This window comes from Ranitomeya imitator, chromosome 1 (genome assembly GCF_032444005.1).
Source record: "Ranitomeya imitator isolate aRanImi1 chromosome 1, aRanImi1.pri, whole genome shotgun sequence".
NCBI classification, from domain to species: domain Eukaryota; kingdom Metazoa; phylum Chordata; class Amphibia; order Anura; family Dendrobatidae; genus Ranitomeya; species Ranitomeya imitator.
The window spans coordinates 1239372569-1239444657 of NC_091282.1; positions in this window are offsets into that span (position 1 = coordinate 1239372569).

Here is a 72089-nt window from a genome sequence, read left to right on the forward strand (position 1 = left end):
TTTGGGGGATGAATCGGCCGCCTGCAGTCCGAATGTTTCATCAATAAAAAATGTTTGGTGCATTGTAAAATGAAAAATCTGGCAAAAACTGTGAACTGAGGAACAGCGAGAATATTATATCCCACAAAAATGAAACAATGTTGCTCTCACAAAACTCCAGCCATTGTCTCCTCACTTTCTTGACGTTTACAGACTGTTGTAAAAAGTGGAGCGAATGCTTTGCAATGATGGATACACGGCCAGGGCACAACTTTTTTGAGATGTGCTGATACATTCTTCTGTATACTGCTGCAGGATGATCCCATGAAGCAGGCAGATACTGACTGAAGGTGCACAGCCCACACAGTCTACCATCCTTCCCGTGCCCTCTGTTCTCCTAATGGCCTAACATTAATATCCTTGTGCAGGCATGTACTATGGAGGACAGAGAATCAACTTCAATCCAATATTGCAGCCAGCATGCAGTCAGCGGGTAAGGAAAGGGTGAATCAAACACCCGAAAACTCCGCCCATATGACCCAAAACCAGTCCCGCCAAATTCAGGTGACAGAGTCCCTTTAATGTGAAGCAGGTTTCCGCTACTTATTCGCAGATGATAACTCGCAGTAAGTATTGAGATTATATGTTGTTAGTGCTCTCTCCCTTTAAACTGTCTCAGAACGACTGAAAATAATTGTATCACATATTTCATTTAAAAGCGTTCCGGCACATACATTGCCGCAGCCCACGTGTAGGATTTCAGGCTGCCTGCACTTACATGCACTGCCGAGAATCAACCAAGCTGCTTATTGTCTGAAGACTAGTGTTGAGTAGTGTTGAGCGATACCTTCTGATATCGGAAAGTATCGGTATCGGATAGGATCGGCCGATATTCAAAAAATATCGGATATCGCCGATACCGATACCCGATCCCAATGCAAGTCAATGGGACCAAAATATCGGAATTAAAATAAACCCTTTCTTGCCTTGTAGGTTCATTCTACATGAAGGAAAACAACTAAGAATAATGCCGGATGTATTTGGGGAGGTGGCGGAGACATTAAAGTCATAGAGGTTTATCCCAATCAAATAGAATAGCATGTTTTTTGTTTTTTTTTAAGACGTTCGGAGTGACAAAGATATTGACTATGTAAATTTTTTTTTATTTTGTCAGATATTGATGTTTCACTATTCCACGCCCTTCCCCTTCTTTTTTTTCTTTTTTTTTTCTTTTCCCACACTTTCATCTTCATCATCATCAGCATCTTTGACATCAACTTCTTCTTCACCTTATTCATCTTCTTCTTCATCCTTTACCTTTTTTTATTTTTTTTTTATTACATTCTTCATATTCATTTTATTCAACTATTATTATTCTTCCTATTCTACATATTCTTTTTATTCCACTGTTATTATTCTTCCTATTCTACTTCTTCATCATATTCTCATTTGTGACAGGCATTCCCGTAGTTGTTATCTATAAAAGTTGGAAGATTACACCTTCCGTTCTGCCAGTCACAAAAGTTACATTTGTCCGCGTTCAGTTTGGCCTGCAGCATCAGGCTTTATCCAGGGGCACCACGAGGAGGAACGGACTCACCCCCATACACTGCTTAGTCATCTTCTGCATATAATTTAGATAATATCTTTTGCTCTGATATTAAGTCTTATGCTTAATGTTCTTCTGCTCTTTGTTCTGCAGCCTCTTGTTCTTCTGCTTCTCGGTCTTCCATGTCGTCGTCTCCAGGGTCGTCGTCTCCAGTGTCGTCATCTCCGCCGTCGTCGTCTCTGCCGTCGTCGTCTCCGCCGTCGTCGTCTCCGCCGTCGTCGTCGTCGTCGTCGTCATCGGGGTGGTCTTCCGGGTCGTCGTCATCATCGGGGTGGTCTTCCGGGTCGTCAACTTTAGGGTCTTCAACTTGGAAATGTAGCAGAAGGTACAAGAAGGCTGAGAAAATGCCAAGAACCAGCTGATGGAACTGGAACTCGGATGGCTACCCGAAGGTTCAAGAGCCTATGGAACTACCGAGGACCAGCTGACGGTGCTGGAACCCGGTTACTAAGCTGTAGGTGCCCGCGCTCAAAAGCACTACCAAGGACCGCCTGGCGTTGGCGGAACTCGGTTACCCAGGAGGAGGCACCTAAGCCAAAGGCTCGGCCTGGAACCAGCTGACGGTGCTGGAACCAGGAGGTGGACCCGAAGGCCCACAGGAGAGGAGAGAACAGCTAGGCCGCGAGGCAGCTGCAGTTACCGAACCCAACAGTCCTACAGGGGGAGCTGGGCCTACTGGCACTACAGAACCAGCCTTGACTACCAGTTCACGCAGCCCACATAGGAAGCTCCTAAACTGGAGGCACCCTGGAGTTGGCTAACCCGACCGCACCACGACGGGGCAAGCATAGGCGTCTCAGTGAGCTTGACACAACCCGGAAACAGCTGACGGTGCTGAAACCAGGCTTGGCACGAGGGAGTACCTGTGACAAGAACACTGCCGAGAACCAGCTGGCGGTGCTGGAACCCGGATGCGTTGCCCCAGTGTGCAAGAGCCAATGGCACCGAGGACCAGCTGACGGTGCTGGAACCCGGTTACTAAGCTGTAGGTGCCCGCGCTTAAAAGCACTACCAAGGACCGCCTGACGTTGGCGGAACTCGGATACCCAGGAGGAGGCACCTAAGCCAAAGGCTCGGCCTGGAACCAGCTGACGGTGCTGGAACCAGGAGGTGGACCCGAAGGCCCACAGGAGAGGAGAGAACAGCTAGGCCGCGAGGCAGCCGCAGTTACCGAACCCAACAGTCCTACAGGGGGAGCTGGGCCTACTGGCACTACAGAACCAGCCTTGACTACCAGTTCACGCAGCCCACATAGGAAGCTCCTAAACTGGAGGCACCCTGGAGTTGGCTAACCCGACCGCACCACGACGGGGCAAGCATAGGCGTCTCAGTGAGCTTGACACAACCCGGAAACAGCTGACGGTGCTGAAACCAGGCTTGGCACGAGGGAGTACCTGTGTCAAAAACACTGCCGAGAACCAGCTGGCGTTGCTGGAACCCAGATGCGTTGCCCCAGTGTGCAAGAGCCAATGGCACGACCGAGGATCAGCTGACGGTGCTGGAATCCGGTTACTAAGCTGTAGGTGCCCGCGCTTAAAAGCACTACCAAGGACCGCCTGACGTTGGCGGAACTCGGATACCCAGGAGGAGGCACCTAAGCCAAAGGCTCAACCTGGAACCAGCTGACGGTGCTGGAACCAGGAGGTGGACCCGAAGGCCCACAGGAGAGGAGAGAACAGCTAGGCCGCGAGGCAGCCGCAGTTACCGAACCCCAACAGTCCTACAGGGGGAGCTGGGCCTACTGGCACTACAGAACCAGCCTTGACTACCAGTTCACGCAGCCCACTTAGGAAGCTCCTAAACTGGAGGCACCCTGGAGTTGGCTAACCCGACCGCACCACGACGGGGCAAGCATTGGCGTCTCAGTGAGCTTGACACAACCCGGAAACAGCTGACGTTGCTGAAACCAGGCTTGGCACGAGGGAGTACCTGTGTCAAAAACACTGCCGAGAACCAGCTGGCGTTGCTGGAACCCAGATGCGTTGCCCCAGTGTGCAAGAGCCAATGGCACGACCGAGGACCAGCTGACAGTGCTGGAACCCGGTTACTAAGCTGTAGGTGCCCGCGCTTAAAAGCACTACCAAGGACCGCCTGGCGTTGGCGGAACTCGGATACCCAGGAGGAGGCACCTAAGCCAAAGGCTCGGCCCGGAACCAGCTGACAGTGCTGGAACCAGGTGGTGGACCCGAAGGTCCACAGGAGAGGAGAGAACAGCTAGGCCGCGAGGCAGCCGCAGTTACCGAACCCCAACAGTCCTACAGGGGGAGCTGGGCCTACTGGCACTACAGAACCAGCCTTGACTACCAGTTCACGCAGCCCACATAGGAAGCTCCTAAACTGGAGGCACCCTGGAGTTGGCTAACCCGACCGCACCACGACGGGGCAAGCATAGGCGTCTCAGTGAACTTGACACAACCCGGAAACAGCTGACGGTGCTGAAACCAGGCTTGGCACGAGGGAGTACCTGTGACAAGAACACTGCCGAGAACCAGCTGGCGGTGCTGGAACCCAGATGCGTTGCCCCAGTGTGCAAGAGCCAATGGCACCGAGGACCAGCTGGCGGTGCTGGAACCCGGTTACTAAGCTGTAGGTGCCCGCACTTAAAAGCACTACCAAGGACCGCCTGGCGTTGGCGGAACGCAGATACCCAGGAGGAGGCACCTAAGCCAAAGGCTCGGCCTGGAACCAGCTGACGGTGCTGGAACCAGGAGGTGGACCCGAAGGCCCACAGGAGAGGAGAGAACAGCTAGGCCGCGAGGCAGCCGCAGTTACCGAACCAAACAGTCCTACAGGGGGAGCTGGGCCTACTGGCACTACAGAACCAGCCTTGACTACCAGTTCACGCAGCCCACATAGGAAGCTCCTAAACTGGAGGCACCCTGGAGTTGGCTAACCCGACCGCACCACGACGGGGCAAGCATAGGCGTCTCAGTGAACTTGACACAACCCGGAAACAGCTGACGGTGCTGAAACCAGGCTTGGCACGAGGGAGTACCTGTGACAAGAACACTGCCAAGAACCAGCTGGCGGAGCTGGAACCCAGATGCGTTGCCTATCAAAGATTGGCTTCCTACAGCCCCAACTAGCGATGTTGGAGCAAAGGGTAAGCAGGGGGAGCAGAGTGTAGGCCGAAGCCTGCACTGGAGTCAGCTTTGTGTCTGCATTGCGTTTGCAGGACACTTTGCCGGCTACACAGTGGTGGAACAGCAGGCGGTGCTGAACCCCACTAACACATTGGCTGGTGTTTTTCTCTGTGCAGCTAGCACTTCCGGGCAAAAACTAGCGTTGTTAGAGCCCAGGGTCAGCAGGAGGAGGAGAGGAGCAGAGTGTAGGCCGAAGACTAGTTGAACCAATTTCAAAGGTAACCTTTAACCCCCCTCAGGTGTTGCAAAGTACAAGAGCCACACCTCGTGCAGCATTAATGCTGCACAAGTAAAAGGTTGCTCTATTAATTTGTCTACTTGCACACGCTGAATGCAACACGTACACAATTTAGCCCATTCTTCAGTCAAACTGTAGTTGAGGCGTGACTTGTATTTTTAAGGAGACGCAGCACAGGTGTCCCAAATAACGCCTTGGTGCTTGGCGCAGCTTCCTGAGCGTTGTTTTTTGCTGTACAGGAGTCTGCGCTCTTGTGTTATCCCTTGGCAATGCCCTGTTAGCGATGCCCGTCTTATGACCTCATTTTATGTTGGCCGCTGCGGTTAACGATGGCCATAAATCCCAGACCCACAGTGCCTTTTCATGAAGTCACACTGCGGTGCTGGGATTCGTGGCCTTGAGCAGTAAATATTTTCGCCGCTCACACACGTCCTTACACCTGCTTCAGACTGGGCGGCCTCATCTGATCCCTTTTCGCATGCCGCGGCCATGAGGCCGCACAGTCTGAAGAAGGCGGAAGGAGATGAGTGACGACAGGCGAACATATGCACTGCTCGTGCCCATAAACCACACCCTCGCTGACAAAATAAATATGACAACGAGGGGCGTTGTTTCTAGCAGGGCGGATGCACAGGCGCAGCCAGCTAACCATGATGTCAAAAGACGGGAAACGCTACCAAGGGGGGTGCTGCGTATCATTAGAAAGGAAAGTCACACCTCAGGGACAGTGGAATGGTCTCAATGAGACACATTTTGTACGTGTTGAGTTCCACGTGGGCAAGTAGAAAAAGTCAGCCACCTTGTACAAATGCAGCAGTACTGCTGTACAAGGTGGCTATTATACATAGAAACACCTGGGGGTGGGGGGCAGGCTCCCTTCAATTTCAGTTCATGTGCCTGCGTGGCGATTGCAGGTCACGTTGCAAGCTACACAGCAGGGGAACAGCTGGCGTTGCTGAACCCCACTGACACATTGACTGGTGTTTTTCTCTGTGCAGCTCGCATGTCCGGGCAAAAACTGGCGGTGTTAGAGCCCAGGGTCAGCAGGAGGAGGAGAGGAGCAGAGTGTAGGCCGAAGCCTGCACTGGTGGCCGCTTTTGGTCGGTTGTGCCAGCGTGGCTTGTGCTGGACACGATGCAAGCTACACAGCAGGGGAACAGCTGGCGTTGCTGAACCCCACTGACACATTGACTGGTGTTTTTCTCTGTGCAGATCGCATTTCCGGGCAAAAACTAGCGTTGTTAAAGCCCAGGGTCAGCAGGAGGAGGAGAGGAGCAGAGTGTAGGCCGAAGCCTGCACTGGTGGCAGCTTTCGGTCGGTTGTGCCAGCGTGGCTTGTGCTGGACACGATGCAAGCTACACAGCAGGGGAACAGCTGGCGTTGCTGAACCCCACTGACACATTGACTGGTGTTTTTCTCTGTGCAGATCGCATTTCCGGGCAAAAACTAGCGTTGTTAGAGCCCAGGGTCAGCAGGAGGAGGAGAGGAGCAGAGTGTAGGCCGAAGCCTAGTTGAACCAATTTCAAAGGTAACCTTTAACCCCCCTCAGGTGTTGCAAGGTACAAGAGCCACACCTCGTGCAGCATTAATGCTGCACAAGTAAAAGGTTGCTCTCTTAATTTTGCTCCTTGCACACGCTGAATAAAACGCGTACACTATTTAGCCCATTATACTGTAAAACAGTAGTGGAGGCGTTACTTGTCTTTTTAAAGAAAAGCAGCACTGGTGTCGAAAATAACACCTTGGTGCATGGGCGCAGCTTCCTGAGCGATGTTATTTGCTGTACAGGGGTCTGCGCTCTTGTTATCCCTTGGCCATGCGCTGTGAGCGATGCCTGTCTTCTCACCTCATTTCATGTTGGCCGGTGCGGTTAGCGATGGACATGAAACCCAGACCCGCAGTGTCTTTTAATAAAGTCACACTGCTGAGCTGGGATTCGTGACCTTGCGCAGTAAATTTTGTCGCCTGTCCCTCATGTCCTTACACCTGCATCAGACTGGGCGGCCTCATCTGATCCCTTCTTGCATGCCGCGGCCATGAGGCCGCACATTCTGAAGAAGGCGGAAGGAGATGAGTAAAGACAGGCGAATATATCCACTGCTCGTGGCCATCAATCACACCCTCGCAGTCAAAATAAGTAAGACAAGGAGGAGCGTGGTTTCAGACAGGGCGGACGCACAGCCGCAGCCAGCCAAGCAAAGATGTCAGAAGACGGGCAGCGCTAACAAGGGGGGTGCTGCGTGTCATTAAAAAGGAAAGTCACACCTCAGGGACATTGTAATGGTCTGTAATGAGACACATTTTGTACATGTTTAATTAAATGTGGGCAAGTAGACAAAGTCAGCCACCTTGTACAAATGCAGCAGTACTGCTGTACAAGGTGGCTGTTATACATAGAAACACCTTGGGGTGGGTGGCAGGGTCCCTTTAATTTCAGTTCATGTGCCTGCGTGGCGTTTGCAGGTCACGTTGCAAGCTACACAGCAGGGGAACAGCTGGCGTTGCTGAACCCCACTGACACATTGACTGGTGTTTTTCTCTTTGCAGCTCGCATGTCTGGGCAAAAACTGGCGGTGTTAGAGCCCAGGGTCAGCAGGAGGAGGAGAGGAGCAAAGTGTAGGCCGAAGCCTGCACTGGTGGCAGCTTTTGGTCGGTTGTGCCAGCGTGGCTTGTGCTGGACACGATGCAAGCTACACAGCAGGGGAACAGCTGGCGTTGCTGAACCCCACTGACACATTGACTGGTGATTTTCTCTGTGCAGATCGCATGTCCGGGCAAAAACTGGCGGTGTTAGAGCCCAGGGTCAGCAGGAGGAGGAGAGGAGCAGAGTGTAGGCCGAAGCCTAGTTGAACCAATTTCAAAGGTTACCTTTAACCCCCCCTCAGGTGTTGCAAGGTACAAGAGCCTCACCTTGTGCAGCATTAATGCTGCACAAGTAAAAGGTTGCTCTATTTAGTTTGCTCCTTGCACACGCTGAATAAAACACGTACACTATTTAGCCCATTATACTGTCAAACAGTTGTGGAGGCATGACTTGTCTTTTTAAGGAGACGCAGCACAGGTGTCAAAATTTGCACCTAGGTACTGGGCGCAGATTCATGAGCGTTGTTATTAGCTGTACAGGAGTCTGCGCTATTGTGATCCCTTGGCCATGCGCTGTGAGCGCTGCCTGTCTTCTCACCTCATTTCATGTTGGCCGTTGCGGTTAGCAATGAATATGAATCCCAGACCCGCAGTGTGTTTTCCAAAAAACACACTGCGTGGCTGGGATTCGTGGCCTTTTGCAGTAAATAGGTTTGTCGCTCACACATGTCCTTACACCTGCTTCAGACTGGGCGGCCTCAGCTGATCCCTTATCGCCTACCACGGCCAGGAGGCCGCACAGTCTGAAGAAGGCGGAAGGAGATGAGTTAAGACAGGCGAACATATGCACTGCTCGTGCCCATAAACCACACCCTCGCTGACAAAATAAATATGCCAACGAGGGGCGTTGTTTCTAGCAGGGCGGATGCACAGGTGCAGCCAGCTAAACATGATGTCAGAAGACGGGCAGCGCTAACAATGGGGGTGCTGCGTGTCATTTAAAAGGAAAGTCACACCTCAGGGACAGTGGAATGGTCTCTAATGAAACACATTTTGTACGTGTTGAGTTCCACGTGGGCAAGGATAAAAAGTCAGCCACCTTGTACAAATGCAGCAGTACTGCTGTACTAGGTGGCTGTTATACATAGAAACACCTGGGGGGGTGGGGCCAGGTTCCCTTTAATTTCAGTTCATGTGCCTGCGTGGCGTTTGCAGGTCACGTTGCCAGCTACACAGCAGGGGAACAGCTGGCGTTGCTGAACCCCACTAACACATTGGCTGGTGTTTTTCTCTGTGCAGCTAGCACTTCCGGGCAAAAACTAGCGGTGTTTGAGCCCAGGGTCAGCAGGAGGAGGAGAGGAGCAGAGTGTAGGCCGAAGCCTGCACTGGTGGCAGCTTTTGTTCTGTTGTGCCAGCGTGGCTTGTGCTGGACACGTTGCCGGCTACACAGCAGGGGAACAACTGGCGTTGCTGAACCCCACTAACACATTGGCTGGTGTTTTTCTCTGTGCAGCTAGCACTTCCGGGCAAAAACTAGCGGTGTTTGAGCCCAGGGTCAGCAGGAGGAGGAGAGGAGCAGAGTGTAGGCCGAAGCCTGCACTGGTGGCAGTTTTTGTTCTGTTGTGCCAGCGTGGCTTGTGCTGGACACGTTGCCGACTACACAGCAGGGGAACAGCTGGCGGTGCTGAACCCCACTGACACATCACCTAGTGTTTTTTCTGTGTAGACAACACTTCCAGGTGGCAACTGACAGTGTTGAAACCCAGGGAATCAAAGAGGAGCAGAGTGTAGGCCGAAGCCTGCAGTGGAGCAAGTTGAAAGGGAACCTTTAACCACCCCCCAGGCATTTGTTGCTGAAAGAGCCATCTTGTACAGCAGTAATACTGCACATGGAAAATGGTGGCTCCGAAAATTATGCTCCTTGCAAACGCTGAAGTACACACTCATATAATGTGTCCCCTCACACCGTCAAACCATCCCGGAAGTGGGACTTTCCTTTGTAATTTGACACAGCACAGCCGTCATTCCAACCCCCTTGGTGCCGGGCGCCACCTCCTCAACGTTGTTTGGTTCTGTCACGGAGCCCGCGCTGTAATATTATCCCTTGGCCATGCACAGTTAGCGGTGCCCGTCTTCTGACATCATGTAGGTGTCAGGCTGGCAGTGCCTGTGCGTCCAAGCTGCCCGAGATCCAACCTTGCAGTGTAATCTAATGTAGTCTCACTGTGGGCCAGGGATCCATGGGCATGCGCAGTGCATATCATCGCCTCTCACTCACCTCCTTCCAGCTTCTTCATACTGTGCGGCGTCACGGCCGTGGCATGCTATTAGGGATCAGCTGACGCCGCCTAGTCTGAAGAAGCACGAAGAAGGGGAGTGAGAGGCTAGTATATGCACTGCGCATGGCCATGGATACCAGGCCCACTGTGGGATCACATTAGACGACACTGCGAGGTGTGATTTCGGGCAGCGTGGACGCACAGGCGCAGCCAGGACGACAACAAATGATGTCAGAGAACGGACAGCGCAAACTGTGCATGGCCAAGGGATAACATAACAGCGCAGGGTCCATGACGGAATCAAACAACGCTAAGGAGGCAGCGCACGGTGCCAAGGGGGTAGCAATGACGGCTGTGCTGCGTCACATTACAAAGGAAAGTCCCACCTCCGGGACGGTTGGACGGTGTGGGGGGACACATTACATGAGTGTGTAGTTCAGCGTTTGCAAGGAGCATAATTTCAAGAGCGACCTTTCCCTTGTGCAGTATTAGTGCTGCACATGGTGGCTCTTTCAGTAACAAACGCCTAGGGGGGGGGACAGGTCCCCTTACATTTTAGTTGTGCCAGCGTGGCGGTCGCATGACACGTTGCTGGATACACAGCTGGGGATCAGCTGACGTTACTGAACCCCAATAACAGAGGAGCGACTGTTGACTGTGCAGACAGCACTTCCAGGCACCAACTGGCGGTGTTAGAGCCCAGGGACAGCAGGAGGAGCAGATTGGAGGTATTGCCGCACACACAGCTGGGGATCAGCTGACGTTACTGAACCCCAATAACAGAGGAGCGACTGTTGACTGTGCACACAGCACTTCCAGGCACCAACTGGCGGTGTTAGAGCCCAGGGACAGCAGGAGGAGCAGAGGAACAGAGTGTAGGCCGAAGCCTGATTGGAGCAAGTTGAAAGGGAACCTTTAACCCCCCCCCAAGACGTTTGTAGCTGAAAGAGCCATCTTGTGCAGCACTAAGGATGCAAAAGGAAAAGGTGGTTCTTTTAATTATGCTCCTTGCAAACACCGAAGTAAACACTAAAAATGTGTCCCCTTATACCGTTAAACCGTCCCGGAGGTGCGAATTTCCTTCGTAATGGGACACAGCACAGCTGTCATTCCTATCCCCTTGGTGCCGTGCGCTGCCTCCTCAGCGTTGTTTTAAGCTGTCATGGAGCCTGCGCTGTTCTGTTAGCCCTTGGCCATGCCCAATTAGCGCTGCCTGTCTTCTGACATAATTTGGTGTCAGGCTGTCAGTGCCTGTGCGTCCACGCTGCTCCAGATCCCACCTCGCAGTCTCGTCTAACGTAATCCCACTGCGGGCCTTGGAACCATGGGCATGCACAGTGCATATCCTCGACTCTCACTCCCCTCCTTCCCTCTTCTTCAGACTGTGCGGTGTCACGGCCGTGGCATGCTATTAGGGATCAGCTGACGGCGCACAGTCTAAAGAAGGCGGAGGGAAATGAGCGAGAGCCCGAGGGGAAGATATGCACTGCGCATGCCCATGGATCCCAGGCCCGCAGTGTGACTCAATCAGAAGACACTGCGAGGCGGGATCTCGGGCAGCGCGGCCGCACAGGCGCAGCCAGCCTGACACCAAATTATGTCAGAAGACAGGCAGCGCAAATAGGGCATGCCCAAGGGATAACAGAACAGCGCAGGCTCCGTGACAGCTTAAAACAACGCTGAGGAGGCAGCGCATGGCACCAAGGGGGTAGGAATGACGGCTGTGCTGCGTCACATTACGAAGGAAAGTCCCAGCTCCGGGACAGTATAACGGTATCAGTGAACACATTTTATAAGTGCTAAGTTCTGCGTGTGCAAGGAGCTAAAAAAAAAGAGCTACCTTTTCCTTGTGCAGCATTACTGCTGCACAAGATGGCTCTTTCAGTAACAAACGACGGGGGGGGGGGACAGGTTCCCTTACATTTAGGTTGTTGTGCCAGCGTGGCGGTCGCAGGACACATTGCCGGCTACACAGCTGGGGATCAGCTGACGTTACTGAAACCCAATAACACTGGGTCGTATGTTTTTACTGTGCAGCCTGCACTTCTGAGCCGCAACTGGCGGTGTTGGAGCCCAGGAATAGCAGTTCAGGTGGTAGAAAGATGAACACAGCAGGAGACCTGGATGACACCCAATTACTTAATCAGGCAGAGGAGTGGCAAATTCCTGCGAGATCCAGGCCTGGTTCATTTTCAGGAAAGTAAGCCGGTCAACGTTATCGGAGGATAGTCGCATGCGACGGTCTGTTAGTACACCACCTGCGGCACTAAAGACACGTTCCGATAAGACACTAGCCGCAGGGCAAGCCAGCACCTCCAATGCATACTGGCTTAGCTCTGGCCATGTATCCAGCTTAGAGACCCAAAACTTGAACGGGGAAGAGCCATTTGGGAGTACAGTAAGAGGGCAAGCCATGTAGTCTGTCACCATCTGACGGAACCGTTGCCTCCTGCTGACTGGAGCCGCCGGTGATGGTGTAGACATTTGGGGCGGGCACACAAAAGTGTGCCAGAGTTGTGCCATATTGGGCTTGCCTTGGGCAGAGGCACTGCTTCTGCTCCCTCTTTGGGCAGAGCCTCCCCCACTGCCTCGACGCACTGAGCTGCTTTGTAAAGCACTAGCAGCACTCCTCTCAGTTGGACAGGAGAAGATGATGGAATTCACCAGTGTGTCGTGGTACTCCCGCAATTTACGCTCCCGGGTCAACGCAGGGATGAGGTTTTGGACGTTGTCCCGGTAGCGAGGATCGAGGAGGGTGAACACCCAATAATCAGGCATGTTGAGAATGTGGTCGATGCGGCGGTCGTTTCTCAGGCACTGCAGCATGAAATCCACCATGTGCTGCAGAGTGCCAACTGGCCCAGAAACGCTGTCCCCTGCTTGAGACATGATCTCTGCCCGCTCGTCATCACCCCACCCTCGCTGTACACACTGACCACTGGACAATTGTGTCGCTCCCTCCTTTGGACGGAGCTCTTCCTCCTCCATTGACTCCTCCTCATCCTCCTCACAAATTGGCCCCTGCGTACCCCTTTGTGAGGAACCACGTGGCGCTGACTCTCCAGAAGCTGATGGAAAAGGTGACTCCTCATCCTCCACCTCTTCCACAACATCATCCCTTAACCCTTGCAAAGTTTGCTGAAGCAGGCAGATAAGAGGGACAGTCATGCTGACTAGTGCATCATCTGCACTTGCCATCCGCGTGGAATAATCAAAAGGACGCAAAACCTGGCAGACGTCCTTCATAGTGGCCCACTCTGTGGTTGTGAAGTCTGATCGGCGCTGACTTCGACTTCTGATGCAGCTGGTACTCCATAACTGCTTGCTGCTGCTCACACAACCGCTCCAACATATGTAACGTGGAATTCCACCGGGTAGGTAGGTCACATATGATGCGGTGTTCCGGAAGGCGGAATCGGCGCTGCAGAGCAGCAATGCGGGATCTGGCCAAGCTGGAACGCCGCAAGTGAGCACACTCTAGGCGGACCTTGTGCAGCAGGGCATCAAGATCCGGATAGTCCCTCAGAAAACTCTGCACAACCAAATTGAGCACATGTGCCAGACATGGGATGTGAGTGAGGTTGCCAAGGGCCAAAGCTGCCACCAGATTTCGGCCATTGTCACACACTACCATGCCTGGCTGGAGATTCGCTGGCAGTAACCACACATCGCTCTCCTGCTTGATGGCATTCCAGAGCTCCTGCGCTGTGTGGCTTCGATGCCCCAATGAAACTAGTTTCAAGACGGCCTGCTGACGTTTGGCCACGGCTGTGCTCATGTCGGTCATAGATAAACGTTCACGGGTCCATGTGGAGGTGGACTGTGACGGATCCTGCAGAGAGGAATCTGAGGAACTGGTGTAAGAGGAGGAGTCGATGCGTACAGACTGGATTCCTGCAATCCTTGGAGTGGGCAGGACACGTCCTGCGCCACTCGCACGATCTGTACCTGGCTCAACAACATTAACCCAATGGGCAGTGAGGGAAACATATCGCCCCTGTCCATGCTGACTGGTCCACGCATCGGTGGTGAGGTGGACCTTGCTACTGATGGCGTTCAGTAGCGCATGTTTTATGTTTGCCTCAACATGCCTGTGCAGGGCAGGGACAGCCTGCCTGCTGAAGTAAAAGCGGCTGGGCACCTTGTACTGTGGGACTGCCAATGCCATCAAGTCACGGAAGCTGTCAGTCTCCACCAGCCTGAACGAGAGCATTTCTAGGGACAACAGTTTGGCAATGCCTGCATTCAGAGCCTGTGCTCGGGGGTGGTTGGCCGAGAATGCCCGCCTTTTCTCCCATGCCTGTACTACCGATGGCTGTAGAGTAGGCTGGGAGTGTGAGGATGACTGGGAAGGTGGTGCTGTAGGTGGAATTACACAAGGTCTCTGGACAACAGTGCCAGAGGTTCTTCCATGGCGATCCTGGGAGGAAGCCAAACCAGCTGTGCGTGAGCTGGAGGAAGAGGCAACACGAGCTGAAGAGGTGGTAGCTGCCGCTGTTGGTTGGCCTACATCTTCAGTCTGTTTCTGTAACTCCACAGCGTGCCTGGTCCGCACATGTTTCCACATATTTGTGGTATTGAGGTTGCTGACATTTTTCCCTCTTTTTACTTTCTGATGACACAGCTTGCATTTGACAAAACAAATGTCATCTGCAACTGTGTCAAAAAAGGACCAGGCACTGCAAGTCTTGGGAGCGCCCTTTTTGGCTTTGGAAAGAGACAGGCTCCTAACGGGTGCCAAAGTGGAGGCTACAGGCTCCGCAGTCTTCCCCCTCCCTCTCCCTCTTTGGCCCGTAAGGGGAAGCTCTTCCTCAGAGCTGCTCCCACCACCTTCCTGTTCCTCACGCCACGATGGGTCAAGGACCTCATCATCTCCACTACTCTCTGCCACCAACTGCTCCTCCTGGGTAGTCTCGGCAGCACAGTACGCATCAGAAAGCGGCACCTGAGTCTCATCATCAGATGCGTACTGCGCTGTGGTCACCGGAGGCACTGGCCCACCTGCCTCTTCAGAGTCAGAGAGAAAAAGCTGTTGGGCATCACTGCACACTGCCTCTTCTTCCATTCCTCCAATGCTGCTTGGCTGGCCCCCTGTTTCCAAGCCAAGAGATTCAGAGAACAGAAGTAGAGACGGCTCCTGTCCTGGGCTCTCTGACTGCCTGGCCAATTTGGCAGGTGGTGAAGAGACAGATGGCTGCTCTCCAGTGCTCTGTGCCTGAGAGGATGTGGCACTAACTGAAGTCGATGCCGAGGCGTTAGCTGCCATCCACCCGACAACGGCTTCAATTTGGTCTTCACGTAGCAGCGGTGCACGGCGCTCTCCAACAAAGCTGCGCATGAAGGACTGTTCCCTGCTGAAACTGAGTGACGACGAGTCACCGGCGCCCGCAGCAGGCACAGAATCACCACGTCCTCTCCCTGCTCCTCTCCCTGCTCCGCGCCCACGCCCACGTGCCTTACTCCCTGCCCTCTTCATCTTGGTTGACAGATAAAGATAAGCAGAAAAGTACTAAGGCCTTAGTGTGCTTATTCCTGAAATGCTCCTCCTAACAGGTGTAAGAAACACTAATGTTGTAAAGTGTGGACTAAACTTTATTATTTTTCAAATGTGGCCTACACAAGTGTTTAGTTGTGTTTGGTGAACTTTACTTTTTTTTTTGTGCAGATCGGGCTACAGAGCTAGTTTAAATCACACGGAGACCGTGCAGACAGCCGTAAACGGCGCTGCAAGGCCCAAAAACCCCCCTCTAGGTTATCCTATGTAGTGTTTTTCCACAATTTAGCTGGAGACGGGTGGAAAAACACTAATAGGGAATTTTTTTTTAAAATTTTTAAACAGGCTGCACTATTTGAAAAAAAGGAAAATTTTTCTCAAGGTATGAGCCAGTAACGAACCCTGAGCTGAATCCAACCGGCTATGGCTGCACACAGACTACAGGGCGAGCTGGGCTCACACGGAGACCGTGCAGACAGCCGTAAACGGCGCTGCAAGGCCCAAAAACCCCCCTCTAGGTTATCCTATTTAGTGTTTTTCCACAATTTAGCTGGATACGGGTGGAAAAACACTAATAGGAAATTTGAGAAAAAATGTGCAGCAGGCTGCACTATGAGCAAAAAAGGACAACTGTGTGAGGCAGTGTGAACCCCCCCTGAGCTGAATACAACCGGGTATATGGCTGCACACAGACTACAGAGTGAGCTGCACACACACACACACACAGAGACCTTGCAGAACGCTGTTAAAACAGCGCTGCAAGGCAAGAGCAAGGTGAACAGTGAAGAACACACAGCGTTTTGCTAAATTAGCCTTTGGAAAGGAAAATAAAGCAATTAGCTAGCTCGACTGGCCCTCAGTTAGAACACAGCGTCCTGTCCCTAACTGAAATCACAGCAGAGTGAGCGCAAAATGGCGGCAGCGTTTTTTATAGTGCAGAGTGACATCATTTCAGCAGCCAATCACAGCCTTGCCAGTACTTACATGCCCACCATGCTAAACAGGATGTGCCCACACTTCCAATCATTCCTCATTGGCTGCTGCGTTCAGTTTGAATTCTGGGAACTTCCGATTCCGGTATCCGATACGCGGGAAGTATCGGAATTCAGTATCGGAATTCCGATACCGCAAATATCGGCCGATCCCCGATACTTGCGGTATCGGAATGCTCAACACTACTGAAGACCAATGCACACTCTTAACAATGAAGTCTCTTTCCTCCATATATAACTAACAATTATATATATCCTCAGTCTTGTAGAAACAAGAGAACAATTATAGAACCAGAAACACATGGGCTACTTGTACATTGAACAAGTCTGTAGGAACCTGTTCACACACCACCAAGAAACTTGAAGACACATAAAAATGTAGGCTATTAGCCCAGGAGAGACATGATATTAGGTAAGGTTCCCTCTTCTCTCATCCCTCTGCAGTTTTGGCATCTTCTTCATTTCGTATGGGTGGGTACAGCTCATTCTTTGTGACCAGGAAGCCTTAGGATCTCTCATGGGTGCAGTGCAATCAGCATCTACCAGCTCCCCATCTGTTGTTTTCCTTCCTATACCTGAAGAAGAAATAATCCCTCACATACAGTTTATATCTTTCCTCTCTATTCCCTACTTGTTACATTTTCTGGACATTCTCTATTTCTCCCATCGTTAGAACAAAGTGGACTCTTCACGAGCAGATTGAGCAATGACAGCGCAGGAAAGCCACTGAGCATGTGCATCCACCGCCGAAGGTGGACAACTTTCCAGCGTCAAATAGACATCAAATAACGCTACTGTAGATGAACATGTCATGTATATACAAAACTTACACAATATCTTTAATAGATGAATATTGCAAATTTACTTCTTTTCAGATGATCTATTGAGTTTTAGACAATACTTTTTGCCGGATAACCCATTTAACTGTCTGCTCTTCATTTTAAGAACCAATTGGGATGCTCGGTGGTTTGATCCACACCAATCAGTAAAAGATGGCAGTAAGTCAATATCCTACTTATTTGTCATCACTTGCTATGGTGGAAAACCACTGTGAAGAAAACCTGCCTTAGCTTTTCTTATACATCAACCATAAATATGAATGATTAGGCAGAATTGCTGGTCACATAGGTGTGATTAAAAAACGGACAATGTGATGCTTTTTTCCCCTGAGGATGACTATCTGCAGCAGGGCTATGCATTGAAAATGGAGCTTCAGGTTCATGCTCAACTACTCCTCTATTCAAATTTAAGACCCCTGTTTTTTGCAATTTGCTTCGGATCCCAGAAGATGGACCCTCAACTTTCAAACCCTTATCACTATTTCTGTAGCATTTCATGATTTCGTGTACATGAGATTATACCGTGAAATTATCCATCACCGGAGACCTCATAGCAGTTTTCATACATCTCAGGTAGACATGGATTATCACAACACTTATCTGTAATTCATTTTCCTTTCTTGTAAAATTTACATTTCTTTTCCTGGAACAAGTATTTAATATACAGTAGTCAATCCTTCAAGAGGTTGTTTGTTGTGTGTTTGATTCTTGGTGGTCCTACCTTTGAGACCAGCAAAACGATGCACTTTTATCCCAGTTAGAATGAAGAGGCGGTGCACACGTGGGACCACCACTCTATTCATTCTCTATGGAGCTTCCAGGCGCTGCATGTGACTTTTTCCAACAACTCCACAGAGAGTGAATGGAGCATTAGTCAGGCATCTGACCTTTCACTCTATCTAATGAGGACAAAAAGGTCCTGTAAAAATTCCCCCATTCGGCCAATGGGTGGAGGTTCCAGCAGTCGGAACCCTACCGATTACTAAGTTATCACCTGTCCTGAAAATAGGTGATAACTTGGTTTTTTCCAGACAACCCGTTTAAGGTTGAGTAGAACATTGATACCCGTTTGGTCACTGAGGAAGTTGAGTTCACACTATCATAGACAAATACTGTATATATTGTTATTAATGCATAAGTAAAGAAAAACTGAAGAAAAAACATTGGGGGAAACAAGGTCCTTGTGGGAAACTGTCCACTTTGCCATTCTTTAAATCAGTCGATGACTTTGGGACCTCTTTTAGAAAGTCAAGATTTGCACAAATTTTAGATCAAATGAGAGAGCATAGGTTTCCACTATATAAGTATTATTCTTATTTTCCACAGCTTCAAGAATCACCGTTATGATAAAACTAGATGGTGGCCCGATTCTAATGCATCGGGTATTCTAGAATATGTGTATATGTATGTATATAGCAGCCACATAGTATATAGCACAGGCCACATAGTATATAGGAGCCATTATAGCAGACAAATACGATGTGGCCTGTGCTATATACTATGTGGCTGCTATATACATACATACATATTGTAGAATACCCGATGCGTTAATACAGGCCACACAATATATAACAGTGGCCACACAGTATATAACACAGCCCAAACAGTATGTAACACAGACAACGTACTATATAACACAGCCCACGCAGTATATAGCAGCCACGCACTATATAACACAGTCGACGTAGTATATAACACAGGCCACGCAGTATATAACACTGGCCACGTAATATACAGCACAGCACACGCAGTATATAACACTGGGCAGGTAGTATATAACAGTCACGCGATATATTACGCAGCCCACACAGTATATAACACTCGCCATGTAATATATAACACAGCCCACGCAGTATATAACACTGGCCACGTAATATATAACAAAGCCCATGCAGTATACAACACTGGCCACGTAATATATAGCACAGCACACGCAGTATATAACACTGGCCAGGTAGTATATAGCAGCCACACGGTATATTACACAGCCCACGCAGTATATAACACTGGCCACGTAATATATAACACAGCCCACGCAGTATATAACACTGGCCACGTAAAATATAACACAGCCCATGCAGTATATAACACTGGCCACGTAATATATAGCACGGCACACGCAGTATATAACACTGGCCAGGTAGTATATAGCAGCCAGGCGGTATATTACATAGCCCACGCAGTACATAACACAGCCCACATAGCATCTAACACTGGCCATGTAGTATATAGCAGCCACGCGGTATATTACACAGCCCACGTAGTATATAGCAGTGTGGGGACCATATCCCTGTTAAAAAAATATTATTAAATTTAAAAGTAGTAATATACTCACCTGCCGGGATCCAATCCAGCGAAGCTGTGACGCAGGCGATGAGCGCGCGGCTGCCGCCATCTTCCGTTCCCAGGATGCATTGCGAAATTACCCAGATGACTTAGGCTAGGTTCACATTGCATTAATGCAATCCGTTTAGCGGATACGCTAACGGAATGCGCTAATGTGATGTCCAAAAAAGATTGCGTTTGGCAATCCCGCTAGCGCAGATGCCCAATCTGCGCTAGCGGAGAATGGACCCTGAACGCTGCAAGCAGCGATCGAGGTCAATCCAAAAATAACGGGATATCGCTGATGCATGCCAAAAAAGGCTTACGTTAGCGATGCATTAGCGATCTGTTAGCACATTGCAGTCAATGGGTGCGCTAACGGATCCGTTACATAGCGTTAATTGCGACAATTGCGCCATGTGGCGGATTCCGTTAGAGGACACCCACTAACGCAATGTGAACCTAGCCTTAGCGGTCTCACAATGCATCTCTGGGAACGGAAGATGGCGGAGGCCGCACACAGCTCAGCGGACTGTGGAGGTTGAGTATAGCAGGTTTTTTGTTTTTTTATTATTTTTAACATTACATCTTTTTACTCTTGATGCTGCATAGGCAGCATCAATAGTAAAAAGTTGGGGACACACAGGGTTGATAGCAGCGTTTACGGAGTGCGTTACCCGCAGCATAACGTGGTCCATTACCGCTGGCATTAACCCTGTGTGAGCGGTGACTGGAGGGGAGCATGCGGGCGCCGGGCACTGACTGCGGTGACTGGAGGGGAGAATGCGGGTGCCGGGCACTGACTGCGGTGACTGGAGGGGAGCATGCGGGCGCCGGGCACTGACTGTGGTGACTGGAGGGGAGCATGCGGGCGCCGGGCACTGACTGCAGGGGAGTAGGGAGGGACTAATCGGACTGTGCCCGTCGCTGATTGGTCGCGGCAGCCATGACAGGCAGCTGGGGAGACCAATCAGCGACGTGGGATTTCCGTGACGGAAGTTGCAGACAGAAAGACGGAAGTACCCCTTAGACAATTATATATATAGAGATGAAGAAAAGTGCAATACTTTCCCTTCTTTCCCTTATCGACTCATTTTCATCGTAGCTTCAATTTTGAGGCTCCCGATCCATCATTTATCCCAGATTTAAAATTGTGTGTTAACAATTTTATCTTATTATGTTTTATTCAACCATTCTGACATATTTAGATGCAATTAAAACATGGGTTCACTATTACCACCACATAGTGACCAAATACTACAATACTGACTACAGACATTACACAAAGGAGCTCTCTATGTACGATCACCAGTGAAATTATACACAGGAATTCTGTAAATACAATATATTGTATAGTGTAAATGTACAGGTAACACACAGTCTTTTCAGTGATGTCCCTAGTTCATAGAATCAATAATCATTAGTGATGAGCGAGTATACTCATGGCTCGGGTGATCTCTGAATATTTGTTAGTGCTCGGAGATTTAGTTTTCGTCGCCTCAGCTGCATGATTTATGGCTGCTGGACAGACTGAATACATGTGGGGATTGCCAAGTTGCTAGGGAATCCTCACATGTATTCAGCCTGTCTAGCAGCCGTAAATCATGCAGCTGCATGGACAAAAACTAAATCTCCGAGCACTAACAAATACTGGGAGACCACTCGAGCGTGCTTGGGAAAACCCTAGCAATAAGTATACTCGCTCATCACTAATAATCATAGAATGTAAGAGTTGAGAGAGACCTCTAGAGTCTTCGTGTCCAACCCCCTGCTCATTGCAAGATTCACTAAACCAAGCAGAAGTTTTTAATCTTTGCTTTTCTTCTTCATCCAGCGCAGACTGTCATGACTTCTCCCAGCCAGGACTCATCCACTTTCAAAGCATATTCTCCCCTTTTTCCCCAACTTTTACACTATGCAGCTGAATACAGAAGTGCACCCACCATTAATATACAGTGGGGAAAAAGAGTATTTAGTCAGCCACCAATTGTGCAAGTTCACCCATTTAAAAAGATGAGAGAGGCCTGTAAATGACATCATAGGTAGACCACAACTATGGGAGTCAAAATGAGAAAACAAATCCAGAAAATCACCGCGTCTGATTTGTCAAGATTTATTTTGCAAATTATGGTGGAAAATAAGTATTTGGTTATTAACAAAAGTTCACCGCAATATTTTGCTATATATCCTTTGTTGGCAATGACAGATATCAAATATTTTCTGTAAGTCTTCACAAGGATGGCATACACTGTTGATGGTATGTTGGCTCATTCCTCCCTGGAGATTTCCTCTAGAGCAGTGATGCTTTGGGCATGTTGCTGGACAACACGGATTTTCAACTCCTTCCAAAGTTTTTCTATGGGGTTGAGATCTGGAGACTGGCTAGGCCACACCCGGATCTTCATATGCTTCTTCCGGAGCCACTTCTTCGTGGCTCTGGCAGTGTGCTTGGGATCATTATCATGCTGAAAGCCCCCATCCATGTTTCATCTTCAATGCTCTTTCTGATAGAAGGAGGATAGCACTCAAAATCTCACAATACATGGCCCCATTCATTCTTTCATGTACATGGATCAGTGGACCTGGTCCCTTTTGCAGAGAAACAGCCCCAAAGCATGATGTAGCCACCCCCATGCTTCACAGTAGGTATGGTGTTCTTTGGATGCAACTCAGCATTCTGTCTCCTCCAAACACGATGAGCTTTGTTTCTACCACACAGTTCTACATTGGTTTCATCAGACCATAAGACATTCTCCCAATACTCTTCTGGACAATCCAAATGCTCTCTTACAAACTTAAGATGGGCCCGGACATCTACTGGCTTAAGCAGGAGGACTCGTCTGGCACTGCAGGATCTGAATCCCTGGTGGTGTAGTGTGTGACTGATAGTAGCCTTTGCAGGTTATGCAGGTCATTCATTAGGTTCTCCTGAAATGGTTCTGGAATTTTTGCTCACTATTCTTGTGCTCATTTTGACCCCACGGGGGAGTTCTTGCGTGGGGCCCCAGATCGTGGGAGATCATCAGTGGTCTTGTATGTCTTCCTTTTTCTTTTTGTTGCTCCCACAGTTGATTTCATCACACCAATCTGCTTGCCTATTGCAGATTCAGTCTTCCCAGCCTAGTGCAGGGCTACAATTTTGTTTCTGGTGTCCTTCAACAGCTTTTTGGTCTTCACCATAGTGGAGTTTGGAGTGTGACTGTTTGAGGTTGTGGACAGGTGTCTTTTATACTGATAGCAAGTTCAAACAGGCGCCATTACTACAGGTAATGAGTGGAGGACAGAGGAGCCTCTTAAAGAAGAAGTTACAGGTCTGTGAGACCCAGAAATCTTACATGCTTTTTAGGTGACCAAATACTTATTTTTCACCATAATTTGCAAAATAAATCTTGTAAAATCAGACAAGGTGAATTTCTGGTTTTGTTTTCTCATTGTGACTCTCATAGTTGTGGTCTACCTATGATGTCTATTACAGGCCTCTCTCATCTTTTTAAGTGGGATAACTTGCACAATTGGTCGCTGACTAAATACTTTTTTCCCGAATGTATAATTAGTTATTATGCAACCCACTATTTCAAATGCAAAATTGTAATTCACCACTATGCCAATGCTAACTATAAATAGCCACTTTTCCCACCCAACAAAGATATAAATTAATTAGAACCTGTAGTCTTCCCCCAATTCATTACCAATCACACTCCTGCACCCTCAACTACCCCCAGTCTGTGCCTCCTGCTTACTCTATTCATTATATTTACATGCCTCCTTCTGCCCCAATTCATTATGTCATGCCCTCTCTCTCCCACACCACCTTCATCATCATTTGGTCTCCCCCATCCTTAATACAGCATCATTTACTGTCCCCCATTCCTTAGTCTCAGTACATCATACCAAAGACATACTGATAGGAAAGTAAGATTGTGAGCCCCATCGGGGACAGCGATGATAATGTGTGCACACTGTAAAGCGCTGTGGAATATACACTGTATAAAAATAAAGATTATATTATATTATCATTATTTACTCTCCCTGCCCTCAATTCATCATCATTTGCTCTCCCCCTCACACTCAATTCAATGTCATTTGCTGTACCACACCCTCAATTCATCATTATTTGTTCTCCCCACCCCCTCCCGCAAGTCTTCATTTGTTGTTCCGTATCCCCACCTTCAATTTAACATTTCATTTTCCCCACCCCAATTCATCATTATTTTGTGTCCCCCACCTCAGTACATCACCGTTCACTGTCCCCAGTCCCCACACTCAATGCATCATTATTTGCTGTCCTCCACCCATCATCATTTGCTGTCCTGTTGTGAATTCTGTGGCAGAGCTCCCTCCTGTGGTCACAAGTGGTACTTCGGCTGATTCTCTCTGGGAGCTTCCGTTTGTGGAGGAAAGTGGTACTGCGGCTTCTGAGTTTCCTCCCTCAGGTGATCTGGTGAGGTCGTTAGGTGTTTCTCTACTTAACTCCACCTAATGCTTTGATCCATGCTTCCTGTCAATGTTCCAGTGTTGGTCTTGTTTTTCCCTGGATCATTCCTGTGGCCTGCTGCTCTGCATAGCTAAGTTCTTCTTTGCTATTTGTTTGCTATTTTTTCTGTCCAGCTTGTCTAATTGTTTTGCTGGAAGCTCTGGGATGCAAAGGGTGTACCTCCGTGCCGTTAGTTCGGTACGGAGGGTCTTTTTGCCCCCTTTGCGTGGTTTTCTTTAGGGTTTTGTGTAGACCGCAAAGTTATCTTTCCTATCCTCGCTCTGTTAAGAAAGTCGGGCCTCACTTTGCTGAATCTATTTCATCCCTACGTTTGTCTTTTCATCTTAACTCACAGTCATTATATGTGGGGGGCTGCCTTTTCCTTTGGGGTATTTCTCTGAGGCAAGGTAGGCTTATTTTCTATCTTCAGGCTAGTTAGTTTCTCAGGCTGTGCCGAGTTGCATAGGCAGAGTTAGGCGCAATCCACGGCTGCCTCTAGTGTTGTTTGGAGAGGATTAGGGATTGCGGTCTGCAGAGTTCCCACGTCTCAGAGCTCGTTCTATTATTTTGGGTTATTGTCAGATCACTGTATGTGCTCTGACCGCTATGTCCATTGTGATACTGAATTGCCTATCACAACACTGTCCCCCACACTCAATCAATCATTATTTTCGTTGTCCCCATCCCACTCCCTCAATCAATCATCATTTGCTGTCCCCTACTCCAACCCTCAATCCATCATTGTTTTCTGTCTCCAATCCCCAATCCTCAATCCATCATCATTTGCTGGACCCTTCCCTCACCCCAATCCATCATTATTTGCTGTCCCTCATCCCCCACCCTCAGTCCATCATTATTTGCTGTCCCTCATCCCCCACCCTCAGTCCATCATTATTTGCTGTCCCATCCTCTACTCTTATTCCATCATTATTTTCTGTTCCCTGTCCCTCACCATCAATCCTTCATTATTTGCTGTCCCTATCTTCAATCCACCATTATTTGCTGCCCCATCTCCACCCTCAATCCATCATTATTTGCTGTCCAACATTCCCCACCCCTAATCCATCATTATTTGTGGTCACTCATCCCCGACCATCAATCCATCATTATTTGCTGTCCCCATTCCCCCCCCCTTCAATCCATCATCATTTTCTTTTCCACATCCACGACCCTCAATCCATCATCAAGTGTTCCATGTGTGACTGAGTCTGGGCCCCCCTGTTTACTTCTGCTCACCAGACCCCATAAAAAAGCAAGAGCAGCAATGATCAGATGGTGGCTCTGATTGCAGGGGTGACAAAACTACGCACAATAATGGAGAGATGGGGTGTCAGTTTGATCATGTATGCCTCATGGGTACCACAAGGCTCTGTCCTGGCACCAGTCTTATTCACCTTTTATCTAAATATTCTAATTAAGGGAACTGATGGTAAACTAATCAAATTTGCATATGATGTAAAGCTAGGAGGGATAGCTAACATGAGAGAAGACAGAGAAAGGATTCAGAAGGGTCTCGATAAGCTTGAACAATGGGCAGCAACTAAGGGTACCGTCACACAGTGGCATTTTGATCGCTACGACGGCACGATTCGTGACGTTCCAGTGATATAGTTACGATCTCGCAGTGTCTGACACGCTCCTGCGATCAGGGACCCCGCTGAGAATCGTACGTCGTAGCAGATCGTTTGAAACTTTCTTTCGTCGTCTAATGTCCCACTGTGGCGGCATGATCGCATGGTGTAACAAAGGTGTGCACGATATTGTATACGATGTGCGCATAGTAACCAACGGCTTCTACATCACACATACGTCATAAAATTATCGCTCCAGCGTCGTACATTGCAAAGTGTGACAGCAGTCTACAACGCTGGAGCGATATTGGAGCGATGCTGGAGCGTCACGGATCGTGCCGTCGTAGCGATCAAAATGCCACTGTGTGACGGTACCCTAATAGAATGGTATTTAACATGCAATCATGTCCCAGATTTTATCATTGAAGGATGAGTAAGAGACACCTCAAGACATGGTAGTACAGTTAGGACACACAGACTGCTCTCAGTACCACAACATTGTCATGCTGAAAAGTGGCTACTGGGGCATTTGAAATGGCTGTACCACTGGTTCCACAACCAAATCATTGTTAGTGTACCTGTAATAAAGACTAGAGGGGTTCGATGACAGGACATTATGTTATATCACGCAATAATCCCTAGAGTAGAACCCGTATGATGTTCTTTCATGAAGCCATCACAAGTCATCCGAACCATACAGTCAATTATGATGACGAGTTTCATAGAGAGGCAGAGAATCTTAAGAACTGGTTCCTTCAAAGATGCACATATAAACATAGCCTATATTAAGGCAGCAAGATGAAATAAGGTTGATGTCCTTGTCACAGTTCCACCCCTCAGTGTGTATGGGATGCAGTTACTGACAGCTCAGCCATTCAATCTGGGAAAGGGGTGTGTTGAAGCTATCAGTACTTTGATTGACAGTTTAGCCATCCAATCTGGTACAGGGCATGCTGAGCTGTCAGTGTGTTGATTGACAGCTCGACTATCCAACCTGAGACCGTGAGGCGTCGGCTGTCTCCAAATGTTCATTATTCCATGTAATTGCCATGCTACTTAACTGAGTTGCATCCCTTGAACTCTGCCAGGCGTACATTCAGCTTGTGAGGGTTATTCTCCTGTGCCTCGAGTTCTGTATACTTGATCTGTTGCCTGACCTTGGACTTTGTTCTGACCATTAGCCTGTTTAACCTCTTCAGCTCTGATCTGTTATCCTCCTGGTACTCTCTCCCTTCTGTTTATCATGTATCCTCTTGGCTTCTGACCTTGGACTCCTTGACCATTCTGACTCACAGCTTGGCTGTGAGAAGTGACTAGTGTCACAGTCCTGAAGGAAAAACATAAAAGCCAAGGCAAGAGTAATTCCGCATATAAGAAAAATACTAAGGAACAACACTTTTATCTCAATCTACAAACACAGCCCTGTAGATTGTATTGTTAAAGCAGCAATTAAAAAAAAACTGGCACCTCATAACCGAGGACCTTGATCTAAAGGAAATTACAATTTGTAATCCTTTAATAACTTATCGGAGAAAATGCAATCTTAAAGATATTTTGGTAAGAGAATAGATTAATTAAATCTTCAAACAATTGGCTTAACACTTTGTTACCTAAAAGTAACTTTAAATGCGGACATTGTTGTTTCTGGAGGTTTCATTTACCTTCCGATTTAGTAACGATGGATACGGTAACACAGTGGTCCCCAACTCCAGGCCTCGAGGGCCGCCAACAGTGCAGGTTTTCAGGATTTCTTTAGTATTACATAGGTGGTAATGTGATCATCTGCACAGGTGATGATTCCAACCCCTGTGGAATACTAAAGAAATCCTGAAAACCTGCACTGTTGGCGGCCCTCGAGGCCTGGAGTTGGGGACCACTGCGGTAACACATAAAATTGTTCACTTGGATCTGTATTTGGTCATCTGCATTATTATAGATGGGCTGCAGTTGTCCGCTGACCGTTTGCTCTAACAGAAAAGTGGTTGGACGCCAGTACACTCAACCGCATCCACTTCTGGGCCAGGGCCATTTCCATTGGCAATGGAACCACAGCCAGCAGAGTCACCTAAAATGTGACCAGTACTGTATAAATACTGGATCACAGGTGTCGACTTCAGTCTGCTCTGCTTAGTGTAGTGACATGACGCAGCTAGATTTAGGGACAGTGTTAGATAGTGCACCACTAATCCACTTCTGTCCTCACTACTCCTACTCTTCTCCCTTCTGCAAATCTCTTTATTGTCTCTCAATTCCAGCACATATCCGCTTCAAGCTACTAACACTGACCTACAAAGCCATACGTAATCGGTCTTTCCCATATACCTCTGAACTAATCTCCCGATATCTCCCACAACATCCTCCCAAGACCAACTTCTCTCCTCAACAATCATACGTTCCTCATCCCATCAACTGCACGACTTGTCCTAGTAGCCCCCATCCTGTAGAATTCTGAACGGAACTTGAAAACCCATCACTTCGGAACAGCTTACAACCTGCAATGACCCCCGCTGCCACCTCATCAACACCAGAGCTACCACCTCACCAACACTAGAGCTGCCACCTCACCAACACCAGAGCTGCCACCTCACCAACACCAGAGCTGCCACCTCACCAACACCAGAGCTGCTCCTCACCAATACCAGAGCTGCCACCTCACCAACACCAGAGCTGCCACCTCACCAACACCAGAGCTGCTCCTCACCAACACCAGAGCTGCCACCTCACCAACACCAGAGCTGCCACCTCACCAACACCAGAGCTGATCCTCACCAACACTAGAGCTGCCACCTCACCAACACCAGAGCTGCCACCTCACCAACACCAGAGCTGCCACCCAGCGTCGGACTGGAGCACCTTGGGCCCACCAGAGAAAATCATTCTTGGGGCCCACTATGTAGCTACATAGAAATAGATACAAGACCACCAATTGTGCGGTAAAAAGCGCTAATATCAGGGTATAATATAAGGTAGTTCACGTCTTAATAATGTAGCAAGGGTTGGGGTAGCCCCCTCACAGAATATAATGTAGCCCCCTCATAAAATATAATGCAGTCCCCTCTCATAGAATATAATGCAGCACCCCACAAAATATAATGCAACACTCTCAGGTATGACACAGTCCCCACCATAGAATATAATGTAGCACCCCATAGGGTATAATGCAGCCCCCCCCCATATAGTGTAATGCCACCCACCACAGAATATAATGTAGTCCCCTGAGAGAATGCAGTTCCACCACAGAATACAATGCAGCCCCCCCATAGAGTATACTGTAGCCCCCTCATATATAGTATGATGTAGCCCCCATAATATTATGTAGTCCCCTGAGAGAATAATGCAGCCCCACCACAGAATATAATGCAGCCCCTCATAGAGTATACTGTAACCCCTCATATAGTATGATGTAGCCCCCCATAATATAATGTAGTATCTTGAGTATAATGCAGTCCCCCCACAGAATATAATGTAGCCCCCCAGGGCCGTATTTAGTGTTTCTGCTGCCCTAGGCACTTTTAGTGCTGCCTCCCCCTTTGGTGAGTATGACACTATCGGCAGTGACTTTGGCAAGAATCGCTGATGTGAAAGTCGCCTTTTGCAGCAGATCCGGCAGTTTTTCTGCATCTGCCGCGTAAAGGATCACTTATGGCAACACTGCGTTCGGCCTCATTCATTCCCTATGGGATTTGCGGCACTTGCCGTGATCTGGCAAATGTGGTACCATACCTCCCAACTTTTGAAGGGAAGGAGGTATTAAGTTTGCGGTGCGTGTAGTGCGCCGCGGCAAATTTTAGGCCACGCCTCTGACCAGACCCATTTCACAACTAGTCACACCCATATCCACGTCCCAACCACACCCATTCAGCACTGCTAATCACACTGTTTTATATACAATAATTATAAGCAAACAAAAATATGGCCACTCATGATGCTCCATACTGTATAATGGCCACACATGATGCTGCATACTGTATAATGGCCACACATGATGATGCATACTGTATAATGACTGCACATGATGCTCCATACTGTATAATGGCCACACATGATGCTGCATACTGTATAATGACCGCACATGATGCTCCATACTGTATAACGGCCACACATGATCCTCCATACTGTATAATGTCCATTGGCCACACATGATGCTCCATACTGTATAACGGCCACACATGATACTACATACTGTATAATGACCCCCCTCATCTCCCTCCTATCCCATATACATAGCTCATATTACCCCCTCCTGTATGCATGACTCATATCTCCCCATGTATGCATGGCTCATATTCCCCCCCCCCATGCATGGCTCATATCCCCCCCTTGTATGCATGGCTCATATCCCCCCCCTGTATGCATGGCTTATATTCCCCCTGTATGAATGGCTCATAGTCCGCCCCTGTATGCATGGCTCATATCCCCCCCCCTGTATGCATGGCTTATATTCCCCACTGTATGCATGGCTCATAGTCCGCCCTGTATGCATGGCTCATATTCCCCCCTGCATGGCTCATATTCCCCCCTACATGGCTCATATTCCCCCCTGCATGGCTCATATTCCCCCCTGCATGGCTCATAGTCCCCCCTGCATGGCTCATATTCCCCCCTGCATGGCTCATATTCCCCCCTGCATGGCTCATATTCCCCCCTGCATGGCTCATATTCCCCCCTGCATGGCTTATTTTCCCCCCTGCATGGCTCATATTCCCCCCTGTATGGCTCATATTCCCCCCTGCATGGCTCATATTGCCCCCTGCATGGCTCATATTCCCCCCTGCATGGCTTATATTCCCCCCTGCATGGCTTATATTCCCCCCTGTATGCAGGCTTTTCTCTCCGCTCCTGCTCCTGCTCCTGCTCGGCGCGCCAGCTTATGTCCTCCTTCATCCCCCCCGTCCCTCATACTCACCTGTCCCACTGCACAGCCGTGCCGACATCCCTCGCGCTCTGTCCCAACTCCAGGCGGCGGCGCCGGCGCAGCACCTTCTTCCTGCTTGAGCGGTCATGTGACACCGTTCATTAAGATCATGAATATGCGCATATTCATGATCTTAATGAGCGGTGTCACGTGACAGCTCGTTCAGGATGAGCTGCAGTGCAGACGCCGAGACCATCGCTGGAGCAGGCAGGGTGAGTATTCAAGGCGGGCGGGCTGGCGGGGGAGGGGGCCCTGGAGTGGGGGGAGGCCCTGGAGCGGGGGGAGGCCCTGCCAGCAGGTGTCAGTGCCAGGGCCCACCGGAGGATCCTCCGGTTCCCCGGTGGGCCAGTCCGAGCCTGCTGCCACCTCACCAACACCAGAGCTACCACCTCACCAACACTAGAGCTGCCACCTCACCAACACCAGAGCTGCCACCTCACCAACACCAGAGCTGCTCCTCACCAACACCAGAGCTGCCACCTCACCAACACCAGAGCTGCCACCTCACCAACACCAGAGCTGCCACCTCACCAACACTAGAGCTGCCACCTCACCAACACCAGAGCTGCCACCTCACCAACACCAAAGCTGCCACCTGATCAACACCAGAGCTGCCACCTCACCAACACCAGAGCTGCACCTCACGAACACCAAAGCTGCACCTCATCAACACCAGAGCTGTTGCAGCCCTCGAACCGACTGTCTCCTTCTTCATAATCCTGTAGATACTAAGGGAAGGGCAGGGCCCTCTCCCCTCTGTACCTGTCGATCACCTTTCTTTTGTTCATTTTAATTTCTATTTGTGTTTATATGTAACCCCTTCTCATATACAGCACCATGAAATCAATGGTACTCTAAAAATAAATAATAATAATTCCCCGCTTGATGTTCCACCCAGTTCTCGCCCCTGCACACAGTAGAAAAACACAGCAGTTTGGATCTGTATTTGGTCATCTGCATCATTCCAAAGACATACTGATAGGGAATTTAGATTGTGAGCCCAATCGGGGACAGTGATGATAATGTGTGCAAAAACTGTAAAGCGCTGCGGAATATGTTAGCGCTATATAAAAATAAAGATTATTATTTTATTATTATTATTATAGATGTGCTGCAGTTGTCCCCTGACCGTTTGCTCTACCCCTCAAACATACTCATCCTCCAACGGAAAAGTAGTTGGACGCCAGTACACTCAACCTCATCCACTTCTGGGCCAGGGCCATTTTCATGGGCCATGGAACCACAGCCAGCAGAGTCACCTAAATCATAAGTTATTGTTGAATGACTAGGGGCTAAGACTGCTGCCTGATTTGCAAGGGGGTGAGGTGCAAAATCTTCATTTTCAGCAGGAGATGGGGTGGAAGACAAAGCTAAGGGACTGAAGGCAGTCTCAGCCAAACAATCTAAAACCACCTCAATTTGTTCTTTGTTTTACCGTTCATCCAGCGGCACTCAGATCTACAAAATTATACAGATTGTCCTGTTGACTGCGTGCACCAGAGGAAAGTATTTTGTTTGGGCACATAGCAGGCAAAAATGAAGCTACACTTGAAGGTACACCACCCTCATAATCAACATGACCACATCCACTATTTGATTCTCTCCGTCCTCATTGTTTTCAGAGTAGACCCCCCAAAAAAAAAAAAAAAAATAGTGTTGGCAACCTCCTCCTACACCTCTTCCATCTACACCGCCACCTCTTCCTAAACCTCCTCCTCTACTTGGACTTTCGCTACCTGGTTCAAGTTAATGATTTTATTTTTTTTTTATTCTGTTATTTTAACCCCTTACTGACATCGGACGGGATAGTACGTCCGATGTCAGCTCCCCTGCTTTGATGCAGGGCTCCGCGGTGATCCCGCATCAAAGCCGAGACATGTCAGTTGTTTTGAACAGCAGACATGTGCCCGCAATAGCGGCGGGTGAAATCGCGATCCACCCGCCACCATTAACTAGTTAAATGCCGCTGTCAAACGCAGACAGCGGCATTTAACTACCGCATCCGGCCGGGCGGTCGGAAATGATTGCATCGCCGACCCCCGTCACATGATCGGGGGTCGGCGATGTTTCTCCATTGTAACCATAGAGGTCCTTGAGACCTCTATTGTTACTGATCGCCGGTAGCTGTGAGCACCACCCTGTGGTCGGCGCTCACAGCACACCTAATTTTCTGCTACATAGCAGCGAACAGCAGATCGCTGCTATGTAGCAGAGGCGATCGGGTTGTGCCTGCTTCTAGCCTCCCATGGAGGCTATTAAAGCATGGCAAAAGTTAAAAAAAAAAAGTTAAAAAAAATGTGAAAAAAAATATATAAAAGTTTAAATCACCCCCCTTTCGCCCCAATCAAAATAAATCAATAAAAAAAAAAATCAAATCTACACATATTTGGTATCGCCACATTCAGAATCCCCCGATCTATAAAAAAAAAGACTTAACCTGATCGCTAAACGGTGTAACGAGAAAAAAAAATCGAAACGCCAGAATAATGTTTTTTTGGTCGCCGCGACATTGAATTAAAATGCAATAACGGGTGATCAAAAGCAGGTATCTGCACCGAATTGGAATCATTAAAAACGCCAGCTCGGCACGCAAAAAATAAGCCCTCAACTGACCCCAGATCATAAAAAATGGAGACGCTACGAGTATCGGAAAATGGCGCAATTTTTTTCCTTTTTTAGCAAAGTTTGGAATTTTTTTTCACCACTTAGGTAAAAAATTACCTAGTCATGTTAGGTGTCTTTGAACTCGTAATTACCAAGGGAATCATAATGGCAGGTCAGTTTTAGCATTTAGTGAACCTAGCAAAAAAGCCAAACAAAAAACAAGCGTGGGATTGCACTTTTTTTGCAATTTCACAGCACTTGGAATTTTTTTTCCGCTTTCTAGTACACGACATGGTAAAACCAATGATGTCGTTCAAAAGTACAACTCGTCCCGCAAAAAATAAGCCCTCACATGGCCAAATTGACGGAAGAATAAAAAAGTTATGGCTGTGGGAAGGAGGGGAGTGAAAAACGAACACGGAAAAACGAAAAATCCCACGGTCATGAAGGGGTTAAGTAACTTCCCTATCCAAATTTGTTTCCAGGGCAATTGTCCTGCTCTAACCCCTATTTTGCTTCCTTCTGCAGCCCCCCTATCCCTTACTATGACCATTTTACCGCCAATTTAACCCCTTCCCGACCTGTGACACAGCGTATGCGTCATGAAAGTCGGTGCCAATCCGACCTGTGACACATATGCTGTGTCACAGAAAGATCGCGTCCCTGCAGATCGGGTGAAAGGGTTAACTCCCATTTCACCCGATCTGCAGGGACAGGGGGAGTGGTAGTTTAGCCCGGGGGGGTGGCTTCACCCCCTCGTGGCTACGATCGCTCTGATTGGCTGTTGAAAGTGAAACTGCCAATCAGAGCGATTTGTAATATTTCACCCATTATAACGGGTGAAATATTACAATCCAGCCATGGCCGATGCTGCAATATCATCAGCCATGGCTGGAAATACTAGTGTGCCCCCACCCCACCGATCGCCCCCCCAGCCCCCCGATCTGGCCGGTACACTGCTCCGGCTCCCCTCCTTCCAGTGCTCCGCTCCCCCCCGTGCTCTTGTCCGCTCCCCCCGTGCTCCAATCACCCCCCCGTGCTCCAATCACCCCCCCCTGCATTCAGATCCACCCCCCGTGCTCCGTTCCACCCCCCCATGCTCCGTTCCAGCCCCCCCGTGCTCCGTTCCACGCCCCCCGTGCTCCGTTCCACGCCTGCCGCGCTCCGATTCCCCCCCCCGTGCTCCGATCCCCCCCCCGTGCTCCGATCCCCCCCCCGTGGTCCCCCCCCACCCCATCATACTTACCGATCCAGCCGGGGTCCCGTCCGTCTTCTCCCTGGGCGCCGCCATCTTCCAAAATGGCGGGCGCATGCGCAGTGCGCCCGCCGAATCTGCCGGCCGGCAGATTCGTTCCAAAGTGCATTTTGATCACTGAGATAGATTATATCTCAGTGATCAAAATAAAAAAAATAATACATGACCCCCCCCCCTTTGTCACCCCCATAGGTAGGGACAATAAAAAAAATAAAGAAAATTTTTTTTTTCCACTAATGTTAGAATAGGGTTAGGGTTAGGGTTAGGGTTAGGGCTAGGGTTAGGGTTAGGGGTAGGGTTAGGGTTAGGGCTAGGGTTAGGGCTAGGGGTAGGGTTAGGGGTAGGGCTAGGGTTAGGGCTAGGGTTAGGGTTAGGGTTAGGGCTAGGGTTAGGGCTAGGGTTAGGGGTAGGGCTAGGGTTAGGGGTAGGGTTAGGGCTAGGGTTAGGGTTTCGGTATGTGCACACGTATTCTGGTCCTCTGCGGATTTTTCCGCTGCGGATTTGATAAATCCGCAGTGCTAAACCGCTGCGGATTTATGGCGGATTTACCGCGTTTTTTTCTGCGCATTTCACTGCGGTTTTACAATTGCGATTTTCTATTTGAGCAGTTGTAAAATCGCTGCGGAATCCGCACAAAGAAGTGACATGCTGTGGAATGTAAACCGCTGCGTTTCCGTGCAGTTTTTCCGCAGCATTTTTGTTTCCCGTAGGTTTACATTGAACTGTAAACTCATGGGAAACTGCTGCGGATCTGCAGCGTTTTCCGCAGCGTGTGCACATACCTTTAGAATTAGGCTATGTTCACACGGTGCGGATTGGCCGCTGCGGATTCGCAGCAGTATTCCATCAGGTTTACAGTACCATGTAAACATATGAAAAACCAAATCCGCTGTGCCCATGGTGCAGAAAATACCGCGCGGAAACGCTGCGTTGTATTTTCCGCAGCATGTCAATTCTTTGTGCGGATTCCGCGGCTTTTTACACCTGTTCCTCAATAGGAATCCGCAGGTGAAATCCGCACAAAAAACACTGGAAATCCGCGGAAAATCCGCAGGTAAAACGCAGTGCCTTTTACCCGCGGATTTTTCAAAAATGGTGCGGAAATATCTCACACGAATCCGCAACGTGGGCACATAGCCTTAGGGTTAGGGTTGGAATTAGGGTTGTGGTTAGGGTTGTGATTAGGGTTATGGCTACAGTTGGGATTAGGGTTAGGGGTGTGGGGGGGTTAGTGTTGGAGGTAGTATTGAGGGGTTACCACTGTTTAGGCACATCAGGGGTCTCCAAACGCAACATGGCGCCACCATTGATTCCAGCCAATCTCGTATTCAAAAAGTCAAATGGTGCTCCCTCACTTCCGAGCCCTGAAGTGTGCCCAAACAGTGGTTTACCCCCACATATGGGGTATCAGTGTACTCAGGATAAACTGCGCAACAATTACTGGGGTCCAATTTCTCCTGTTACCCTTGTGAATCTAAAAAAATGCTTGCTAAAACATCATTTTTGAGGAAAGAAAAATGATTTTTTATTTTCACGGCTCTGCGTTGTAAACGTCTGTGAAGCACTTGGGGGTTCAAAGTGCTCACCACATATCTAGATAAGTTCCTTGGGGGGTCTAGTTTCTAAAATGGGGTCACTTGTGGGGGGTTTCTACTGTTTAGGCACACCAGGGGCTCTGCAAACGCAATGTGACGCCCGCAGACCATTCCATCAAAGTCTGCATTTCAAAAGTCACTACTTCCCTTCTGAGCCCCGGCATGTGCCCAAACAGTGGTTTACCCCCACACATGGGGTATCAGCGTACTCAGGAGAAACTGGACAACAACTTTTGGGGTCCAATTTCTCCTGTTACCCTTGGGAAAATAAAAAATTCTGGGCTAAATAATTATTTTTGAGGAAAGAAAACGTATTAATTATTTTCACGGCTCTGCATTATAAACTTCTATGAAGCACTTGGGGGTTCAAAGTGCTCACCACACATCTAGATAAGTTCCTTTGGGGGTCTAGTTTCCAAAATGGGGTCACTTGTGGGGGGTTTCTACTGTTAAGCCACATCAGGGGCTCTGCAAACGCAACGTGACGCCCACAGAGCATTCCATCAAAGTCTGCATTTCAAAACGTCACTACTTCACTTCCGAGCCCCGGCATGTGCCCAAACAGTGATTTACCCCCACATATGGGGTATCAGCGTACTCAGGAGAAACTGGACAACAACTTTTGGGGTCAAATTTCTCCTGTTACCCTTGGGAAAATAAAAAATTGCAGGCTAAAAGATCATTTTTGAGAAAATAATTTTTTATTTTATTTTCATGGCTCTGCGTTATAAACTTCTGTGAAGCACTTGGGGGTTCAAAGTCCTCACCACACATCTAGATTAGTTCCTTTGGGGGTCTAGTTTCCAAAATTGGGTCATTTCTGGGGGATCTACAATGTTTAGGCACACAGGGGCTCTCCAAACGTGACATGGTGTCCGCTAATGATTGGAGCTAATTTTCCATTTAAAAAGCCAAATGGCATGCCATCCCTTCCGAGCCCTGCCGTGCGCCCAAACAGTGGTTTACCCCCACATATGGGGTATCGGCATACTCGGGAGAAATTGCCCAACAAATTTTATGATCCATTTTATCCTACTGCCCATGTGAAAATGAAAAAATTGAGGCGAAAAGAATTTTTTTGTGAAAAAAAAGTACTTTTTCATTTTTACAGATCAATTTGTGAAGCATCTGAGGGTTTAAAGTGCTCACTAGGCATCTAAATAAGTTCCTTGGGGGGTCTAGTTTCCAAAATGGGGTCACTTGTGGGGGAGCGCCAATGTTTAGGCACACAGGAGCTATCCAAACGCGACATGGTGTCCGCTAACGATGGAAATAATTTTTCATTCAAAAAGTCAAATGGCGCTCCTTCCCTTCCGAGCCTTACCATGTGCCCAAACAGTGGTTTACCCCCACATGTGAGGTATTGGTGTACTCAGGAGAAATTGCCCAACACATTTTAGGATCCATTTTATCCTGTTGCCCATGTGAAAATGAAAAAATTGAGGCTAAAAGAATTTTTTTGTGAAAAAAAAGTACTTTTTCATTTTTACGGATCAATTTGTGAAGCACCTGGGGGTTCAAAGTGCTCACTATGCATCTAGATAAGTTCCTTGGGGCGTCTAGTTTCCAAAATGGGGTCACTTGTGGGGGAGCTCCAATTTTTAGGCACACGGGTGCTCTCCAAACGTGACATGGTGTCCGCTAAAGAGTGGAGCCAATTTTTGATTCAAAAAGTCAAATGGCGCTCCTTCCCTTCCAAGCCCTGCCGTGCGCCCAAACAGTGGTTTACCCCCACATATGAGGTATCAGCGTACTCAGGACAAATTGGACAACAACTTTCATGGTTCAGTTTCTCCTTTTACCATTGGGAAAATAAAAAAATTGTTGCTAAAAGATAATTTTTGTGACTAAAAAGTTAAATGTTCATTTTTTCCTTCCTTGTTGCTTCTGCTGCTGTGAAGCACCAGAAGGGTTAATAAACTTCTTGAATGTGGTTTTGAGTACCTTGAGGGGTGCAGTTTTTAGAATGGTGTCACTTTTGGGTATTTTCAGCCATATAGACCCCTCAAACTGACTTCAAATGTGAGGTGGTCCCTAAAAAAAATGGTTTTGTAAATTTCGTTGTAAAAATGACAAATCGCTGGTCAAATTTTAACCCTTATAACTTCCTAACAAAAAAAAATTTTGTTTCCAAAATTGTGCTGATGTAAAGTAAACATGTGGGAAATGTTATTTATTAACTATTTTGTGTCACATATCTCTCTGGTTTAACAGAATAAAAATTCAAAATGTGAAAATTGCGAAATTTTCAAAATTTTCGCCAAATTTCCGTTTTTATCACAAATAAACGCAGAATTTATTGACCTAAATTTACCACTAACATGAAGCCCAATATGTCACGAAAAAACAATCTCAGAACCGCTAGGATCCGTTGAAGCGTTCCTGAGTTATTACCTCATAAAGGGACACTGGTCAGAATTGCAAAAAACGGCAAGGTCTTTAAGGTCAAAATAGGCTGGGTCATGAAGGGGTTAAAGCACAGAAGTTCCCTTTGACTTCTATTGAGTTTGAGTCCAGGGTCAAGTTCGGAGCTGAGCAGAAGTTTTAGCTCTAGTTTGGCCGAAGCTGCTAAACCTGAACATCCATGGGTCCCTCATACCTACTGCTCACCTTTCTGGCCTCCCCACTCTTCACGGTCACTCGTCTGGTCCTTGCTAAACATCTAACATTGACCACGAGCTCTGACACTCCAGTCCTCTCATACTGAGCCTGTGACTTCTGTCGCTAATGAGGCACAGGATGGTTCTAGGAACGTCATAAAATCGCCAACTTTGGAGCCAGAAGTCCCGGGCTCACTGTGAGAGACCCGGAGGCTTCGAGCTCACGTTGGGGATCAGAAGCTGAGACAAGAACGGAATGGGAGATGGTGAAGGGTAGAGGATCTGGAGAAGTCAACAGTGAGGTGAGTTTAACGATTTTATATATTTTTTTACATATTATGTTTATTATGCTCTTGGGTGTGAGACACCAGGGAATAATAAAGGACATTACATTTGTGAAGAATAACTTCTCTGCAAATTAAATTTCCAGAGATAATCCATGCAAACAAGAGAATTCACATTTTGCCTGATTTGTTCATTTGTAGTCAAATCACATATAATAATAATAAAAATTATGAAATAGTGGGGTTTTTTTTGTGAATGCTTGTTTTGTTATTATTTTGTCTATTTGCATTATATTTCTATTTTGTTACCTTGTTATTACCTGTACACTCTTATTACGTAGCTCAATCCTCAATCTTTACAATGGCCAGGTTCAGTGAACAAGTAAGAAAATGCTCATATGAAGAGGCCTGTAAGGCCATGATGCATATCCCGCTGGCCATGAATCCACACAAAACAGTCATGGCTGGTAACGATAACTGCAGGCCGCCGCCCTGACTTGTTGTTTTATATATTTGCATTGGAATAATAATGCATTTTACTATTAGTGCGTGCTGTCGTACTCAAGCTCTATGTTCCTATTATGGTTTGGCGAGCAAATTGTGATAATTCATTGAATTTGCATCTTGAAAAATTGGGGGTTTTAATAAAATTCCCCAAAAAGAAAAGGAGGACAAACCTGTTCCATTCTGTAAACCAAAACAAAAAAGAAATTACAGGGAAATAAAAAAAAAAAAAAAAGGGCTCCTGCCAGAATTGGATGGTTCAAAAAAAAAAAAACCTATAGAGAAATAAAAGCGCAACCTGACAAAGCTGTGCAGCAAATTTAGGACAAATAACTGGAAATCCACTTTAAATATCTATTTTCTTATTTCCAATCTCCAGAATAAAATACAAAAAATTTTTCCTCGGCTGAATAAAAAAAAATAATTCACTCTAAAAGTGTCAAATGAAAGTAATATAAGAACTAAATCTGAGCAGCAATAATTTATTTTTCATTTTTATTTTCACGTTTGAGAAAACACCAAGAACTGACTAAACATAGAAGCCAGAACTAAGAAACAGAGATGTACAATCACATTCTGGCAGGGTAGCAAATGAAAGATAGAATGAGTTTTAAGGATAGCTTTAAAAATATTAAAAAAATATCACCCTTAATATGAGCCAAAAATATAACTACTATAATACTGCCCCTATGTACAAGAATATAACTACTATAATACTGCCTCTATGTACAAGAATATAACTACTATAATACTGCTCCTATGTACAAGAATATAACTACTATAATACTGCTCCTATGTACAATAATATAACTACTATAATACTGCCCCTATGTACAAGAATATAACTACTATAATACTGCTCCTATGTACAATAATATAACTACTATAATACTGCTCCTATGTACAAGAATATAACTACTATAATACTGCCCCTATGTACAAGAATATAACTACTATAATACTGCTCCTATGTACAAGAATATAACTTCTATAATACTGCTCCTATGTACAAGAATATAACTACTATAATACTGCCCCTATATACAAGAATATAACTACTATAATACTGCTCCTATGTACAAAAATATAACTACTATAATACTGCCCTATGTACAAGAATATAACTACTATAATACTGCTCCTATGTACAAGAATATAACTACTATAATACTGCCCCCTATGTACAAGAATATAACTACTATAATACTGCTCCTATATACAAGAATATAACTACTATAATACTGCCCCTATGTACAAGAATATAACTACTATAATACTGCCCCTATGTACAAGAATATAACTACTATAATACTGCCCCTATGTACAAGAATATAACTACTATAATACTGCCCCCTATGTACAAGAATATAACTACTATAATACTGCTCCTATGTACAAGAATATAACTACTATAATACTGCTCCTATGTACAAGAATATAACTACTATAATACTGCCCCTATGTACAAGAATATAACTACTATAATACTGCCCCTATGTACAAGAATATAACTACTATAATACTGCTCCTATATACAAGAATATATCTACTACAGTGGGGCAAAAAAGTATTTAGTCAGTCAGCAATAGTGCAAGTTCCACCACTTAAAAAGATGAGAGGCGTCTGTAATTTACATCATAGGTAGACCTCAACTATGGGAGACAAACTGAGAAAAAAAAATCCAGAAAATCACATTGTCTGTTTTTTTAACATTTTATTTGCATATTATGGTGGAAAATAAGTATTTGGTCAGAAACAAAATTTCATCTCAATACTTTGTAACATATCCTTTGTTGGCAATGACAGAGGTCAAACGTTTTCTGTAAGTCTTCACAAGGCTGCCACACACTGTTGTTGGTATGTTGGCCCATTCCTCCATGCAGATCTCCTCTAGAGCAGTGATGTTTTTGGCTTTTCGCTTGGCAACACGGACTTTCAACTCCCTCCAAAGGTTTTCTATAGGGTTGAGATCTGGAGACTGGCTAGGCCACTCCAGGACCTTGAAATGCTTCTTACGAAGCCACTCCTTCAATGCCCTGGCGGTGTGCTTTGGATCATTGTCATGTTGAAAGACCCAGCCACGTTTCATCTTCAATGCCCTTGCTGATGGAAGGAGGTTTGCACTCAAAATCTCACGATACATGGCCCCATTCATTCTTTCATGTACCCGGATCAGTCATCCTGGCCCCTTTGCAGAGAAACAGCCCCAAAGCATGATGTTTCCACCACCATGCTTTACAGTAGGTATGGTGTTTGATGGATGCAACTCAGTATTCTTTTTCCTCCAAACACGACAAGTTGTGTTTCTACCAAACAGTTCCAGTTTGGTTTCATCAGACCATAGGACATTCTCCCAAAACTCCTCTGGATCATCCAAATGCTCTCTAGCAAACTTCAGATGGGCCCGGACATGTACTGGCTTAAGCAGTGGGACACGTCTGGCACTGCAGGATCTGAGTCCATGGTGGCGTAGTGTGTTACTTATGGTAGGCCTTGTTACATTGGTCCCAGCTCTCTGCAGTTCATTCACTAGGCCCCCCCGCGTGGTTCTGGGATTTTTGCTCACCGTTCTTGTGATCATTCTGACCCCACGGGGTGGGATTTTGCGTGGAGCCCCAGATCGAGGGAGATTATCAGTGGTCTTGTATGTCTTCCATTTTCTAATTATTGCTCCCACTATTGATTTCTTCACTCCAAGCTGGTTGGCTATTGCAGATTCAGTCTTCCCAGCCTGGTGCAGGGCTACAATTTTGTTTCTGGTGTCCTTTGACAGCTCTTTGGTCTTCACCATAGTGGAGTTTGGAGTCAGACTGTTTGAGGGTGTGCACAGGTGTCGTTTTATACTGATAACAAGTTTAAACAGGTGCCATTACTACAGGTAATGAGTGGAGGAAAGAGGAGACTCTTAAAGAAGAAGTTACAGGTCTGTGAGAGCCAGAAATCTTGATTGTTTGTTTCTGACCAAATACTTATTTTCCACCATAATATGCAAAAAAAAATGATAAAAAAACAGACAATGTGATTTTCTGGATTTTTTTTTCTCAGTTTGTCTCCCATAGTTGAGGTCTACCCATGATGTAAATTACAGACCCCTCTCATCTTTTTAAGTGGTGGAACTTGCACTATTGCTGACTGACTAAATACTTTTTTGCCCCACTGTATAATACTGCCCCTATGTACAAGAATATAACTACTATAATACTGCTCCTATGTACAAGAATATAACTACTATAATACTGCCCCTATGTACAAGAATATAACTACTATAATATTGCCCCTATGTACAAGAATATAACTACTATAATATTGCCCCTATGTACAAGAATATAACTACTATAATACTGCTCCTATATACAAGAATATAACTACTATAATACTGCCCCTATGTACAAGAATATAACTACTATAATACTGCCCCTATGTACAAGAATATAACTACTATAATACTGCCCCTATGTACAAGAATATAAGTACTATAATACTGCCCCCATGTACAAGAATATAAGTACTATAATACTGCCTTATGTATAAAAATATAACTACTGGAACACTGCTCCTATGTGCAAGAATATGACTGTCATTAGAACTGTGAATATGACCGTTGCTATTTCATTTTGTCTCTATGACAAAAGTCTCTATTAACATTTATGAATATTTAAGCTCCTCAGCAAACAAGCGAACACACGGCATTATGTCGCTGCCAAAATCCTCAAATCTTTGTGACCATGAGCCAAGATTATTAACCACAATACATCCGCTTTATTGTTCCCTGCTGGATGTTTAGATGCTGAGGTCTAAACAATAATATGGAGAGGCGCATGAAAAGTTGAGCTACATTGAGGAACATGAGGGTATGCTGGGGATGGTAATTGTGATGGAATGTAAACATTCTACTGTTGTATGCTTCATCTCTATACTACTAGGGGTCCAATATAGTTATGTTTACTGGTATGTGTATCCTAATTTCTTTCTTAGATCTGCCCATAGTGGACAGGTCTTGATTGTCCGTATCCATGACTATGATTCCACATTTGCCCTTGTTGATACATAAAACCTGTTACCAGGTGCTTGTTTGATTACCCATTTTTTTACCCTTTAGCATTATTATTTTACAGTGTCGATACATCACTTCAAGTACTTGCCTTATTTCCACACACTTCTATTTTGATATTAGATATATTTATTATCTACCTGTAATATGTATTTTTTTCTATTTGAGGAACCTGACGTGTTTGGAAAACGTTCGCCAATATCAAATTTGGCACGAACGTAGCACATTTGGATCGTGTTCACTTTCACGAGTATTTTTACTCAATGTTCACAAAATTCGGTGACAAGTTTGGTAAAACATCACGTTTCCACTCATTCTTTTGCATGATTTTGGCTAGGATAGCGGCGCTGTATGAGGTGGGACGGGGGGACGTGTTTGATGAAGAGAGTGGTTGTGGAGGGTATAAAGGAGCGTTTGAAGAAATTATAGGAGCGGCGTGCAATTTTTTTCTCTTAACTTTATGTGTGTTGATTCCGTCAACCACTCAGGGCACAGAAACCATCCACAACATAATGACACAAGGTTTTCGGTGATTTGATGTTGAAATCACATGTCACTTGTGATATAAAAAGAAGATATCTCGTTTTTCTGGCGCCATTTGCACAGTGTCGCAATGCAGAGAGGTTGCTCCTGCGCCAGTCCTGGTGCTGCTGAAAGTGAACTCATCCGGTGTGAAATCGATCTTCCAGCATCGAAGTAGATTGTGCAAATACTGTGTGGCAATCTCCGGAAGCCCCGTTAGCTAATCCAAATCATTTGTGCTAAAACTCTGTTTCACTGGCAAACCAGAAGGCCAGATTTACACGTAATAATCGTTAGGTATAACAATGTTGTTCAGGTACACTATCTAAGAAAATAAATAGTGATTGTTCATTTAGTGACAGGTGACTGACAGGTATGGCCATAAGGTTGTGAAACAGCAGGTTACAAGAGGGGAAGGCTACTTACAACATGAGTGGGAAAAAGCAAGGTCGTATAAGGGGGAATAGGCTTGGTGTTTGACGTGTACATGGCTTGGGTGTTAATGCGAATGAAAGCTCAACTGAACAAACACCGTCTAGTCCTATCCAAAGAGCAATGACAACGTCTGTTACTGGCTGGGCTATCCAACTCTCTTTCTTTGGCAGCTGCACATGCTTTTTCTGAGCCTCATCTACAAGGTACGTCTTGTAGATGAGGCTCAGAAAAAGCACGTGCTTCAGTGGATAGCAAGCGCTGCATCAAGTGACCTCTCCTCCTCTTCCTCCACCTTACGATCACACACAGTACACAATCAGCTTTGTTTACACCCCTATCAAAAATGTACAAATGCCCAACTAACTGTGGGGCCATTCTGAAGAGCTGTTCACACATTGTATTCCATGGGCATCAGAGGTCTGTTCTGAAGAATCACAGAATCCAGAGAAGGAAAGCATCTGCACCGATACCCAAAATGTTCTTGTGTTGGATCCAGGTTCGGCTGAAGTAGGGTTCAAGCAGTATCCATACCCTCATCACCAGACATTAACCACCAAGGGTGGAAGTGATCCTGATGAGACTCAGATACCAGAGGCCCAGCATTCAAGTGAATGGGGTACGGGTTCGAGCTTGGGTACTGTTCTGTTTTTAACTCTTTGGCAAACCCACCGAATCCTACCATCCAGGAGTTCGATCTTCTCTACTCATCACTACCTGATCCTTACCAGTGCTTTATCTTTCCATTCTGATATTCATTCATAGACTGCTAGTCTTATGCACACCAGCAGTCCCTTTGACTATTCAGCTCCTCCAGAGCCCACTAGGTCTCACACAGTCATGCCCAGACTCATATCATGACAATGCGAGAGCGAGGGTTCACCGAAGGTGCTTAAGATCTGATAAGACTCGTGATGAAAAGACTGGGGGCTATGAATTAAGACTAACCTGGGGAAACTAAGCAGAAGCTACACAGGCAAGATGAGGTAGAGGATAGATGATTATTTAATTTTTTTCAACACACTCTCAGCCTTTCTGAATCTTGACAAATAGCGACCCTTTGTACAAATCAAATTATGAAAAATCTAGTATATGAAATTTCCATGCAATTGTGTCTGTTAAACACCTGTCCTGGTTATCCCGGGTTCCACTTCCTTCCTGTGGGTCTGTTGCCCTCTGTTGTGCTCAATGTGAGTTTTCGCAAGGAGAAAAATGACATTTAAAGTGCAATAAGATACACACCAATGTCTAGGGAATGAGTCTCTAGATTTCTACATTTGGTGGGCTTCACCTTCTTTGCATACTGAGATTTATCTTGCTTCCATCACTGGCGAGTCCCACTTAATCCTTCCTGATTCTCCTGAGATTCCTGAGTGTGCCAAGTCCCCACGCGCCTTGTTGCTTTTTTGCTTCAACATCCGGAGTCCATTTTCCCACCCGGATCTGAGCTTAGATGATCCATTTCATCGTGTGAGCCTTGTCGATGCTACTTACCTGTAGATAAACCACTGCCAGTTTCTAAGATTTCCTTTTACAATTTTGGCCGCAGCTCTGGATACAGCTAGAAAATGACATCTCCCAAACAAGCGATAACAGGGAAAAGCGAAATACTTACAAACCTGCTTAATATTTTACGTACAGTTAAAATTGTCAAATTCGTTAGGTGCGGAGCAGTAAATGGTATCAATAATTCGCCATAGTCGCACCTGGATTTTGATACAAGGGTTTTATGAATTCTGGAATTGCACATGATGCAATGCTTTATAGCATTTTTGACCTTATAACAAGGTAATACCTTAACGGGAAAAAAAAATATTGTCCCATCTAATTTCATACAACCTAAAGGTTTACTTTCTGTAATTTATATTCTTGCTCCCGGCTTTTATATCAGAACTATAAAGGATATATAGCGGCTGTATATCACTCTTCATTTCTTCATGATCCAGTTATTTTAAACTTCATCCCCGAATGCCATAAAATTAGAAATACCTAGTGCTCTAAGGTCTTTACACACTCATTGCTAAGGGATCAAACTGTTTAATCCCCTGTTCTGACTACTTACCATGTATCTGATTTCACCTCCCGCAGCTATTATTGTAATCTATAAGAAAGCGCCTTGATTCCGGACCATAATGAGGATTTCAAAAGTCCTTATCAAAGAAATAGTCACCGGCTCCTGCAGGGCCAAGCATCGAGAGCCAAAGACTGATTGCCATGACTGCCAAAATTCAGCTTCCGTGAACAACAAGTGCATTATCAACATATGTGTCTCAGAGGTAAAGAGAGGCACAAACTGAGATAAGTGTTTAACGAGGGATATAACAGGGACACATCAAGCATTATAGTAGTTATATTCTTATATATAGGGGCAGTATTATAGTAGTTATATTCTTGTACATAGGAGCAGTATTACAGTAGTTATATTCTTGTACATAGGAGCAGTATTATAGCAGTTATATTCTTGTACATAGGAGCAGTATTATAGTAGTTATATTCTTATATATAGGGGCAGTATTATAGTAGTTATATTCTTGTATATAGGAGCAGTATTACAGTAGTTATATTCTTGTACATAGGAGCAGTATTATAGCAGTTATATTCTTGTACATAGGAGCAGTATTATAGTAGTTATATTCTTGTACATAGTGGCAGTATTATAGTAGTTATATTCTTGTTCATAGGAGCAGTATTATAGTAGTTATATTCTTGTACATAGGAGCAGTATTATAGTAGTTATATTCTTGTACATAGGGGGCAGTATTATAGTAGTTATATTCTTGTACATAGGAGCAGTAGTATAGTAGTTATATTCTTGTACATAGGAGCAGTATTATAGCAGTTATATTCTTGTACATAGGAGCAGTATTATAGTAGTTATATTCTTGTACATAGGAGCAGTATTATAGCAGTTATATTCTTGTACATAGGAGCAGTATTATAGTAGTTATATTCTTGTACATAGTGGCAGTATTATAGTAGTTATATTCTTGTTCATAGGAGCAGTATTATAGTAGTTATATTCTTGTACATAGGAGCAGTATTATAGCAGTTATATTCTTGTACATAGGAGCAGTATTATAGTAGTTATATTCTTGTACATAGTGGCAGTATTATAGTAGTTATATTCTTGTTCATAGGAGCAGTATTATAGTAGTTATATTCTTGTACATAGGAGCAGTATTATAGTAGTTATATTCTTGTACATAGGAGCAGTATTATAGCAGTTATATTCTTGTACATAGGAGCAGTATTATAGTAGTTATATTCTTGTACATAGGAGCAGTATTATAGTAGCTATATTCTTGTACATAGGAGCAGTATTATAGCAGTTATATTCTTGTACATAGGAGCAGTATTATAGTAGTTATATTCTTGTACATATGAGCAGTAATATAGCAGTTATATTCTTGTACATAGGAGCAGTATTATAGTAGTTATATTCTTGTACATAGTAGCAGTACTATAGTAGTTATATTCTTGTACATAGGGGCAGTATTATAGTAGTTATATTCTTGTACATAGGAGCAGTATTATAGTAGTTATATTCTTGTACATAGGAGCAGTATTATAGCAGTTATATTCTTGTACATAGGAGCAGTATTATAGTAGTTATATTCTTGTACATAGGAGCAGTATTATAGCAGTTATATTCTTGTACATAGGAGCAGTATTATAGTAGTTATATTCTTGTACATAGGAGCAGTATTATAGCAGTTATATTCTTGTACATAGGAGCAGTATTATAGTAGTTATATTCTTGTACATAGGAGCAGTATTATAGCAGTTATATTCTTGTACATAGGAGCAGTATTATAGTAGTTATATTCTTGTACATAGGAGCAGTATTATAGCAGTTATATTCTTGTACATAGGAGCAGTATTATAGTAGTTATATTCTTGTACATAGGAGCAGTATTATAGTAGTTATATTCTTGTACATAGGAGCAGTATTATAGTAGTTATATTCTTGTACATAGGAGCAGTATTATAGCAGTTATATTCTTGTACATAGGAGCAGTATTATAGTAGTTTTATTCTTGTACATAGGAGCAGTATTATAGCAGTTATATTCTTGTACATAGGAGCAGTATTATAGCAGTTATATTCTTGTACATAGGAGCAGTATTATAGCAGTTATATTCTTGTACATAGGAGCAGTATTATAGTAGTTATATTCTTGTACATAGGAGCAGTATTATAGTAGTTATATTCTTGTACAAAGGAGCAGTATTATAGCAGTTATATTCTTGTACATAGGAGCAGTATTATAGTAGTTATATTCTTGTATATAGGGGCAGTATTATAGTAGTTATATTCTTGTAAATAGGAGCAGTATTATAGTAGTTATATTCTTGTACATAGGAGCAGTATTATAGCAGTTATATTCTTGTACATAGGAGCAGTATTATAGTAGTTATATTCTTGTATATAGGGGCAGTATTATAGTAGTTATATTCTTATACATAGGAGCAGTATTATAGTAGTTATATTCTTGTACATAGTGGCAGTATTATTGTAGTTTTATTCTTGTACATAGTGGCAGTATTATAGTAGTTATATTCCTGTACATAGGGGCAGTATTATAGTAGTTTTATTCTTGTACATAGGAGCAGTATTATAGTAGTTATATTCTTGTACATAGGGGCAGTATAATTGTAGTTTTATTCTTGCACATAGTGGCAGTATTATAGTAGTTATATTCCTGTACATAGGGGCAGTATTAAAGTAGTTTTATTCTTGTACATAGGAGCAGTATTATAGTAGTTAAACTCTTGTATATAGGAGCAGTATTATAGTAGTTATATTCTTGTACATAGGGGCAGTATTATTGTAGTTTTATTCTTGTATATAATGGCAGTTTTATAGTAGTTTTATTGTTGTACATAGGAGCAGTATTATAGTAGTTATATTCTTGTACATAGAGGCAGTATTATAGTAGCTATATTCTTGTACATAGGAGGCAGTATTATAGTAGTTATATTCTTGTACATAGAGGTAGTATTATAGTAGTTATATTCTTATACATAGGGGGCAGTATTATATTAGTTATATTCTTGTACATAGGGGCAGTATTATAGTAGTTATATTCTAGTACATAAGAGGCAGTATTATAGTAGTTATATTCCTATACATAGGGGCAGCATTATAGTAGTTATATTCTTGTACATAGGAGCAGTATTATAGTAGTTTTATTCTTGTACATAGGGGCCAGTATTATAGTAGTTATATTCTTGTACATAAGGGCAATATTATAGTAGTTATATTCCTGTACATAGGGGCAGTATTGTAGTAGTTATATTCTTGTACATAGGAGCAGTATTATAGTAGTTATATTCTTGTACATAGGGAGCAGTATTATAGTAGTTATATTCTTGTACATAGGAGCAGTATTATAGTAGTTATATTCCTGTACATAGGGGCAGTATTATAGTAGTTATATTCTTGTATATAGGAGCAGTATTATAGTAGTTATAGTCTTGTACTTATGGGCAGTATTATAATAGCTATATTCTTGTACCTAGGAGCAGTATTATAGAAGTGATATTCTTGTACATAGGGGCAGTATTATAGTAGTTATATTCTTGTACATAGAAGCAGTATTATAGTAGTTATATTCCTGTACATAGGGGCAGTATTATAGTAGTTATATTCTTGTATATAGGAGCAGTATTGTAGTAGTTATAGTCTTGTACATATGGGCAGTATTATAATAGCTATATTCTTGTACCTAGGAGCAGTATTATAGTAGTTATATTCTTGTACATAGGAGCAGTATTATAGTAGTTATATTCTTGTACATAGAGGCAGTATTATAGTAGTTATATTCTTGCACATAGGGGCAGTATTATATTAGTTATATTCTTGTACATAGGAGCAGTATTATTATAGTTTTATTCTTGTACATAGGAGCAGAATTATAGTAGTTTCCACCTCCCTGGTGCGGTGGCATGTAGACTAAAAGGTTTGGGGTTGATAAAAAAAATAGTAAGGAAAGAATGGTTGTAGATGACGAGGAAAAAGCTAATATATTAAACACCTTCTTCTCCGCGGTATTCACGGTGGAAAATTAAATGCTAGGTGAAATGCTGAGAGACAAAGAAAACCCTATAGAGTCACCAATCTAACCAAAGAAGAGGTGCAAAATCGGCTAAATAATTTTAAAATTGATACATCCAGATGGCATACACCCATGAGTACAAAGACTGCTAAGTAATGTAATAGACAAACCATTATTTCTTATTTTTAGGGACTCTATAGCGACAGGGTCTGTTCCGCAGGACTGGCGCATAGCAAATGTGGTGCCAATATTCAAAAAGGGCTCTAAAAGTGAACCTGGAAATTATAGGCCAGTAAGTCTAACCTCTATTGTTGGTAAAATATTTGAAGGGTTTCTGAGGGATGTTATTCTGGATTATCTCAATGAGAATAACTGTTTAACTCCATATCAGCATGGGTTTAAGAGAAATCGCTCCTGCCAAACTAATCTAATCAGTTTTTATGAAGAGGTAAGCTATAGGCTGGACCACGGTGAGTCATTGGACTTGGTATACCTTGATTTTTCCAAAGCATTTGATGCCATGCCGCACAAGAGGTTGGTACACAAAATGAGAATGCTTGGTCTGGGGGAAAATGTGTGTACATAACGTGTGCAAGAAACTGGCTTAGTGATAGAAAGCAGAGGGTGGTTATTATTATTTATTTATTTATTTATATAGCACCATTAATTCCATGGTGCTGTACATGAGAAGGGGTTACAATGTTGGTTACAATGGTTATAAATGTTATATTCTCTAACTGGGTCGCTGTGACCAGTGGGGTACCGCAGGGGTCGGTGTTGGGACCTGTTCTCTTCAACATATTCATTAATGATCTGGTAGAAGGTTTACACAGTAAAATATCGATATTTGCAGATGATACAAAACTATGTAAAGCAGTTAATACAAGAGAAGATAGTATTCTGCTACAGATGGATCTGGATAAGTTGGAAACTTGGGCTGAAAGGTGGCAGATGAGGTTTAACAATGATAAATGTAAGGTTATACACATAAGAAGAAGGAATCAATATCACCATTACACACTGAATGGGAAACCACTGGGTAAATCTGACAGGGAAAAGGACTTGGGGATCCTAGTTAATGATAAACCTTCCTGGAGCAGCCAGTGCCAGGCAGCAGCTGCCAAGGCAAACAGGATCATGGGGTGCATTAAAAGAGGTCTGGATACACATGATGAGAGCATTATACTGCCTCTGTACAAATCCCTAGTTAGACCGCACATGTACTGTGTCCAGTTTTGGGCACCGGTGCTCAAGAAGGATGTAATGGAACTATAGCGAGTACAAAGGAGGGCAACAAAATTAATAAAGGGGAGGGGGAACTACAATACCCAGAGAGATTAGCAAAATAAGGATTATTTAGTGTAGAAAAAAGACGACTGAGGGGCGATCTAATAACCATGTATAAGTATATAAGGGGACAATGCAAATATCTCTCCAAGGATCTGTTTATACCAAGGAAGGTGACGGGCACAAGGGGGCATTCTCTGCGTCTGGAGGAGAGAAGGTTTTTCCACCAACCAACATAGAAGAGGATTCTTTACTGTTAGGGCAGTGAGAATCTAGAATTCCTTGCCTGAGGAGGTGGTGATGGCGAACTCAGTCGAGGGGTTCAAGAGAGGCCTGGATGTCTTCCTGGAGCAGAACAATATTGTATCTTACAATTATTAGGTTCTGTAGAAGGACGTAGATCTGGGGATTTATTATGATGGAATATAGGCTGAACTGGATAGACAAATGTATTTTTTCGGCCTTACTAACTATGTTACTATGTCAGCTGTTTAAAGTCCACTGACATCAAGCCCAAGGGTTAGTAATGGAGAGATGTCTATAACACACCCCCATTACTCACCCAATAGTTAGATTATAAAAAACCTGCAAGAATAAAGTTCTTTAATCGAAATAAAGACACTGACACCTTTATTTGAAATAAAAAAGCAAAGTTATACTCACCTTTACGTAAAATCCACTGAAGCACATGTTACTCGTGAAAGACAAAAAATAATAAACAACCATATTCCTAACCTGTCATACGAAAAATAATCCATATCTGTCCCTTGAAGATCTGGATGATTTGGATAGCAGTCATATCAGTGACTGCTCTCCACTCCAGCCAGCTCACACTGAGACTGGGACATAATCACACTTCTGCAGTTTGTAGGGCCGGGGTGTCGTGAGAAAGGTCACCAGAGTTCTTAGCTGATGAGCCCCGGTCACTAGCTGGGTGAGAAAATTCTAACAATTGGACCTTTGTGGGACAGATATGGATTATCATCGGACATGTGAGGAATATGGTGGTTTTTTTGTCTTTTATAGGGAACATGGGCTTCAGTGGATTATCTTCTTGTCGGACAGGTGAGGATTAAGGGGGTTTATTATTTTTTTGCTGTTACAGGGGATGTGGGCTTTAGTGGATTAGGTGTAAAGGTCAGTTACTTTTATTTCAAATAAAAGTGGCAGTGTTTTTATTTCAATTACCGTATATACTCGAGTATAAGCTGAACAGAGTATACTGTAAGTCGAGGCACCTAATTTTGCCACGGAAAACTGGATAAGCTTATTGACTAGAGTATAAGCCGGGTCCCAGTCCCCTCATTGCATGCGTGGCTCCCCCATCCTCCCCGGTCATATGCCTGGCTCCCCCGTCCTCCCCCATCATATGATTGGCTCCCCCATCCTCCCCTGTCATATGCATGGCTCCCCGTCATATGTGTGGCTCTCCCGGTCCTCTCGTATGCGTGGCTCCCCCATCGTATGCGTCGTTCCCCTCTGCATCTCTGTTGTCCCGGTGCAGCAGCTGTTCCTGTGTTGAGTGGTCATGTGGTATTGCTCAGTAAGGCAATTAATATGCGCTCCACGCGTCTGCATGCGTTGTTTTAACGCTGCACTGACCGCAACAAAATGCAACATGTGTTCGACGCAGTTCAGCGCAGCATCAAAACGACATATGCGGAGGCATCCGCATAGATTCGCATGGCCAGCATACCCAATGTTAAAGATAGGTATGCAGGATGCATGCCGACATAGGCAGAGCTGAATGGGAGAGGTTCAGCAGTTGGCAGGGCTTAACGGAGGAACCACGCAGCCCTCCGCAGCTCTGCCCAATGCAAGTGTGAAACCAGCCTTATACACGAGTATATATGGTAAAGGACTTTATTCTGACTTTGTCTTTTTACAATCTAAAAATGTGGATAGCAATGGGGGTGTCTTAGGTATGCCTCTCTCTTACTAACACCTGGGCTTGATGTCAGCGGACATGAAACAGCTGGCATCAATCCCAAACCTATTGCCCCACTTGCAATCGCACCAGGGCAAGTGAGAAGAGCAAGGCTAAGCGCCAGTATTAGTGCATTTAATATATGTGCCCTTTCTGGGGTGGCTGCAGGCTGCTATTTTTAGGCTGGGGGGCCAATATCCATGGCCCCTTGTTAGTCTGAGAATACCAGCATTCAGCTTTCTGCTTTAGCTTTGCTGGTTGTCAAAATTGGGGGTCCTCCATGCCGCTTTTTAAAATTATTTAGTTAAATAATTAAAAATACAGCATGGGGACCCTTCTCTTCTTGATAACCAGCCATGACAAAGCTGACAGCGGAAGGCTGTAATTCTCAGACTAGTAATAGGTCATGGATATTGGCCTAAAAACAACAGCCTTCAACTGTCAGTTTTGCCTACGCTGGTGAAATGTCATTTATTAAAATGTATTTATAGCACAAGCGCTGGTTGATGAATACTCTCATCATTGTACACCTGTCCTCGCTGCTGTCAGTGACAGTAGGCGTACGCTGCTCAGAGTAGCACTCACTTATCAGCCAATGTCTGTGATCGGCAGAGACCTTTTTACCGCCGGTCACAGCTGCTGGCTCTCACGCTTTCATCTGACAACATGGGAAGCACAGCTCTCTGACCAGCGGTAATAATCGGAATAAAATATTCAACAACTGTTTAAAAGTGAAATTTCTCTATGCATGATTTTTTTTCTCCCATTTCTAACTTTAATGTAATGATGGTCTCACCCTGAGGTGTGATAATACTTTTCACTTTCGCACTGTTTGATATTGCATTTCTATACTATAGAAGTTACATAAATGCTATCTGTAATTCCAGTTTCACAGTAGTTCCATTTCTGTGTATGATAAGGAGAGCACATTTAGTTGACAAGCTACTGATCGAAGTCTAGATGCTTTAAAACGAAAAAAAAAAAAATGGATTTTAGTTTATATTGTGAAGAATTCATTCCACAAACACAATTATCTGCATTCTAGGCTGATACATGCTCATAGTGTAACACTAAGCAGGAGTTTTGTACAAAAAGTACGAGCTCCAAGCCGAATATAAGCCGAGTGTTATGTTATTTCATAATCTTTATATTCAGACAGTTCTTTTTCTGAACTTAGCAGCATTTATCGCTTTGTATGGAAGTGTCACAACACTGGATCTGAGGCCAATAACCAAACATGCAGTGGGGAAAATACAGTGGTGGGAATAAGTATTTGATCCCATGCTGATTTTGATGTTTGCCCACTGACAAAGACATGAACAGCCTAGAATTTTAAGGGTAGGTTAATTTTAACATTCAGAGACAGAATATCCAAAATAAAATCCAGAAAATCACATTGTATAAATTATATAAATTTATATGCATTGTGCAGTGAGAAATAAGTATTTGATCCCCTACTAACCATTAAGAGTTCTGGATCCTAGTTGGACGCTCCTAATCAACTCGTTACCTGCATTAAAGACAGCTGTCGTTCATAGTCACCTTTAAAAAGACTCCTGTCTACAGGCTTAATTAATAAGTCAGACTCTAACCTCTACAACATGGGCAAGACGAAAGACCTTTATAAGGTTGTCAGGGACAAGCTGGAATGGGCTACAAAACCATAAATAAAAGACTGGGTGAGAAAGAGACAACAGCTGGTGCAATTGTAAGAAAATGGAAGAAATACAAAATGTCTGTCAATCGCCATCGATCTGGGACACCTTGCAAAATCTCACCTCATGGGGTATTCTTGATCGTGAGGAATGGGAGAGATCAGCCTAAAACTACACGGGGGAACATGTTAATTATGTTACGGCATCTGGGACCATAGTCATCAAGAAAACCATTGGTAACACATTACACCATAAAGGTTTAAAATCCTTCAGTGCCCGCAGTCCCCCTGCTCAAGAAGGCACATGTGCAGGCCCGTCTGAAGATTGCTAATGAACACCTGGATGATTGGGAGAAGGTGCTGTGGTCAGATGAGACAAAAATTTAGGTCTTTGGCATGAACGCAACACGATGTGTTTGGAGGAAGAGAAATGATGCCTATGAACCAAAGAACACCATCCCCACTGTCAAGCATGGAGGTGGAAACATTATGTTTTGGGGAAGTTTCTCTACTAACGGAACTGGACTACTTCACTGCATCAATGGGAGAATGGATGGAGACATGTACCATAAAATCCTGAATGACAACCTCCTTCCCTCCGCCAGGACATTAATATCCAAATAAAACTTGGCACTGAACTTAGCAAGAATATCCAGAGAAGATTTTTATTGCAGTCCATCCAAAAATTGGCAAGAGACGTTTCGGTCCTACATGGACCTTCATCAGTCCGACTGCATAAGAGGAGGATGTATATAATAGGCAGATATATAAGAAGTTATAGCTGTAAGCCTTTAAAGGTTAACTAGAGGACATAGTTAAATGTAGGTCCTATATAGGGTCCCAAATAGAAAAAATGTAGTATTAACCGTAGTCCTGCTTGTACCCTCCGGCGTCCAGCAAGACAATGACCCAAAACATACAGCCAATGAAACAAAGGAATATCTCAAAAAGAAGCACATTAAGGTCATGGAGTGGCCTAAATAGTCTCCAGACCTTAATCCTAAAGAAAACTTATGGAGGGAGTCGAAGCTCAGAGTTGACAAGCGACAGCCTAAAAATCTTAATAATTTAGAGATGATCTGCTAAGAGGAATGGACCAAAATTCCTCCGGACTGCTGTGCTTGCCAACAAGGGTTTTTCCACCAAGTATTAAGTCTTGTTTTCCAGAGGGATCAAATACTTATTTTTCTCTGCAAAATGCAAATAAATTTATATAATTTATACAATGTGATTTTCTGGATTTTACTTTTAATATTCTACCCTTACAATTATGGACTGTTCATGTCTTTGTCTGTGGGCAAACTTACAAAATCAGCAAAGGATCAAATACTTTTTCCCCACTGTAAGTATTTGATACACTGCTGATTTTGCAAGTTTTCCACTGGCAAAAAATGGAGAGTTCTGTAATTTTTATCATAGGTAAACTTCATCTGTGAGAGACAGAATCTAAAAAAAATCCAGAAAATCACATTGTATGATTTTTACATCAGGGCAGAGCATGAGGCAGTTACTATTTTCACTTTTCCTCTTCATGTGGTGAAATGTACAAACAGTTAAATATGGGTGGAGGGCTCATTTTACGGAATCAAAAGTATTGTAATTGTCAAAATTAACTGCTGTCGATAGAAATGTATTGGATTTTGATCATGGATACATAGCAGACTAATGTTATGAATTTCAGAAATGATTCAATGTCTAATTGTTTATGTACTTTCATTACTTTTGTGATTATCTCATGATGACAATTAAGCTTGGAACGATTGTTACTTTTTGCAGTAATCGTATATGATCAGCAGGTAGAGATGAGCAAACCTGTGGATGTTTGGGTTTGCCAGGTTTGAACAACATACACTAAAAAGTTGCGTCTTGACATCGAACTTGACCTCGAATAAAAACCCAGTAGAAGTCAATGGGGGCCCAAACTTTGGCCCTTTAAAATGGCTGTAAAATTGTCATAGTGAAGTCTAGGAGCCTGCAAAAGGAAGCTAAAAGGAGGTAAAAGCAGGACAATTGCAATGCAAAAAAAATGTTAATAAGTAAATTCTGTCAGAAATCATTGCAAAAATAGCAAGCAAATGAATAAAATAAAAATGTAAGCAGTGTCCTCACAGAGGCTAGCTTCTTCCCATCCAGTTAAAAATGTCACCCATGGAAAATATGGCAGAGTACCCCTCAGGAGCAGCTTACAAAGTTAACGCACAGACATGATCTCACCATTTGTGCAGCGGCATTTGGGCCTACTAAAGGACGCATAAAGTCTTGTAGCCTGCGTGTGTCAGATGCCCAATCGTGCTATTCGTGGGCGAGCTTCAGTCCAAACTTGCTTTGTATCCTACAAATGACTCATGTCCCAGTCCTGGTGGAGCCTTTCAACAAGCTTTATTAGTCTGGCAATCCCAAACAGTAAAATATCCTTGTTTAGTGTTTAGTACCACACTGTATGTGGCGTTATTTAGTCACTATGTGGTGGTAATATCTGGTCTGGTCACTGCATGGTGGTATTTATCCTTTGTATGTGCTATTATTCGGTTACTTTGTAGTGGTAATATCTGGTCAGGTCATGGTGTGGCAGTATTTGTTCTTTGTGTTATTATTTGGTCACTATGTGGTGGTAATATGTATCTGGTCATGGTGTGGCAGTATTTTTCCTTTGTTTGAACTATTGTTCAGTCAATATGTGGTAATATGAGGTCTGGTGATGTTGTATGTGTTATTATTCTGTCACTATGTGGTGATTATACAGTACAGACCAAAAGTTTGGACACACCTTCTCATTTAAAGATTTTTCCGTATTTTCATGACTATGAAAATTGTAAATTCACACTGAAGGCATCAAAACTATGAATTAACACATGTGGAATTATATACTTAACCAAAAAGTGTGAAACAACTGAAAATATGTCTTATTTTCTAGGTTCTTCAAAGTAGCCACCTTTTGCTTTGATGACTGCTTTGTACACTCTTGGCATTCTCTTGATGTGCTTCAAGAGGTAGTCACCGGAAATGGTTTTCACTTCACAGGTGTGCCCTGTCAGGTTTAATAAGTGGGATTTCTTGCCTTATAAATGGGGTTGGGACCATCAGTTGTGTTGTGCAGAAGTCTGGTGGATACACAGCTAATAGTCCTACTGAATAGACTGTTAGAATTTGTATTATGGCAAGAAAAAAGCAGCTAAGTAAAGAAAAATGAGTGGCCATCATTACTTTAAGAAATGAAGCTCAGTCAGTCCAAAAAATTGGAAAAACTTTGAAAGTGTCCCCAAGTTCAGTTGCAAAAACCATCAAGCGCTACAAAGAAACTGAGGACCGCCCCAGGAAAGGAAGACCAAGAGTCACCTCTGCTTTTGAGGATAAGTTTATCCGAGTCACCAGCCTCAGAAATCGCAGGTTAACAGCAGCTCAGATTAGAGACCAGGTCAATGCCACACAGAGTTCTAGCAGCAGACACATCTCTACCACAACTGTTAAGAGGAGACTTTGTGCAGCAGGCCTTCATGGTAAAATAGCTGTTAGGAAACCACTGCTAAGGACAGGCAACAAGCAGAAGAGACTTGTTTGGGCTAAAGAACACAAAGAATGGACAATAGCCCAGTTTAAATCTGCTTTGGTCTGATGAGTCCAAATTTGAGATCTTTGGTTCCAACCACCGTGTCTTTGTGCAACGCAGAAAAAATGAACGGATGGACTCTACATGCCTGGTTCCCACCGTGAAGCATGGAGGAGGAGGTGTGATGGTGTGGGGGTGCTTTGCTGGTGACACTGTTGGGGATTTATTCAAAATTGAAGGCATATTGAACCAGCATGGCTACCACAGCATCTTGCAACAGCATGCTATTCCATCCGGTTTGCTTTTAGCTGAAGCATCATTTATTTATCAACAGGACAATGACCCCCAACACACCTCCAGGCTGTGTAAGGGCTATCTGACCAAGAAGGAGAGTGATGGGGTGCTATGCCAGATGACCTGATGGTTTGGGGTGAGCTTGACCGCAGAGTGAAGACAAAAGGGCCAACATGTGCTAAGCATCTCTGGGAACTCCTTCAAGATTGTTGAAAGACCATTTCCGGTGACTACCTCTTGAAGCTCATCAAGAGAATGCCAAGAGTGTGCAAAGCAGTCATCAAAGCATCAAAGTGGCTACTTTGAAGAACCTAGAATATAAGACATATTTTCAGTTGTTTCATACTTTTTTGTTAAGTATATAATTCCACATGTGTTAATTCAGAGTTTTGGTGCCTTCAGTGTGAATTTACAATTTTCATAGTCATGAAAATACAGAAAAATCTTTAAATGAGAAGGTGTGTCCAAACTTTTAGTCTGTACTGTATGTGGTCTGGTCACTGTGTGGTGGTACCTTGTTCCTTGTATGTTGTATTATGCAGTCACCAAGTGATCTGTTCATGGTGTTGCTGTATTTATCTCTTGTATGTGGTATTATTTGGTCACTATGTGGTGGTAATATGTGGTCTGGTCATGATGTGGCGATATTTATCCCTTGTATGTATTATTATTCGGTCACTATACGGTGATATAATGTGGTCTGGTCATGGTGTGAATGTATTTGTCCCATGTATGTGGTATTCCTGGTATATTTGTCTTCGTATAGTGGATTTTGTTCAGGAACAGGATGGTGTTTATACGCAGACACTATGTAGTTATAATATATGGTCATGACGTGGTGGTATTTATCCCTTTTATGTGGTTTATTAATGGTGTGTTAGTTTTGCTATAGCAGACTTTTCAGTAACAACAATTTTCTATTTGGTAACTCTATGATGACCATTTAGAAATAACACTGATCTTACGTATGTGTTTGATATGAGATCTATATAGTTAACCTGTGGTCTTTTTATTATGGAGGAAAGTGAACAGGTATTTCTTAATAGGAACTAGAATGCAATATGGGACCAAACATCTGACCAACATCTGACCAAACTTTGCTCCGAGGCCCATAGGACTCTAGTTACACCTCTGACAGAGAGGATTGCAACTAAACAAGAAGAAATTTGCCAAGTGTCCCGAAGTGTCCCAATGATACCTCCTGTACCAACGCCAGAGCATGAAATAGACATAAAAATAATGTTAATTCTCAATGTTTTATGCATTGTTTATTTTATACTTTCATATCCACAGAATATGCCTTAAATGGCCGATAAGTTGGGTGGTGGTCACGACTCTGTGGGGCTCCATCCTTTGAATTCTATGGGATGCCAAATATATGGCATAAGTGTTAAGTTGGTAATACGCCTGCATCTCTTTTACTGCCCTAGACCACCAGGGTTTTTCAAATGAACAAAACTGGAAATGTCAAGTGGAAATGATTGCATGTTTCTCTGGGCGCCATTTTCTATGACTCTGGCCATACACATCCAACCCTTCCCCTTTTATACGTCCAAATACTTAATCACTACAATAAAGATCTGAAAAATTAATTATTATTACCCCGACGATAAAGGGAATAAGGTGATTTGCTGAAGGTCACAAATAATTGGAGCTGATTTCAGACCAGGGTCTCCCATTTCACACATGACTGCCTAGACCAAAAGGCTACTAAATTAAAATGACGGCACAATTTGAGCCGCTGCTGTAGCGTTTAGCGGAGGTGCCGAGGAGAGGAGTTAGGGACTAAGTTATAAAGGGGAAAACACAGATGAGGTGTTGAAGAGCGGATGCTTCATCTTAAACAGAGGGGACCATAAATGACCTGTAAGCATGGAGGCTTTATGAGGCCGGCAGAGGAAGGATGGCCGTTGGGGAGGGAGGATGTGGACAGTGGCAGGAGATGGGCTTCAGCCTGACAGAAAGCTTAAATATACTGTAACATTTATTAGCAGAAGCGTGGCAGAAAGTGTCAGCAGTTTAGATAAAGCTGGAGGCGATGTTTGTTATGCTGAGCCCAGGACATTGTGTGTAGGGAAGAAGACCTGACTATGGTGATATCCTGCTGACTTTTCGGCTGCTCTTACCTTCTTAAAATCTATTTCCATTTACAAATCCCTCATGCAGGGTAACGAGAGCATTTAACTCCTTAATATTTACCGGTATGTGTTCTTACATTGGCCAAAGTTGAGTGTTGTGTTCCTTTTGTGTTCACCTTTTCCCCTTCTTTTAAATTTTGTGCTGTGTTCATTAGGAGATTTTCACCTACCGCTATTACATTTACAAGTTATGCAAATTAGCCCCCTTCCAAAATGAAGAAAGAAGGTTCACTAGTGCCACCTATTGAAGGTAGCTAGCCTAAAAGCCAATGTTGACCCACTTGTCAAAGTAGAGGAAAAAGACCATCATTTGCAGACAACTTTATCCCTTAGACCTTGGACAAAGACTTCTCATTGTGTCACTTTGCACTGATAAGGGGCAAGAAACCCAAAACAGATGTGCTAAACTCTCCAGGTGAGGTGGATCATTTAAGCCCAATGTCTGGGTGGGCACATGGACCACGGGCATCAGCACAGCAGATAGGAGCGGAACATGGACAGGAAGCAGAAGACCATAGGTAGATAGGCAGAGTGGGGGAGACTGCATGCAGATGGAGGACACCGGGAAACCGCAGGCAGGCAGGTGAAGTGCAGGAAACCACAGGTAGGCAGAGGACGTCAGGAAACAACACTCTGGCAGAGTGCATTAAGACTTCTGTGTTGCTGAAATTTCCCCTGCTACTCAGCTTCTCCTGCTTTACACCTTGTCACTGAACCCCCCAGCACCAAGAATGTTATGCAGTATATGTATGTATGATAGTTTCCAGGTAAAATGCATCAGTCCACAGGCTGCGCCCCTGGACAAGATATTCTCTTTCTGACCTCCCCCCACCTTTGTAATTCCCACAGAAAATATCGGCAGGCTCCGGCCCCCTGCGGCTATTGTAATGTATGTCTGGCCAGCTGTTTTCCTATTGACCTGCCCTGTGTATCTGTGTTTTATATTCTGTGTGCAGTACCACCCCGTGTTTCAGGAGGTCCAATCTGCTTTTGCTAGATTCTGAATGAAGGATGCTGGCAGGAATTTCTTGATTACATGAGAGCATATAAAAGCTGACTGCTTCCCCAGGTAATTCCAGTCTAAGAACACCCTTTATTTACAGCACACAGAATATAAAACACAGATACACAGGGCAGGCCAATAGGAAAACAGCTGGCCAGACATACATTACAATAGCCGCAGGGGGCCGGAGCCTGCCGCTATTTACTGTGGGAATTACAAAGGTGGGGGGAGGTCAGAAAGAGAATATCTTGTCCAGGGGCGCAGCCTGTGGACTGATGCATTTCACCTGGAAACTATCATACATACATATACTGCATAACATTCTTGGTGCTGGGGGGTTCTGTAACAAACCTACCTGTGGATTCCTATACTCAGGCTTGCCTGCCTGTGGTTTCCTGATGTCCTCCACTTTCCTGCACTTCATGTGCCTGCCTACATTGTCCTTACATCCTCTGCCTGCCTGCGGTTTATTGCACTCCGCCTTCCTGCCTGCTATTTCCTGACATACTCGACCTCTGCTGTTTCCTGAGTTCCACCTGCCTGCAGTTTCCTAATATCCTCAGTCTGCCTTTGGTCTCCTGAACTCTGCCTACCAGCCTGCGGTCACTTGGTTCCTCCCATGTCACCAATCCGTGACGTAACAACACAGGCACAGCTCTCAGGCACCCCATTTGTCTCTCAGGTCAATAAGGGAACTGCACCTAGAGCAAATGGCCGCCGGGGAGACTGCCCTGTTACCCACGCTGGGTATTCTAAGATTCGCAATCAGAATAAAAGGATCAGCCCAAAATTAATTTATGGTTTAATTGTCTTAAGGGCGCACTAGATAATTACAAGAAATATACAGTAAAAATATACCAAGAGTTACAGTCAGAGTAAAATATAACAATAATAGCACAAACCTTAGAGGTATAAAGCTGGAGGTCAATTTACCAGGTTGAAGGTCGCTTGGGAGGCCGAGGAGCTCTGCATTCCACAGGTACAAGACTTCTAGTTGCTGGGCAGCCCCCAAAAGCATGTGCTTGCTCCCCTCTGGCTGGCATATGCCCTGTTCCTTATTTCATCATCATCTTCTTCTGTTGTGTCTGACTCTCCATGTGTCCTCAGCTCTTAATCCTTCTGTGTCCCTCCCCCTGTACCTGGGTGGGCTAACAATCTCCACCCTTCAGCTTCCCTGCAGAATCTATTCCCAATACCTAATAAATGGAATAACATCTCTCAGGATGATTGGATCAGTACATGGGTGGAACCAGCGCATGTGGTTTGTTCTGCTGGTCGTACAGGGATCAAATCTGGACCAATTTGATCGCTGTGGGAGGCTGATCTCTATTTCTTCATGGCTATGAGGATATTTTTTATGAGCCTGTACCTCGGACGATGTGTCCATACATCAGAATTTCATGTTGTAGACGGTCCAGCTGGGAAAACAATAGACGTGTCCTCCTGTAGCAATTGGACATGTATACTTTAATTGAGCCCCCAGGCACCTCCATACCCCCTGCTGGCATGGCTTCCTCATTCAAGCTTTGAAGTGTCATCTGCCTGCTACACTGGTCTCAGTCCATTACCATACTAAAGGGTCTTCATTAGTGTTGAGCGATACTTTCCGATATTTGAAGGTATCGGTATCGGATTGTATCGGCCGATATCTGAAAAATATCGGATATCGCCAATACCGATACCCGATACCAATACAAGTCAATGGGACACAGATATCGGAATGTATCCTGGAATGGTTCCCAGGGTCTAAAGGAGAGGAAAATCTCCTTCAGGCCCTGGGATCCATATTCATGTAAAGAATAAAAATAAAAAATATGGATATACTCACCCCTCCGGCGGACCCTGGACCTTAGCGGTGTAACCGGCAGCCTCCGTTCCTAAGAATGAGCGGGTGAAGGACCTTTGATGACGTCGCGGCTTGTGATTGGTCGCGTGACCGCTCATGTGACCGCTCACGCGACCAATCACAAGCCGCAACGTCATCGCAGGTCCTTCACTCGCTCATTCTTAGGAACGGAGACTGCCGGTTGCAGCGGTTACAACCAGGGCGCATCCGAGGGTGAGTATATTCATATTTTTTATTTTTATTCTTTATTTTACACATAAATATTCATCCCGATCCCGATTCCCGATATCGCAAAAATATCGAAACTTGGGTATCAGAATTCCGATACCGCAAATATCGGCCGATACCCGAAACTTGCGGTATCGGAATGCTCAACACTAGTCTTCATTCAAGTAGGGAAAAGGTGGGGGCCAGGAGTGCTCATGCCCCTGCAGAAATGTGACCAGGTGAATTCTGATATGAGACAAAATGGAGTCAGGCCGATCTGTGATAGGAGGCCAGCATTATACCCCATATCCAAGATGGCGGCTGCTCCCTCTTCACAGTTGATTTGCATACCATTTTCCCTGAGAGCATTGCCAAGACTGAGTCTCCTTATGCCGCTTGGCACTGTCCACACAAAGACACTATTCCCCACATGTTATATACAACTGAGAAGTAGGCAGAAAATGTAGTATCTTTCTTTACTGACAACGACTAATTTACTAATATGCCACAGAAAATTATACAATAATTAGAAATGAGCAGACATATTTGTAGAACCCTGGCCTAGCTTCCACATCAGTAGTTGTGGCCACGTGACCTGGTGCCTCTTCTGATTAGTAAGTCCAATGCAATGTCATCATTGTGGAGCGACGTTTACAGCTCTGGCAAAAATTAAGAGACCACTTCAAAATGTTCAGTTTGTCTGATTTTTCTCTTTATAGGTATATTTCGGAGTAAAATGTAAATTGTTCTTTTAGTCTATAAACTTCTGACAACATGTTTCCGAATTTCCAAGCAATAAATTTGGTATTGTTTTTCTGAAAAGTAGAAGTGGTCAAAATTAAAAAAACAAACAAAAAAAACCCACAGTGCTTTCAGACCTCAAATAATGCAAAGAAAACAAGTTCTTAACCCCTTTCTGACATCGGACGTACTATCCCGTCCATGTGGGGTGGGCCCCCATGACCACGGATGGGATAGTACGTCCAGCGCGATCGGCGGCGCTCACGGGGGGAGCGCCGCCGATCGCGGCCGGGTGTCAGCTGTTTATCGCAGCTGACATCCGGCACTATGTGCCAGGAGTGGTCACGGACCACCCACGGCACATTAACCCCTGGCACACCGCGATCAAAGATGATCGCGATGTGCCGGCGGTATAGGGAAGCTTCCCGCAGGGAGGGGGCTCCCTGCGGGCTTCCCTGAGCCCCCCGCAGCAACGCGATGTGATCGCGTTGCTGCGAGGGTCTCACCTCCCTCCCTGCTTCCTCCAGCCCCGGATCCAAGATGGCCGCGGATCCGGGTCCTGCAGGGAGGGAGGTGGCTTCACAGAGCCTGCTCAGAGCAGGCACTGTGAAGGCTGCAGCGCTGCATGTCAGATCAGTGATCTGACAGAGTGCTGTGCACACTGTCAGATCACTGATCTGTGATGTCCCCACCTGGGACAATGTAAAAAAGTTAAAAAAAAAATTTCAAAATGTGTAAAAAAAAATAAAAAAACATATTCCTAAATAATGAAAAAAAAAAAATATTATTCCCCTAAATACATTTCTTTATCTAAATTAAAAAAAAACAATAAAAGTACACATATTTAGTATCACCGCGTCCGTAACGGCCCGACCTATAAAACTGGCCCACTAGTTAACCCCTTCAGTAAACACCGTAAGAAAAAAAAAAAAAAAAACGAGGCAAAAAACAACGCTTTATTATCATACCGCCGAACAAAAAGTGGAATAACACGCGATCAAAAAGACAGATATAAATAACCATGATACCGCTGAAAGCGTCATCTTGTCCCGCAAAAAACAAGCTGCCATACAGCACCATCAGCAAAAAAAAAAAACTTATAGTCCTGAGAATAAAGCGATGCAAAAATAATTATTTTTTCTATAAAATAGTTTTTATCGTATAAAAGCGCCAAAACATAAAAAAATGATATAAATGAGGTGTCGCTGTAATCGTACTGACCCGAAGAATAAAACTGCTCTATCAATTTTACCAAACGCGGAATGATATAAACGCCTCCCCCAAAAGAAATTCATGAATAGCTGGTTTTTGGTCATCCTGCCTCGCAAAAATCGGAATAAAAAGCGATCAAAAAATGTAACGTGCCCGAAAATGTTACCAATAAAAACGGCAACTCGTCCCGCAAAAATCAAGACCTCATATGACTCTGTGAACCAAAATATGGAAAAATTATAGCTCTCAAAATGTGGTAACGCAAAAAATATTTTTTGCAATAAAAAGAGTCTTTCAGTGTGTGACGGCTGCCAATCATAAAAATCCGCTAAAAAACCCGCTATAAAAGTAAATCAAACCCCCCTTCATCACCTCCTTAGTTAGGGAAAAATTAAAAAAATGTATTTATTTCCATTTTTCCATTAGGGCTAGGGCTAGGGTTAGGGCTAGGGTTAGGGTTTGGGCTAGGGTTAGGGTTAGGGCTAGGGTTAGGGCTAGGGTTAGGTCTATGGTTAGGGCTAGGGTTAAGGCTACAGTTAGGGTTGGGGCTAAAGTTAGGGTTAGGGTTATGGTTAGGGCTAGTGTTAGGGCTACAGTTTGGGTTGGGGCTAAAGTTAGGGTTGGGGTTGAGGCTAAAGTTAGGGTTAGGGTTTGGATTACATTTACGGTTGGAATTAGGGTTGGGATTAGAATTAGGGGTGTGTCAGGGTTAGAGGTGTGGTTAGGGTTACTGTTGGGATTAGGGTTAGGGGTGTGTTTGGATTAGGGTTTCAGTTATAATTGGGGAGTTTCCACTGTTTAGGCACATCAGGGGCTCTCCAAACGCGACATGGCGTCCGATCTCAATTCCAGCCAATTCTGCGTTGAAAAAGTAAAACAGTGCTCCTTCCCTTCCGAGCTCTCCCGTGTGCCCAAACAGGGGTTTACCCCAACATATGGGGTATCAGCGTACTCAGGACAAATAGCACAACAACTTTTGGGGTCCAATTTCGCCTGTTACCCTTGGGAAAATGCAAAACTGGGGGCTAAAAAATAATTTTTGTGGGAAAAAAAGATTTTTTATTTTCACGGCTCTGCGTTATAAACTGTAGTGAAACACTTGGGGGTTCAAAGTTCTCACAACACATCTAGATAAGTTCCATGGGGGGTCTAGTTTCCAATATGGGTCTCTTGTGGGGGATTTCTACTGTTTAGGTACATTAGGGGTTCTGCAAACGCAATGTGACGCCTGCAGACCATTCCATCTAAGTCTGCATTCCAAATGGCACTCCTTCCCTTTCCGAGCCCTCCCATGCGCCCAAACGGTGGTTCCCCCCAACATATGGGGTATCAGCGTACTCAGGACAAATTGGACAACAACTTTTGGTCTCAAATTTCTCCTCTTACCCTCGGGAAAATACAAAACTGGGGGCTAAATAATAATTTTTGGGGGAAAGATTTTTTTTTCCAATTTTCACGGCTCTGCGTTACAAACTGTAGTGAAACACTTGGGGGTTCAAAGCTCTCACAACACATCTAGATGAGTTCCTTAGGGGGTCTAGTTTCCAAAATGGTGTCACTTGTGGGGGGTTTCTACTGTTTCGGTACATTAGGGGCTCTGCAAATGCAATGTGACACCTGCAGACCATTCCATCTAAGCCTGCATTCCAAATGGAGCTCCTTCCCTTCCGAGCCCTCCCATGCGCCCAAACAGTGGTTCCCCCCCACATATGGGGTATCAGCGCACTCAGAACAAATTGGACAACAAATTTTGGGGGCCAATTTCTCCTGTTACCCTCGGGAAAATACAAAACTAGGGGCTAAAAAATAATTTTTGTGGGAAAAAATTTTTGTTTTATTTTTACGGCTCTCCATTATAAACTTCTGTGAAGCCCTTGGTGGGTCAAAGTGCTCACCACACATGTAGATAAGTTCATTAGGGGGTCTACTTTCCAAAATGGTGTCACTTGTGGGGGGTTTCTACTGTTTAGGTACATTAGGGGCTCTGCAAACGCAATGTGACACCTGCAGACCATTCCATCTAAGTCTGCATTCAAATGGCACTCCTTCCCTTCCGAACCCTCCCATGCGCCCAAACAGTGGTTCCCCCCACATATGGTGTATCATCGCACTCAGGACAAATTGGGCAACAAATTTTGGGGTCCACTTTCTCCTGTTACCCTCGGGAAAATACAAAACTGGGGGCTAAAAAAATAATTTTTGTGGGAAAAATTTTTTGTTTTATTTTTACGGCTCTGCATTATAAACTTCTGTGAAGCACTTGGTGGGTCAAAGTGCTCACCACACATCTAGATAAGTTCCTTAGGGGGTCTACTTTCCAAAATGGTGTCATTTGTGGGGGGTTTCAATGTTTAGGCACATCAGTGGCTCTCCAAACGCAACATGGCGTCCCATCTCAATTCCTGTCAATTTTGCATTGAAAAGTCAAACGGCGCTCCTTCCCTTCCGAGCTCTCCCATCCGCCAAAACAGTGGTTTACCCCCACATATGGGGTATCAGCGTACTCAGGACAAATTGTACAACAACTTTTGGGGTCCAATTTCTTCTCTTACCCTTGGGAAAATAAAAAATTGGGGGCGGAAAGTTAATTTTTGTGAAAAAATATGATTTTTTATTTTTACGGTTCTACATTATAAACTTCTGTGAAGCACTTGGTGGGTCAAAGTGCTCACCACACATCTAGATAAGTTCCTTAAGGGGTCTACTTTCCAAAATGGTGTCACTTGTGGGGGGTTTCAATGTTTAGGCAAATCAGGGGCTCTCCAAACGCAACATGGCGTCATATCTCAATTCCTGTCAATTTTGCATTGCAAAGTCAAACGGCGCTTCTTCCCTTCCGAGCTCTCCCATCCGCCCAAACAGTGGTTTACCCCCACATATGGGGTATCAGCGTACTCAGAACAAATTGTATAACAACTTTTGGGGTCCAATTTCTTTTCTTACCCTTGGGAAAATAAAAAATTGGGGGCGGAAAGTTAATTTTTGTGAAAAAATATGATTTTTTATTTTTACGGTTCTACATTCTAAACTTCTGTGAAGCACTTGGTGGGTCAAAGTGCTCACCACACATCTAGATAAGTTCCTTAAGGGGCCTACTTTCCAAAATGGTGTCACTTGTGGGGGGTTTCAATGTTTAGGCACATCAGGGGCTCTCCAAACGAAACATCGCGTCCCATCTCAATTCCAGTCAATTTTGCATTGAAAAGTCAAATGGCGCTCCTTCGCTTCCGAGCTCTGCCATGCGCCCAAACAGTGGTTTACCCCCACATATGGGGTATCGGTGTACTCAGGACAAATTGTACAACAATGTTTGGGGTCTATTTTCTCCTGTTACCCTTGGTAAAATTAAACAAATTGGAGCTGAATTAAATTTTTTGTGAAAAAAAGTTAAATGTTCATTTTTATTTAAACATTCAAAAAATTCCTGTGAAGCACCAGAAGGGTTAATAAACTTCTGGAATATGGTTTTGAGCACCTTGAGGGGTGTCGTTTTTAGAATAGTGTCACACTTGGGTATTTTCTATCATATAGACCCCTCAAAATGACTTCAAATGAGATGTGGTCCCTAAAATAAAATGGTGTTGTAGAAATGAGAAATTGCTGGTCAACTTTTAACCCTTATAACTCCCTAACAAAAAAAAATTTTGGTTCCAAAATTGTGCTGATGTAAAGTAGACATGTGGGAAATGTTATTTATTAAGTATTTTGTGTGACATATCTCTGTGATTTAATTGCATAAAAATTCAAAGTTGGAAAATTGCAAAATTTTCAAAATTTTCGCCATATTTCCATTTTTTTCACAAATAAACGCAGGTAATATCAAAGAAATTTTACCATTGTAATGAAGTACAATATGTCACGAGAAAACAATGTCAGAATCACTGGGATCCGTTGAAGCGTTCCAGAGTTATAACCTCACAAAGGGACAGTGGTCAGAATTGTAAAAATTGGCCCGGTCATTAACGTGCAAACCACCCTTGGGGGTAAAGGGGTTATTCATTTAGAAACAAAAATACTAATGTTTTAACTCAGGAAGAGTTCAGAAATCAATATTTGGTGGAATAACCATGATTTTTAATCCCAGCTTTCATGCGTCTTGGCATGCTTTCCACCAGTCTTTCACACTGCTCCTGGTGCGATAATGTCAGCAGTTCTTCTTTGTTTGATGGCTTGTGACTATCCATCTTCCTCTTGATGACATTACAAAGGTTTTCAATGGATCTGGAGATTGGGCTGCCCATGGATGGGTTTTGATGTGGTGGTCTCTTAATTTTTGCCAAAGCTGTATATGACGTCACACCGGGACTAATTAGAAGAGGCGCTGGTAAGGCTCTGGTCTGACTATCACAAACTGGACCAAGATCCTTCAAATCTGTTTACTGACCTCTAGTTATAACATATTATAATCAATATATAATTAAGCAAAATACCTCATAGGGGTATTCCGGGTGTAAGGTTATTGCTAAAATTCACCTATACATTGGGTTGGTGATAAGCGTTAGTTGGAAGGCGGGGAAGGGAATATTGACCCCTTAGAATTTTTTTTGCATACAACTGATTTATTTTCTATATATCTTAAAGGGGCAGTATAAGAAAATGTATCCATTGTGCATTCACATAGTAGATGAATACGAGGTGTTTCTCCTTGTGATCAAACATTATTGTACAGATTCTGCCTCTAATGGTCTTCAATCAAATATAAAAAAGAAGCCCGACCATTATCATTTGATACCATGATATCCGGCAGACACATTGACAACTGTAGGCTGATCCTCCTAATACACTGCTGCACTATTATAAACTAATGCCTTTATCCTTGCTGCCTCTTTAAAACGCTTTCTGGTGACTGTAATTTAATCAGGTCCCATTTGTCAGTGTCACAGGGGAGGTGCTCTGTTCACAATTCTGATTTTAGCACAAAGATTCTCCCCTTCCCCCAGGAGCGGTTGCATTTTGCTGCCTCTGTTGGGAGAGACAGAAGGTTAACATGATTACTAGCCATGCTGTCAGATGTCCTTGGGGTCCAAGTATCCAGTCTGAGGAACTCTCATCCTATGGATTTCCTTAAATTTAGTTAGGAAGCAATTGTAGTAGTATAATAAACTGAGGACAGACTGGGACACAAATTCAGCCCTGGCATTTGAAAACACACAGATGTCCTTGCATTTGTCCCCAATTTGGGGTCTCTATTACATACAGTATATTACCCTGTCTGCAAGAAATCAAGATTTACTATGAAACCTAGAATTCCAATAGTACTTCTACATAAGATTTAATAATACTAATAATAATAATACTGCAATATACTACAGACTAGGGTTGAGCGAAACGGGTCGAACATTTTCAAAAGTCGCCGACTTTTGGCTAAGTCGGGGTTTCATGAAACCCGATCCGACCCCTGTGCGGGGTCGGCCATGCGGTACGCGACTTTCGCGCCAAAGTCGCGTTTCAATGACGCGAAAAGCGCCATTTCTCAGCCAATGAAGGTAAACGCAGAGTGTGGGCAGCGTGATGACATAGGTCCTGGTCCCCACCATCTTAGAGAAGGGCATTGCAGTGATTGGCTTGCTGTCTGCGACGTCACAGGGGCTATAAGGGGGCGTTCCCGCCGACCGCCATGTTACTGCTGCTGATCTGAGCTTAGGGAGAGGTTGCTGCCGCTTTGTCAGAAGCAGGGATAGCGTTAGGCAGGGTCCATTAACCACAAAACCGCTTGTGCTGCAGCGATTTGCACTGTCCAACACCACCCTCGGTGTGCAGGGACAGTGGAAGTTTTTTTTTTTTTTTTTTTCCCCTCAGCGCTGTAGCTCATTGGGCTGCCCTAGAAGGCTCCCTGATAGCTGCATTGCTGTGTGTACGCCGCTGTGCAAACCAACTGCTTTTTTCA